Source organism: Sarcophilus harrisii, chromosome 4 (genome assembly GCF_902635505.1).
Source record: "Sarcophilus harrisii chromosome 4, mSarHar1.11, whole genome shotgun sequence".
Classification (NCBI taxonomy): Eukaryota; Metazoa; Chordata; class Mammalia; order Dasyuromorphia; family Dasyuridae; genus Sarcophilus; species Sarcophilus harrisii.
Window position 1 is genome coordinate 395,479,530 of NC_045429.1, and position 72,089 is coordinate 395,551,618.

Here is a 72,089-nt window from a genome sequence, read left to right on the forward strand (position 1 = left end):
GTCAGTGCTACTAAGTTTCCCAGTCTAAGCTCTAGTCATTAGGTCATGAGTACAGGTCAGCTATTTTCGCTGCTTTGTGTAAGGTCTGTCACAGCTGATGTGGATGCTTTTCATTCATCCTTTCCTAAGATAGTCTATGAAATGTCTAGCATAGAAGTTGGATAAAAACAAAAATAAGATTCTGTGTATCTCAAAGGAGTGAACAGGTGCTACTATCAGGAGTGGATTAATATTTGAGACTGACTCTATTTCAAGGTATTGTTAAGAAATTATTTTGGAATATCAGCATTTGTAAATATGCATATAATGCTTCATTTGAGATAAGGATCAAAATGTTGGGTGACACCTAAAAAAGGGAAAACAATTTATTAGTACGTTTGTAAATTAGAGATAATTTTTTAAATTTTCCTGTTCATTTTTTAAGTGCACAGTTCAGAAAACTATGACAGATGTTGGGGATAAAAAGGCAAAAGTGAAAAACTCTCCTCTAGGAGCTTATATTCTACTGGAGGAGTACCAGTATACAGATAAATAAATAAATAAGGAGGACAGAGGTCTAAGAGCCTGAAAGGAATAACAGAATTATAGAAGCTCCAAGTTAGAAGAAAGATCAGAGGCCACATAGTCCAACCCCTATCTGGACAAGAATCCCATCCATGATATGCCCAACAAGGGATCATCCAGTTTTTTCCTAAAGATCTTTTTCCTGAAGGAGGAATTTTCTGTCTCAAGCTAACACATATCCCCTTTGGGTGCTACTGTTAGGAAGCTTCATTAAATCCAATTTAAATATTCCTCTACAGTTTCTACCACCAGGAAAACTTTCCCAAGAAGGTGATACCTGAGTTACGCTTTGAAGAAAGATCAGGATTATGAAATTCAGAAATAAGGAGGGAGCACATTGCAAGTATACTGAACTGTTTGATCAAATACATAGAGATAAGGTGTCAAATTTGGAGAACAATTAAAAAGTGAATCTGGCTGGAATTTAGAAAATATATAAGGGAACAACATGGGATATGACTGGAAGAATAGACTGGAGACACAATGGGGAGGAATTTAACTTATAGTTTGATTAATTGCAATTTTTACTATGAGGCAGGCATCTTTATTGGTTTGATCAGGAAAATTATTTTAGCAGTCATATAGAAAGTTTTTGGTGATGACAAAAATAAGGAGAGGGAGATAAATTTTGACACAATTATGATACAGATGAGATGTGATAAAGGTCTAAATGAATGGAGAGAAAAGAATGAACAAGAATTGAACAAGAATTACTAGTTTCAGAATATTTTATTTTATTTATTAGTGTTGGCTCATAAAATGTTATCTGTGCCTTGTGTGTCTGCTATGAAAGTCAAAACAAATAAAATTCAAATGTGCTTAAATTCTCTGATTTTCACTAATGTAATATTTTAATTAAACATATAATTAGTCTTGACAATAGAGTGCAAAGAAAATCTTAATTCACTAATTTTCCAATAGTTCTTTAATGTAGATAGCCTCATTGAGTCTTTGGTCCTTGGTATTTAATAATACATGTGCTTGTAGATGTGAACATGTATGTCCCACCCTCACAATTCTACACCAAACTTCTGGAGTGTCAGATCTGAACTTCTTTATCTTTTTCTTTTTTAAATTATACTTGATTTTTCTTGTTCCCAAAATGAAAAGAATTATGCTTATTTAATTTGTGTTATGATGACATCTACTTGTCAGATAAGCACTCATATGAAAAGAGCAGTACAGTATAGTCTTAATATTTACACATAATAATAGTGCAATTATGATGGTCTTTAATATTTGACTTAACCACTTGTTAATAGAACCAGGTCCTTGAAGTCTACAGGGTCATCACTAACACCATCATCCGGATAGGATTATTAGTTAATTCATTAGCTATGATTTGCAAGAGAAGTTAAGCAAGCCCTGTAATTGCTACATAAAGACAGGGCAGCCATATTAGAGTGGATGAAACACATCCGTACTATTCAATATAACAACAAAGCAGAAGAGAGCTGATTCCTCAATCTGTTTTCATCCTGTGTAGCTATGATTGAGAACTTAAGCTGGTTCCTAATCATTCTTCCAACTTACTTGTTGCTAAACTTTTTACATTTCTTCTCCCTTCACCTATAGTCCCTCAAACTCAAAACAATTTTTTCTTCTATGTTGCTGAAAAGATAAGTACTATCTGATATGACTCCTTTTAGCGTTGTAGACTTCCTCAATTACACCTGTATGTTTACCCTTCTACTCCTCTTTTACTCCCATCTCAGAGGAAAATTGTCCCTCATTCAAGCCATCTTTGTTCATAAGTGTATTCTTTGCCATCTTGTTCTCTTGCACCATCAATCTTTTCCTTCCCATGAACTCCTACCACTCTGCCTTGTCAACAATTTAACTCAACAGACATTTATCAAACATCTGTTATGTGTTGAGTACTGGGGGAGATCTCAAGTTTACAAGTAATATATAGTTTTTGCCCTTGTGGACACACACACAGCTACAGTATAAGACAGTAAATAATTTTATAAGAAATACATATTCAGAGTATTTTGTTCTAAGAGGGAACGATTACCAAATAGTGGCCCAAGAAGGTTATTTGGACTAAGTGACCTTCAATGGCATATTCGGTCTGTACAGATAAATAGGAAAAGAAACAAAAAGGGCAGAGGTCTGAGAATCTGTGATGAGTGGAATTCCATAGAGAAATGTGTGACAAAAACTTTGAAGAAAGGAAATTACTAGATTGTGTATGGCTTGTTAGATTGGAGCAGACAGTATTTAAGAGATGTGGAATAAAATCAAACCAGAGAGATAAAGCATTAATTAGCTTGAGTAGGGGTTTGATTGATAAGTAAAAAAATAGACACATTACTTGAGAGGCAATGGGGAATCATCAAAGGTTTTTGAGCCCAGAAATAATATAGAGAGATCTGTGTAATATTAGGCTTGGCAATGTTATGGCTAGTGGTTTTGAAAAGGAAGAGCATGGACACCTTTTCAATAGTTCGGGTATGTCCTTTACTAGCTTGCTTTCAATGGTAATAGATTATGGATAGGAAATATTGCTTATGAGCATACTCAGGTATTGTCTTTCCTTTAAAAAAAAAAAAAAGCAAACAAACACATGAGGAACCATAACAAACCTTTGGATCCTGCTGTCATCTCAAGTTTCAATTCTATCATTCTTCTTTTTGTCCACTCCGATCTTCTATCAAAAGTATTTCATTCACACTGCCTCCATTTCCTTTTCTCTTATTTTGCTGTCTCAGGTAGTTTGATGTTCACTTGTGGAATTTAGATAAAACAAATAATACTACTGATAGATGATGTGTGTAGTATTTTAAGGTTTGTGAAAGATTTTGCATGCTTCATTTCATTTTATTCTTACAAAAAAAAAAAACAAAAACATGTGAGTTAGGGGCTATTCTTATCCCCATTTTTGAAATGAGAAAATTTTAACTTTGGGGCATAGTGACTTTCCCAGGTTAGTTGAGTTGCTAACAAGCATTTGAATCTAGGCCTTCCTAACTATCAGCATTCTATCCCCTATAACGTGTTACTTCTCAGGAAGTTGTAGATAACCTTCTAATTACTGAGCCCAAAAGCTTTCATCTTTTTTGTCCTTCTGTGTTCCTCTGAAGTGATTATCACCACTGATTATCTCTTGAAATTATTTTCACCATTGATTTCCATGACTCTACATTGTACTGATCTTCCCACTTTTGACTCTTCCAGTCTTTCTGATGACTTACACTGCTTATCCCCTAAAAGTAGGTATCCTCAAAGTAAAGACCTTTTATTTTCCTCTTTTTATGGTAATAGATAATTATCACTTGTTGCTAAGGTGTAGAAGGGATTTCTGTTTAGGTACAGGCTTGACTAGATGGCATCTAAGGTTACTTCTAACTCCAATTGGTGATTTAGCGATCTTATTTCAAGCTCAGATATCATGTCTAGAAGCATATCCCTCAAATCTGTACCTAAGTCTTTGACTTCTTTTCTGGGTTCAATGTTTCTAACTTCCTGACAGACATAGGGTGTTTGATCTGGGAGTAGGAAGGACTTTAAAGGCCATCAAATCAAGCTCCTTTTCATGGTGAAGGAAAAGGGGCCCATAGAGATTAAATGCCTTTCCAAAGGTCATTGAAGTGGTAAATAGCAGGACTCTAGCATCCAAACTCAAAGCTTGTGAAACCAATAAACACTCCAAGTTCAGCACTCCTTACAAAAGCTGCTTCACTTATTCTTACATTTGTTCAACTGAAACCTCAAATTCATCATGTCCAAAACTCAACTGTTCATCTTTTTGCCCAAATCAACTGTTTGTCCATTTTATCATACTTTGTGTCACCTAGGCTCAAAACTGTGGAAACCCCATTGATTTTTCCTTATTTCACTATTAATATCTGTCCCCTTCTTTTGATCCCTAATGCAATCACCCTAGTTCAGGTCCTCAATATCTCTCCCTACACCAGGGGTTCTCAAACTACGGCCTGTGTGCCAGATGTGGCAGCTGAGGACGTTTAACCCCCTCACCTAGGGCTATTAAGTAAGTTTCTTTATTTAAAGGCCGACAAAACAAAGTTTTTTTTTTTTTTACTATACTCCGGCCCTCCAACAGTCTGAGGGACAATGAACTGGCCCCCTATTTAAAAAGTTTGAGGACCCCTCCTTACACCATTATAATGATCTCCTAAATGATGTCCCTGACCATACTCATTCCACCTAGTTGGTGGGTAAGCAAGGATGCAAGTAGAGCTATATGGGAGACACAGGAAAGAATACAACCTTTTGAAATGGCATAGTCCTTGCCTTCATGAAGCTTATATTTTTGTAAGAGGCAATTACATTACAGGTAAGATAGTACATAATTGTTCTATAGAGGGACTGCTGTATTTAGGTCAAAGAAACTAATTTCAAATGCAGTCAAGAGTAATTCATTAAGCTTTTATTATTTGCTAGAGAGTGTGCTAAATGTTGGGGAAACAAAAAGGGGGGAGCTCCTTTTCTCAAGAACCTTAAATTCTAATCAGGGAGGCAACATGTGCATAATGTCTAACCACTGATGAAAAGTCACTTACCCCATTTAGGGGAGCTCTCCTTGAATGAAAACTCTATTAAGTATATTGGAAAGATACTAGAGAAAGACAGAGATATAATAGTCTGGGGAATTGTCCAGCTCCCTTAGTAAGGAAAACATATCTGCAGAAAGTATTGAGATCAAACTGCTATGATCAAGTTATTGACTCCCTCAAAAACATTCTGTGGCTCTCTATAAACAGTCAAATAAAATATAGGTTCTTGATTCTGGCATACAAGATCCTCTCTAATCTTATTCCAGAATTCTCTCTAAAATGTAGTGTTCTCTGTTCAGAGTTCTGGCCCATAACACAGTATTAATAAATAAGGGGTGAAAAAATGCACAAGTGGTACTTGATCATTATGTGCCATAGAGTGCTGGACTTAGAGTTAAAAAAACTCAAGTTCAAATCCAAGTACTTTGATCCAAGAGAGGTGTGTGTGTGTGTGTGTGTGTGTGTGTGTGTGTGTGTTCAGAAGGCTCTCAAATAAATCAGAAATTCTGAATTTCATCCAACTCTCAACGATTATAAAATATATTTGGGTTGGAATCTACTTTGATGGAGAAAGTTCTCACATCAATAAAATCATAGGTCCTTTGTGTCTTTTACATTATGTCCTTTCCCTTGTAATGTTCCAAGCTCCTCAAGAACAACATCTCAGTTATATCCTATTTTCAGTCATTATTTTTTAAATGACTGGTTCACTTAGCAATTCTGCCTTTTGTGTTCTGAAGCCCTTATTTTTGTTTATGCACTTAAGGCTTATGGTTTCTTGCTCAAGACTCCCCAAAACCTTTGCAATGCATTATGCTTCCTTTTGGAGAGTATCATTTGAATCACCAGAAGGAATTTCACCAGAAGTGGTAAATTGTCATTTGTTATGGTATGTCTTACCAAATTCTCCTGGATACATGCTTTATTTTTTTATTTTTTATTTAATAGCCTTTTATTTACAGGATATATACATGGGTAACTTTACAGCATTAACAATTGCCAAACCTCTTGTTCCAATTTTTCACCTCTTACCCCCCCCTCCCTAGATGGCAGGATGACCAGTAGATGTTAAATATATTGAAATATAAATTAGATACACAATAAGTATACATGACCAAAACGTTATTTTGCTGTACAAAAGAATCAGACTCTGAAATATTGTACAATTAGCTTGTGAAGGAAATCAAAAATGCAGGTGGGCATAAATATAGGGATTGAATTCAATGTAATGGTTTTAGTCATCTCCCAGAGTTCTTTTTCTGGGCATAGCTAGTTCAGTTCATTACTGCTCCATTAGAAATGATTTGGTTGATCTCGTTGCTGAGGATGGCCTGGTCCATCAGAACTGGTCATCATATAGTATTGTTGTTGAAGTATATAATGATCTCCTGGTCCTGCTCATTTCACTCAGCATCAGTTCTGTAAGTCTCTCCAGGCCTTTCTGAAATTATCCTGTTGGTCATTTCTTACAGAACAGTAATATTCCATAATATTCATATACCACAATTTATTCAGCCATTCTCCAACTGATGGACATCCATTCAGTTTCCAGTTTTTAGCCACTACGAAAAGGGCTGCCACAAACATTCGTGCACATACAGGTCCCTTTCCCTTCTTTATAATCTCTTTGGGATATAATCCCAGTAGTAACACTGCTGGATCAAAGGGTATGCACAGTTTGATAACTTTTGAGCATAGTTCCAAACTACTTCTCCAAAATGGTTGGATTCGTTCACAACTCCACCAACAATGCATCAATGTCCCAGTTTTCCGCATCCCTCCAACAATCATCATTATTTTTCCTGTCATCTTAGCCAATCTGACAGGTGTGTAGTGGTATCTTAGAATTGTCTTAATTTGCATTTCTCTGATTAATAATGACTTGGAGCATCTTTTCATATGACTAGAAATAGTTTCAATTTCTTCATCTGATTATTGTCTGTTCATATCCTTTGACCATTTTTCAATTGGAGAATGACTTGATTTTTTATAAATTAGAGTTAATTCTCTATATATTTTGGAAATGAGGCCTTTATCAGAACCTTTGACTGTAAAAATATTTTCCCAGTTTATTGCTTCCTTCTAATCTTGTCTGCATTAGTTTTGTTTGTACAAAAACTTTTCAGTTTGGTATAATCGAAATTTTCTATTTTGTGATCAGTAATGATCTCTAGTTCTGCTTTGGTCATAAAGACCTTCCCCTTCCACAGGTCTGAGAGGTAAACTATCCTGTGTTCCTCTAATTTATTAATAATTTCATTCTTTATGCCTAGGTCATGAACCCATTTTGACCTTATCTTGGTGTACGGTGTTAAGTATGGATCAATGCCTAGTTTCTGCCATATTAGTTTCCAATTTTCCCAGCAATTTTTATCAAACAGTAAGTTCTTATCCCAAAAGCTGGGATCTTTGGGTTTGTCAAAGACTAGGTTGCTATATTTGTTGACTGTTTTATCCCTTGAACCTAATCTATTCCACTGATCAACTAATCTATTCCTTAGCCAATACCAAATAGTTTTGGTAACTGCTGCTCTATAATATAATTTTAGATCTGGTACAGCTAAGCCACCTTCATTTGATTTTTTTTCATTAATTCCCTTGAAACTCTTGACCTTTTGTTTTCCATATGAACTTTGTTGTTATTTTTATAAGTCATTAAAATAGTTTTTGGGAGTCTGATTGGTATAGCGCTAAATAAATAGATTAATTTAGGTAGTATTGTAATCTTTATTATATTTGTCGCCCTATCCAAGAGCATTTAATATTTTTCAATTGGTTAGATCAGACTTAATTTGTGTGAAAAGTGGTCTGTAATTTTGCTCATAAAGTTTCTGATTTTCCTTGGCAGATAGATTCCTAAATATTTTATATTATCAGTAGTTACTTTAAATGGAATTTCTCTTTGTAACTCTGACTGTTGGATTTTGTTAGTGATATATAAGAATGCTGATGACTTATGTGGGTTTATTTTATAACCAGCAACTTTGCTAAAGTTGTGGATTATTTCTAATAATTTTTTAGCAGAATCTCTGGGGTTCTCTAAGTATACCATCATGTCATCGGCAAAGAGTGATAATTTGGTTTCCTCATTGCCTATTCTTATTCCTTTAATCTCTTTCTCAGCTCTTATTGCTATAGCTAGCGTTTCTAATACAATATTAAATAGTAACGGTGATAGTGGGCAACCTTGTTTCACTCCAGATCTTATTGGGAATGGTTGCAGTTTGTCTCCATTACATATGATGGATACATGCTTTATGAAGACAGAGAACTTCTTGGTTATTAATTTTTAGCAAACACTAATTTCAGGGACTTTCATGATAAAACATTCATCCCCTAGTGTCCAAACTTCTAGTGATAATCCTCTCTGTACTTAGACATACTGTTCCTCATTCAGAAGATGCACTCTATTGCCAGATCTGTGAATGAAACCTTCCTGCTGGTCAAAGTATATATCCTAGTGACTTGACCTTTGAAAACTCAGAGTTATCTCTAAACCATAACAAAATATTTAAACAGGACTTTTGGAGAGGAACTAAGGAATAGGAACTTCAAATACAAATCAGTATAAGTAAGTATGATTGTAATTTCCCTAATGTTTAAAATTGATGTAGCATAAAGGTGATGGTAGGGAATTAGGGAAAGGTACGAGGTGATATTATTGAAAAGACTTTGCTGTTGGACTCAGGATGAAGGTTAAGTTGATCTGAGTAGTCAGTAATTAGGCCTCCTTTTAAAACCAGTCTAATAAACCTTTATGGTTTATTTTAATATTTTTTGATATTGAGGGGGATACCTTCCAGTTGAGTGATCTGGGCACCCAACTTTCCTTCTTAGAAATCGACTTCCTTGTCCTAGCTAATTGGATGACTTTGAGTAAGAATAATTTTTCCTTTCCTGGTGAGACTGGAAGTATAAATGAAGAAACTACCTTTCCTCTTTTCCTCCCTTCCATTTTCCATCTCTTAGGTCCTGTCTCCTCATCCAATTCCAATTCTGCTGGTTTCTGGACCATGAAAAGGAGTGATGCTCTTTAGGAGATTCTACTGGATGCTGATATCACAAACATCCACACCATTCTGAAAATAAATTTAATTTGGCTCCATTTCTTAGTGGGGGAAGTAAAAAAAAAATCAAAATTGGAATCAGTGCGATAAGGAGCTATGTACATCTCTGGCTCCCTGCTTGGCATTTCACAGAAATAAATGGGTGCTGAATATAGTAAGAGATCTCCCTGCGTACACACACACACACACACACACACACACACTTTTGGTACCCATATCTTTATAATCTATATGGAAATCATTTAAAAGGCATTGCCAGCATATTCATTAAATCAGGGGGCAGTCTAGTACAATAGCCACCAAATTGTGCCCATCTACATGTGAGAAGGTACTGAAGGCATCTGAAGTTTTTCTGTTGTGACTTACTTTTTATTGTCCCAGCGTCCAACAGACTGCTGCTTCCAGAGAGCATACACTATGCAAATTTGCAAAGGGAATTTCCTCCAAAAGAAACTACCTCTCCTGCTTCAGTGACAGTGAGGTTCACGGTAGAAACACATTCAATTCCACACAGTAATAGTCCTTTAATAACAGATGAAAATATGGTTTATGGTGTATGTTGATAACTAAATGCTTATCCCATATATAGAAATTCAAATAATTGGAATTTCTCATAGCCCAGATCCAGTTGAGCCCACTGGAGAATACCTTGATATAGAAGGTTAAAATCAATAGACCGTGTTTTGGTTATTTTTCAGAAGATGTCTGCTATATGTTTAATATACTATATTTGTATTATGGGCTCGGGTTCCTGTAAATCTGAGGTCTCTCTTTCTTGAATGAATGAGGAGATAAGCAATTGAATTTGAAAGATACTTTATACAACAGAAAAGCAATTTTGTTCCCGGTTATCAGAGGGCAAGAAGTGAACTAGCAATTGAATACTAAATATTTTTAACCCTTAAGATTCTAGTTTGTCCTGGACTCCATTAGAAATTCTGGTTTTATAAATCTCATTTTGTAAATGTATGTTATTGAAAATCACAGCAATTTTAAATTATTATCTTTTTCCATTTTTTCTTATGTATAGTGATAATGATGGGGACATATGAACAGTATAAACAGCTTCTAAAAAGCTAGGAGGAACTGAATTCAAGATTAGCTTCTGACATATAATGACTCTGTAATTCTGGGCTAGTCTGCTAACTTTTTGATGTTCTAGGAAATTCTCTAAGATTCTAAGTTGAGAAAGTACTGACCTGCTTGAAAAGAGTGAGATTCCTCATCTGGAAGTGCCCTATACTAATGAAATAACAGATTCAGTCTCTTCTGACTTCTGACAATACTTTGAGGCTTATCAAATAAAATCTCAAAGCATTTAATGTTTTTGTTTTTGCTTTTAGGAATCCTGGTTTTAGCTGTTTCTTGCAGTTGACTCTTTGACAACCTTCAGATTCCCCTCTCACCATTCTCTAAAATGTTTCACAATTCTCTTTTGTTCAGCCCCTGTCATCATCATTTGAGAATCTACAAAGTCCACCCTGATGGTTCTTTGGACATCTTGTCCTCATGATTTCTTGAACTCTTTTACTTCTAAGACCTCTATCTTTTCACTATCCTAGCTATCCATCAGGATGTTGCACCCCAGTGTCAGATGTCCATCTCAATTCAATTCAACTCAGCAAGTAGTTATTAAGCACTTACTACATACAAAACACTGTTCTCTGATCAAGAATTCTGGAATACCTTTTCTGATAACAATCTTATGTTCTTCCATTGTTAACACTCCCTTACTCCTTTTATTCTCTTTTCATAATGAGATTATTTTTAATTTCTCCTTACTCTGTCATTTTTTCTCCTCTGCTTGGGTTTTCTCGCTTACTCTGTCTTCACTATCAAATCAGTTCCTTCTCTAATGTTCCCTTCTCACCATTTCTCTCTTGTTAAACTAGCCCTCCCAGTAATATGATTTTATCAATTCCTGTTTTCTTCTTCCTTTGCCTATAGCTTTTGAATACTATTGGAGGAAAAAACAAAATCACTTTAGCAGCACCAAAATCTGATCCTTTCTAACTTCAACTGGATCCTTAACACCACCCGGAAATCCTATTCCTCTCCTTTTATTGATGTACTGAGTAGAGTAGCTTATTGGATAGAGAACTGATCTTAATGTCAAGAAGACCCAAATTCATGTCTTATTTGTGGCACAAATTAGTTGTGTTATCTCGAGCATGTCATATAATCACCCAGTGTCCCAGACAACTTTCTAGAAGTGAGTTGCTCAAATGCACAAATGGAGACAATTTGCATGCCATGAGTTAACTACATAATAGGAATAAAATGTTTGTACTCTCTAACCTTCAGAAAAAACTTATCATAATCTCTATAATGGTTGTTTCAAACTTTATTTTCTCTTCTCAAGCTTATAATTCTATCTCTTTGACTTCAACTCCGGTTTTCCTGGCTCCCAAACTGATTATCCAAAGTATCCTATACATTTAGTATAGCATATTTACTATAAGAATATATCCATCCATATTCTTCTCTGGTTGTGCTAAGGAAATTTCCAGTTCCCTGACAGCTACATGAGGGGAATGATCTGAAATCTTTACTCACTTAGAAGCATCATTCAGTTATTCATTAGCTACTAGGGTTTAGTACCAAGTGAGAAATTGCTTTATCAGAAACAGTTTAGTAACTGGCTACTTTGGGGAACCTGTGATTCCAAAAGCCTAACACTAACCCTTTTTGGATCACCCTTTCGTGACTTCACTAGAGTCCACTCAACCTGGTCTTTATAATAAGTGACCTGCAAAAAAAAAAAAAAAAAAAAAAAAAGATTCTCTAATCTTCAGAGTCTTATGTCTCAATGGGAGTGGCTTCTGGAAAGCCTGATTTAGATATTCCAGGATTGTACTCTGTTCTGAGCCTAGTTTGAAAGAAGTAAAGATGGGAGCCGACAAGATATGTAGGTAGAAATGTGGATTCTTCAAAACCAAAACAGCTCAGAAGGGACTCTTTTAGATTGAGCTGAACAAGTATCAGTAGCTTATTTTGAACTGTGTCAAAAACTTGAGTTTTCCCCATCCACTGGACTTTTCAAAGTTGATGGGGTGGGCTGAATCCTGAATTTCCTTAGGGTTGATAACCTCTCTAATCTAGAGAGTCTGCTATTGTATCCTTCTCTCTTCTGGTCAGTATTATGTTCTCAGTGTAGTGGAATGCATCAATGCCCTCAGGAAAGCAGACCTCTTTCAGGTTTCTGAACACTGTAACGTGGCAATGTGAGGGAGAGTTCAGATAGCCCTGGAAAAGGATAATAGGAATATATTGTATTTCCTTCCCAGATGAGAACAAATTCTTTTTGGATAGCCAAGAAAGTCATAGGAACAGAGCCATAGGAAGAAAGAAAAAAGCTCTGATGAAGAATGTGCTCAGTAATCCTATGTTATACATTCTGGAGTGGAGCTACCTGATCAAGGATAGCTATAGTGATGATGAAAGTGGTATCTTTATGGGAAGGGCTGTAATTTGCCTTTCTTATAGAGTATACAGTGTTATCATAAGGGGAACTAGTAGAAAGTACTCTGAACTTCCTCCATCACTATTAGAAGAAATATCTTTTACCTCCTTGATATCTGATATTAATATTAATTACACCAGCTGGTTTGGTGATTTTAAAGTTTTCCACTGGTCCTACTCCCAACATAGGTTGCTGAAGGGATTTGCACAAATACTTATTGCAAAAAAAAGCTCATCTTATTCTTTTTGTTTATAGTCTGTTTTTTTGTATCTTTCTCTGAGTGATACTCAGGCAGGGGTTAGAAGGCTCTTATTTTCTGATTTCAGGAAACAGATTACCTGGTGTATAAGCATGATATGGTAGTAATGGGTGATTTTAATTTTACTAGATATCTTCTGGAGCTTGCTCTCTGACTCTTTTTCTGTTTCTCTGTCTTCCTCCTCTCTTATTTCAGAAAAGACCAGCTAGTAATATCTTGTGTTGCATTAATAGTAATTTCATTTTTCAAATGTTTGAAGAAATAATGAGAACTATTCTTGTGGACCCAATTCTTACTAAAGAGAAGAAATTGAATAATTGAAATGGAAATAATGTATGGTTGGGAGAAACTGGACATTGTATCTTCAAATTGCATGATAGAGAAGAAGTAGCCATGCATCAGGGATTTTGTAGAACAGATTTCAAGGTAGTTAGAGAAAGAATAGGAAAGCTGAATGGATTGAAATACCATGAGCAAGTTAGTCCAGAATATGAAACTCTTAAGAATGAAATTCTGAAGATACAAAGTGAAATAATTATTTTGAAAAGGGAAAGAGGAACTTGTTTAAAGACAATGATGTGGATCGTTAGGGAACTTATCAACTAAGCTCAATTTTATAGGGATTGAAATAAGGGCAAGTAATAAAGAATGAAAAAGCAAGGCACAATCTTATTTTTTAAAAAGGTAGTATCATATACTAAAGCTGAAGATATTGAGAAAATGAACAAAAAATTAGTATACACAAAAATAATCTTTTTAAGTTATAAAAGGGAAAAAGAGAAACAAAAAATGCTGTAGGTAAGATGTTGATCATGTAATAATAATAGCTCACATTTACAAAGTGCTTTAAAGTTTTCCAAGAAATTGGAATTTGTAAATATGTGTGTTTGATTCAATAACTAGATAATTCTAGAATAAATTAATAAGGGACAGTTTGTGAGAATCTAGAATGTCAAGAAATATAAGCTATACATATACAAATATAAACAAAGATAGGATAACTTTACCAAGAGTAGTTATATCAGAGCAATCAAATTTCCTTTCTTGAAAACTCTACACTGATCAATCAGGAACACTGTTCACCTAGATTTCAGGAAAGTTCATAACAAAGTTGTTTATTCTATCTTCTGGACAAGAGGGAGTGATCTGGGCAGTCTGATGGAATGAGTATTGTATAGGTGAACATAAAACATAATTATCTACAATTCTATGTTAAATTAGATGCAGGTCTCTATTAAAATATTCCAGGTTTTTTTTTTTTTTTTTTTTTTGGATAATGTCTTGTAAATATTTTGATCAATTATGTGGACAAAAACATAAACAAGTAAATAAGTAACTCTCATTTACACTGCCACTTAACATTTGCAAAAAACTTTATATACATTATCTCATGTTCTGCTGACATGTAAGTTATCTAATTTTTTAGAGATACATATAGTTTCTCAAAAATCTTAGTGGAGTTTTAAGCTAATAACTATTAATACCATTTATTTAATAGCTATTAAAACTTAAAATTGTGCTAAAACTTTTGGATTATCTTGTGCACCTCCGGAGTAGTCAATTAGAGTTTAAATCTCTTTATGATCCTATTAAAAGAAATGTTAGATGATAGAATCAGGATCTTTACCCACTGGCTTCTTTCCAAAATCCCACTTTCTTCAAAAAGCTTTTCCCAGCCCCTCTTAAAATACTGCCTTTTAAACCTACTGGATTATTAACAAATTTTCCTGTTTATAGCTTTCTTGTACATAGCTTTCATGTTATTACCTCCATTCGATTGCAAATATCTTGAGGGCAGGGACTGTGTTTTCACCTTTTTCTGTATATCCAGGGTTTAGCACTGTGCTGGCTTATAGTAGGTGCTTAAAAATCATTTATTTACTGACTGTGAGGAAAGAGGGAGAGGGAGGAGATAAGAGAAGAAAGGGGGGAAATCTGGGAGAAGTGTAGAAGAGAAGAGTAAAGGAGGAAATAGAAGAGAATAGAAGAGGAGTGATGGGGGAGGGAGGGAGAGAAAGAGAGGGAGAAAAAGGAGAGAGAGAGGGAGAAGAGAAACAGGGAGCGAGAGAAAGAGGGGGGGGGAAGCAGGAGAGGGGAGGGGGGAGAAAGAGGGAGAGAGAAAGAGGGAAAGAGGGGGAGAGAAAGGAAGAAAGGGAGAGAGGAAGAGTGGGATAAGAGGAGAGGGAGAGAAGGAGGAAGGGAGGGAGAGAGGGGAGGAAGAGAGGAAAAGAGAGAGAGGGAAAAGAAGAGAGAGAGGAGGAGAAGGGAGAGCAGAAAAACAGAGGACCTTTCAATATATCTACTTTAGATATTCCTAAGCTATTACTGCTAGATGGCAGGGTGAATAGAGCTCTGGGCCTAGAGTCAGAAAGAACTGCACTTAATTCTGGCTTGAGATACTTATTGACTGTGTGACTCTAGACAAGTCACTTAACCCTATTTGTTCAGTTTCCTCATCTATAAAATAAGTTGGAGAAGAAAATAATAAACTACTTCAATATCTTTTGCCAAGAAAATCCCAAATGGGGTCAAGAAGAGTCAGTATAACCGAAATGACTCAAGATCAACAACAATATAAATAAGTGGGATTCTGAGCAATTCAATTAATCTCTGTCTCAGTTTCTTCAACTGTAAAATAAGAATAATAATAGCATCAACCACCTGCCTCCTGGAGTTGTTGTGAAGATTGAATAATAAAATATCTGTAAAGATGCTTAGTTTTGTTTCCTTCATTCTTCTTTTATTTGTGGTGGCCTGTAGATATTCTTTCTGCATACTGACCTCTTTGCAGACATATTTAAAACATGTAGAGATTATAATCCTTTTTTTTTCTTGCTCATGTATTAAAGATGCATTTCTTGTCTCTTTAAGGGTTAAGACTTGCTTCTTTCCCCGTCCTTCTTCAGATTGGCAGCTGCTGGGAGCAATGGCCAAGCCTTGCCCTGAGGTTTATTTACCACTCAGCAGGTTTTTATTTACCACACCATGGGAGGGAAGGAAAGAAGATAAAGGCTAGGTAGAGCTACAGAAAATTGGGGCCAAGACAAAGTGAAAAATGCAAAAAGTGAAGGATTAAAGAAGTAGGATGACAGAAAGAATATCTATTTTTAGTGACCAGCAATATTCTCACTGTAACTTGGTGACCTTGGCAAGATTGTTTCAAAGAAATAGCCTGAATATCTTAATTCAGAAATTGAGCTTCCATACGTTCCCTAGAACCTAACTATCTACCCATGCACTATCCATTTTTTTTCCTGTAACTACCTTGGAAAAATCAGGCTGCTGGAGGAGAAGGCAGTGCAATGTTGATGGAGTCCTCTAAAATCTCATCTGAATTGGTCCCTCATTGTTGCATGACAATACTTTACTTAGGTCTTTACAGTAGCTGTTTTAAACCTTCTTTTAAAGTGCTTAATAAAGCAACAATCCTATTCTCGATTTCAGTAGATGACCTTGCTTCCTACTATAATAAAAAAGTGAAAAACAGTCTTTAGGAATATTCTTGACTCCCTTCTTTTGCCTTTTTAAACCTATCCATATTCTCACTCATTCTCATTCTTTTCTGAAGTCTAAATGAAGACTAAGTCCAAGTCTCTAAGTGTGAATGTGGGGGAGGTATGTGGGCACTCCTCCTTATTCAGGTTATCAATTTTTCCTATTTACTTAATTTATTACCTCTCATCCACTCTGGAAAAAAATATACATAACATTCTCTTAGGTTTGAATATTAACATTTTCTCCATCACTTTCTTAAATTTACTCAATCAACAGAACAATAAACTGAGCCCTGATTTGTAGCATTTGCTTATTTATAATATTGGGAATTTAGCAATTGGCTCTCATTTTCCACAAAATTGGATTCTCCCATACAATCAAGAAATTAATAATCCTTCAAGATAGTGTCAGGTTGAATAATCATTCACCCTCCTGCCTCCAGGACCCATGCTCTATCCACTGTACCATCTAGCTACCCCCAGATAATCATTTCTCATCTATTTTCTAAATCCCCTTTGACTGTCTTGACAGGGGTGAAACTGTGTCCCCTTTAATCTGTAAAATAATCACTCTGCCCCTTTGATTTGGGGTCTCCCAGGCTCCAGAGAGTCTAGGAGAAGACATATTTTCCAGGCTGGGCTTTTCTAAGGCAAATCACCCCACCCCCATTGATCTTTTGGAAAGCCAGATCCCCATTCAGGAAACCTTCAAAGTGATTTTCATTCAATTGGGAGATCTGGGTCTGATATTGAGTGGCTTGAAACTCCAAGTATCTAGGCCTGGGGGCATTGACTTTGTTTTCAACTGGAAGTTTTAGCCTCAGACTTCTATAAAGGACAATTCTAAACTCCATATTTTTGCAAAAATCCGGAATAGGGCATAGGTGATTACCAGGACTCTTGCCTGCTGTGAAGACATTCTCTTCTCAGTGATAACCCTTTTTATTTCCTAATCTTCCTAGTAAAGCTGACTTCTAAGTGACAATAAAACTTCCTTTTTTTGCCACTAATATTTTGGATTCGTGAATTCTTTCACATTGGACCTGTGCCTCTGGCCAAAAGGGGATTCTCACAGCTCTCTGCACTGCTCTCTGAACAGCATCACTCTTACCAAAGGACATCAGGAAGGAGTAAAAAATTCTTTTCAAAGCCTTAACTTAAAGAAAACTTCCAAACAGTTCCCTCTTCATTTCTGCAAGGTGGCAACCTTTTCCCTGCATTGTCTCTCTTCCTCTCCCAACACTTTCCATCTTCCTTTTTTCTTGTTGTTGTTTTGTCTTCTCCCATTAGATTTTAAACTTCTTGAGGGCAACCATTGTCTTTCTCTTTTTCATATTTATATCCCCAATGCTTAGCACAGTGTCTGGCACATAATTGTCACTTAACAAATGTTTACTGATAGAAGGGTGAGTAACAAGGTTACTTGTGGAATGTGATGTTTAGGTGGGATTTGAAAGGAGTCAGGGAAGCTAGTAGATGTAGGTGAGAGAGAGTATTCCAGGCATGGGGGATAATCAATGAAAATTGTTCTTGGAGTCATGAAATGAAGTATCATGTTCAAAAAACAGCAAGGAGGCCTTTAATAAATATAAATAATAAATAAATAAAAAGTTTGGATAGGTAAGTGAAGGGGAAAGAGTATAAGGGAGATCAAATGCCCAAAATATATATTTTATCCTAGAAGTGAGAAAGAGTTACTGGAGTTTATTGAGTACAAAGGTAATGTGGTTAGTCCTATTCTCTAGGAATATCTCTTTGACAGCTAAAGAAAAGATGGACATGAGTAGGGAGAAATTCATGGCAGGAATTCCAGCCAATAGGTTATTGCAATAGTCTAGATTTAAAAGGTGATGAATGCCAGCATGTTGGCAATATCAAAGAAGCCAAGGAAGCATATATGAGAGATATTACAAAGATGTAAGATTGACAGTCTTTGCAAAAGATTGGCTGTAAGAAGTGAGAATGAATTCAATTGTGAACCCAAGGAATGGAAGGGCAGCAGCTTGCCAATAGTGATAGTAATAGGGAAGTTTGAAAGTGGGAAGGGTTTGAGGGGTGAGTTATTGTGTTCAGTATTGGACATGTTGAGCCCTGTGTGGTTATATTCAATTCAAGCTGTCCAAGAGGCAGTTGGAAAATCTAGATTGGAGGTAAGCAAATAGTTTGGGGCTAGTTAAGTAGATTTGAAAATCAGCATAGAGGTGGTAATTGAATCCGTGGAAGTTAATAAGATCACCAAATGAAAGAGTATTGAAGACAAAGAGAAGATGACCCAGTATTGAACCTATAGGACACCCACAGTTAGTATCTTAACCTGGATGAAGATCCCCAAAAGGAGACTGAGAAGAAGCAGTCAATCATATGGGTAGATGGAGAAGTGTAATTGGAGAGAGCAAAACAAAAACAATAGAGAAGAGACTACGAAGAAGATTCTGACAGTGTCAAAGACTGTAGGCATATTAAAAAGGATCAAGACTGAGACATGGCCATTTGATTTTAGAAACTTTGGGAAAAAAATTGATTTGAATGATGAGATCAGAAACCTTTTCAAGATGTTATGGGGAAAATGTGGAAGAGATCTAGGATAATATTGGGGAGGCATGGATCTAGTGAGGTTTTTTTATTTAATGCTCTATTGTGTCATGAAAATGCTGGATTCTCCAGATATGCCATCAGAAAACTATTTCTGGAAGATATTTATAAATTGGATAATCTTTGACTATGCCAACTAGTCATTTGAATATCAACCCAGCTAAGTTTACATACATTTATTACACAGTTGATCACCAACTGGTGGAATGTGGTGTTCTCTTCTTTTATTATAATATAATAGTTCTCTCTGGGAGTAGGTTTCTTGGGGAGGTTCTCTGGAGGCAGCCTTAGTTTCAGTTCAACATAATAATCACCCCAAATGCAGCCAACTGTTAAAATCCAAATGTTTATTTTCTCCTTCCAAGTCTTGTCTCTTTCCTTGGACCTGGATAGCTTTCTTAGAGGCCCCTCTCCCTCCTTGGTTCCAAAAGCTCTTGCAGCTTGTCTTTTGTCTCTTCTAACTTCTGCTTCTAGCTCAACTCCGACTCGTGGCTTCTCAATCTCCCACTGATGCTCCCCTCTCAATCTTTTCAACTGAACTTTCCTGACTGAGCTCAGCTGTTTTTATGCTCTTTTAGAGGTGTAAACTCAAAGGTTGACTCCTCCTCTGAGAGTGGGATTATGGGAGGTGTGAATTTGGATATCTCATACTGAACCCTGAAATCTCCCAAACGTGTGAACTAATGTGTGAGCTAATGTGTGAACTCTCAAAGGTGTTAACTTAAGTATTGTTTCTATCAATATTAGTGACTTAACACCTTGTAAGGATTTGCTCTAATGTGTGAGCCAATAAGCATTGTATCAATTCCATTGAGTTAACACTAGGATTCTAACAGTGGAATTTTTGTACCTGGGCCACAAAACTCCTCCTTATTCAGATTATCAATTTTTCCTATATACTTGATTTTATCATCTCTCATCTATCTGTTGAGGCAGATGATAAGAGTCTGTTAAGACATGCAGTATTGTATTCTATGTCAGTGCATGAAAAAATTTCATCATTGGATGAAATCATTGGTCATTTATTATATTGTCTGTTAATATTGGTGGGATTCCCCAATATTTCTTATGTATTACATTGCATTCCTGTCTTTGATTGAAAGTTGTGAATCATTGTTTACTGAATTTCAATCTATTTGGATAGTCTTAGAGACTGAGACCCTTGTGAGCTTTTTCTTTTGAATTTCAAATGTTTCAAGGATAAAGCTATTCTGAGTATGGTTTACAAAATTCAAAATCTGAACTGTGTTATTTATATTCTGTAGAAAACACTTAAAAAAATCAGAGCTGTTTGTTTTCATGAGTTTTATTACTGGGGGTTTGGGATATAAAAGTCAGGATATTTTAAACTGGAATAAACTGGAAAACTATCAGCATCATCTTAAAAATAAACATGAGCTAATGCTTAACTTAGTCTGTTAATACTGATGTTAGCCAGAGGGATTTGGCAAATAAATGTCAATATCTAATGGAAGAAAAAGTGAAGAACAATGAACTAATTGCAATATTGTAGGGTATGGTGATGATTCTCTTTCCTGGAAAGACCTGCTATTTTATTTTCAGAGGGAAAAGATAAGAAATAATCAAATACAAAATGTTTCATTCAAGCATTGGGGAAAACCATCATCGTGACAGGAATGAGTAGGGATGGTGAGCAGAGTAAAGGCAGGAAACATGCTCTTAAGATCCCATCCTAGATTCTCTGTATCATTCATTGAAAGTTTTCATGTTTTTTCCTTCCTGAGCATGCACTTAATACTTTTCAAAGACTCTGAGGGAGAGGGACTCATAAAAAGGGAATTCTGCTTTAAGGAATTGGAAGTAGAGGGTCAAACAGGTTACTTCAAAGCATGTATTAAATGCCTGATATATAATTAATATTTTACTCATTCTACTTCTTTTTCAGTCTAGGTTTTTGTGAATTTTCTAACTTGCTGATCTCTGCAACCCCTCCTACCTTTCTTCTCTATAATTAATCTTAAATGCTGCCCAAATCAGCTTTCCTATGCATATTTTTTGATTATGTGAAATATTGTGTAGGCTTTCAAAGGCTACAGAAATCAGCATGATATGATGAAAAGAGTACTGGATCTGTTGTAAAAGGTCCTCAGTTCAAATCCTAGCTCTCCCACTTATTACCTGGGTTAGCTTCAATTGACTTAGCCTCTCTGACTCTTATGTGAGTTTTTAAGCTTCTGCGGATTGCAGATGAATTCTAACCATCTAATAATAAAATCAACTTCTAAAATGCTTTAATGTAATATAAATACTGCCATTCCCATTTTATAGATGAGCAAACTGAGGGTTGGAATTGATAAGTGATTTCCCTAGGGTCATATATCTATTAAGTGTCAGAGTTGAAACTTGAAACATTTCTTTTGAATTTATGAGAACTGGTTTATTTTAGTCATTCATTCATTCATGTAATTATTTCTGTATTTGTTTGTTTAGGTTTTTTTGTTTTTTTTTAGAAATTCTGACTGCTTAATTGCTATTAGCTTCTAAATATTGCTCTTGACAAACAGACTTTATACTGCTATAGGCTATCTCTTAAAGTATTTTAAACATGTGGGAAAATATCATTCATAAAGAACTATATTTGAGGATTAGGAAGAAGGTAAAGAAACAAAAAGTGGAATTAAATAAGTATAGCTATAGGGAGGTACCCGGGAAACTGAGTATTATTAGGTTCAACACTCTGCTTGATAGATTTGCCTAGGTGCCTTATTTTTCTATTTCCTTACTATTAACTTTTTCCTCAGCTCCTTATAATCTGATTTCTAACTCTCCCTACCTTTTATCCCCTAATCATCACTATAACTTTTCTCTAAGCCCATCAAGACTTACCACTAAAATGAAGGGGCAATTTCACTTATTTATTTAATTAGACTTTAATGTAAAGAGGTGCCAGGGAGGAAACTCCCTCTACTAATGCAGAGTAGTATCTGCCTCACAAGTAGTAGTTCCCTCATTCTTCTTATTTGGACACTCCATCCTCCACTCAACCATCCAAGTGATTTTCCTAAAGCAAAGTCATCCATTGTCTCCATGCCATTGCTAGCCCTTGGCTTTTGTCTTGCCACTGGAATTCCGTGACTGGAAGAGTGAGGCTGATGACTTTTTGAAACTGTACCTCACTTAAATCCAATTCATAAGCAAATCAAGACATCCCCCCTGATGTTGTTGGTTGTCTTCAAAAATGAAGGATCTATGTACTTCACTTGGTGATCTCATGAACTCCCATAGATTTAATTACCACCTTAATGCTTCCTAAATCTATCTATCCTGCCCCAAACTTTTTGTTGAACTCCAATCTCACATTAGTAGTCACCTTTCAGATATCTTGTTCTGGATATTCAGTAGACATCTCATACTGAATATGGAACTCATTTCCCCAGCTTGTGCAGCTGATCTAGAATGCAAAGAAAGGAAACACAGGGCTGGGCAGGTCCTGGGTGATCTAGAACACAAAGAAGGGAACCCAAGCCATCTAGACCACTAAGACATAGAACCCCTGTGATCTAAAATGCAAAGATGGGGAAAACAGCTGATCTGGAATACAAAACAGGAAATGAAGGCCCAGCCAGGGTCTGGGGTGATCTAGAATGCAAAGCTTTGTAATCTGAGTGATTCAGAATAGCTGATCTATGTAATCTGGGACATGTAATCTGGGTGATCTAGGATGCAAAAAGACATATAATCAGGGTGTAATTTGGATGATCTAGAATGCAAAGATATGTAAACCAGGACATGTAACTCAGGTGATCTAGAATGCAAAGACATGTAATCTGGGACATGTAATCTTCCATAATTTTGAACTCCTTACCTTCCCAGTTTTATCAGAGAATTTCAAAGCTGGAAGGGATTTCTGAAGCCATCTGGTCCAACTGGTATTTGTATACAAATCTTCTCTACCCAATATGTGGCCAGTCTTTGTCTGAAGATCCAGAATTGGGCATCATGCTATCCTCTAAGGCATCTAACTTTAGTTTGGGAAAGTTGTTATGAATTACCTAAAGCCTAAATTTACCCCCATACTTTGTTCCCAGCTTTGGCCAATGGGACTATGGGTTTATTCTCTCCTTTGTAAATTCTTTAAGAAAACTTTCATGACTCTCCTAATCTTCCCCTTGCATAAGTTAACACTCTTTAGAATACTGCATTTGAAGTCAGGAAGTCCTAGGATAAATTCTATTTTATCCTCCATTTTCTATCTACCTCTCTGATCTTTAGTTTTCTCATCTATAAAATGGTGTGGGACTATATGCCCTCTGAGGCCTTTTAAAATTCCAAATCAAATTTAATGATTTTGCAAGTCTATGAAAGTCAACTCATCAACAATAGTATAAAGTGTAGAATGCCAGCCCAGCCATCAGAAGGAACTTGGGTTAAAGTTCCATCTTTTATACATACATACTTGACCCTGGGCAACCGGACCTCTCAATGTGCCATGGTTTTCTAAAACTGTAAATGTAGAGTATCTGCCTTCTGCACTGAGAGAAGGAATTCCCTCACTTGGGGTTTCATATACTGATGAAATCACTTTTCTGGTTCAAGGTCAGGGAAAGGGAACCTTACCTCTGCCTACACTACCTCTTAATACAAAGAACAACTTTCCCCATTGAGCCAAAAAAGCCATTTTTGCAATGCTTTTGTACATTATCATGCTAAACTTATAGGCGTAATTTTGGATAAATCAGGAGGGTTTTCTATGCTGGAAAAATAGAGTAGTCAAAGAAAAGGAAGCATGAACAACTTGTATTTGGAAGACATGAAGATAGTGGCTAGAATAGAAGAGAATAGCCACATCCAAAAAATCAGATCTACAATATTACTTTATCATTGATTTAAAAGGCCTTCAATGTCTCTTTCCCTTTCCCTCCTAAAAAAATAGCTAAGCTCCTTACATTGGCATTCAAAACTCTCCTTGGAGACCACTTATTGTTACTACTCTTATATATCATCTTTGTTCTAAATATAATATAATAAATATATTATATATAAATATAAATAAAAAATAAATATATTAAGTAATTTATAGTTACTAGTCCTATATATAATCTATGTTCTAAATGCTCACTGTCTACTAAACATAACTTATTCTTACACATTCCTACATGTATTACTTCATGCCATTCCCCAAGATAATATTTGTAAAATGTCTAGCAAAGTGGCTGGCACATAGTAGGTGCATAATAAATATTACCTTCATTTCTTTTTTCCCTTTATTTCCCTGAAGGACCATCCGGTGTCTTCTGAATCCTACTCATCCTTCAAGACTATGCTTAAGGATAATTTTCTCCACAGAAACGTAAGGTCAAGAGTCAAATATTATGGAAGGAACCATAGGGAATATTTCTTCAAACTCTTTCATTTTATACATGAGGAAAAAGGAAGCTAGATTGGGCAAGTGACTTATTTACGTAAAGTTTATAAGTATTTGTTGAAAAACTATAGTCCTTTGTGGGACTCTGCTTGTATTTACTGGGGATACAAAAGAAGGCAAAGTCTCTGCCCTGTGAAGATGAACATTGTTTCCCTTTCCCTTTATTCTCTTCTCTCCTCTCCTCTCTTCTTCTCTCCTCTTCTCTCCTTTTCTCTTCTCTCCTCTTTTCTCCCCTTCTTTCCTCTCCTTTCTTCTGCTCTCATTCTGGACAATGATAGAGCATAAGTCTTTGTTTTTCAAAGTACATTGAGGTTCTGTCAACATCACCAAATACATTCAGAGAAATTACTCAGTCTTCATTACATGCAAAGAATTCATAATCTCAGAGATCATCTATGTCAACACATCCCTAAATACAATAGGAATTGCCTTTCTCAATATATTTGAGAAATGGTCACCTGGTACTTGATTAAAGATGTCCAGGGAAGAGAGAGAGGGAAGGCTACTATCTTCTATTCCACTTTGACAATGCTCTAATTGTTAGGAAGTTTTTCTGTACATGGAACCAAGATTTGCATTTTTGTCTCTTTATAACCCCATACTTGTTGCTCATTCCTCTGTCCTCTGAGGTCAGGAAGTAAGTCTAATCCCTTTTCCAAATGACAGTCTTACACAAATACTTGAAGGGATATCATGTTTTTTTTTTTAAATAATCTGTAAGGAAGCCTGGATTTATGGAGGTATTTCCCCTTCTCCCCCACCCCATACTTCTCTACTCGGAAGCACAGAAATGACTTTGAAGGCTCACGGAATTTGCACAGTCATCTGTATGATGGGAAAAAGCTGTCATGGATTAAAGGATGAGAAGTCTGAGCTTTAGTAAAGGGAGCTGTGCCATTTGATAGAAAATAAAATGAAATGTCTCTTTTCACATTGACTTCTTTCTCAACTTTTTTGTTGTCACTGCCAGTTTTCTGTGATCTCTCCACTATAGCAAGATCCTACAAAGTGGGAATAATAACAGTAATAGCTCATAGTTAGTCTTTTGCCTGAAAAACTCTAGCCTGTGATAATCTCTCCCTCCTCTGGACTTTTATGGTACTTATTGGCCCCTTGCCACTTTTATAACCCACCTCATATTGTAAACTATCTTTTATTTATCAGTGTCTTACTTTTCAACTTGATTTCAAACTCCAGAAAGACTATACATCTTTGTGTCCTACATGGTTTCTACCCCAATGCCTTTTACATAGCAGGTATCCAGGCTGACAAAACATGAAGGAAGCATTGCTGGTACATCATCATCAAAGGATACTCTTTAAGGTAAAGAAATTGCATTTGAAAAAGTTCTTTTTGAGATGCCTACTGCTTCTCTTTTTTTCTGTTTTGACTTTGGCTTGGGGGGAATTAATACAAACTACTTTTGACTCCTGTTTAGCCCCTTTGACCTTACTACCCTTTGAACTGATACTTAAGCACACGGTTTATTTTCCCAAATCTTGATTCACAACTCTTTTGTTCAGTGTATTTTTTTTAAGAATGGAAAGGATGTAGGGTGACCTCAACTACATGGTTTTTTCCTCTTAATGTACTCTCTTTAGAGTTCAACATTTTTTATTTCAACTTCCTAGCTCAGAATGCTGTCAAAAGATTTTCATGATCAATCAATAAAGTATATTGTTTTTATTAAGTATATGTTTTTAGGTTCAATGATGTCTTTATTACCTTCCTGAGAAGTGGGGTGTAGTGGATGGAACCTTATATATATATATATATATATATATATATATATATATATATATATATATACATACATATGTGTGTGTATATATATATATATATATATATATATATATATATAGGCATCAGTCTGAGTTAGTATTAATTTAGGGGAGAGTTTGGGGCTAGAAGTATTGCTTTGGAAATTATCTACATAAAGGTGATAGTTGAAATCAAGAATGATTGAACTCTGAGGAGAGAGTGCCGAGTTTAAAAATGGTTGAGGTCAGTCTTTTTTCTACCTGTATACCTGTCACTCCACTTTCTTTCCATTCTTTAAAAAACAAACAAACAAACAAAAAAACTTATATAATACCAGATCTAGTTGTTTTGAATTTATCATCAGAAAATCTGGGTTCAAATCCTGACCACTGTTTTAAATTAAAGTATAATCTAGAACAAGATACTTAACATCTCTGGGCATTGGTTTCATAATTTTTAAATGAGGACATTACATTTGGATGACTTCTAAGTTCCTGTCCAAATCAAACATGTGATTCTAAGATCCTATAACTTTTCACAAGAGTTACTTGAGAAAATTGCTGTCCCTTTCATGGGACCTCACTGTTTTCAAGGAACTGCTTTTACAGTTAATAGTCTAGGAGATAAACTGTTTTGTGATTCCATTCTTGGAGAGGCAGCATGGTATAGAGACTACAGTGCCATGCTCAGGTTAGAAATACATGGGCTCAAATCCCACTTTTGGCACTTACAAGCTCAGTGATCAAATGCAAGTCACATAACCTCAATTAGCCTCAGTTTCTTCATATCCAAAATGGGAATAATAATAATAATAACAATAATAATACCCATAGCACCTATTGCATAGAATCATTGTCTCAAACACAATAATATACAATATTCTCCAAACTTTAAAATAACATATACATGTCTTTTATTTTTTATTATTATTCATTGGGAAAGAGCCTATTTTCTAGTGATGGTAGAATCTCTTTGGCTCTGCTTTGGGCATTCAGGATGCCATAATATGTATGTACTTACACTCATAATCATGCCTGCAACCTTGTCCTTAGCGAGCTAATTACAGAACAGCTTAAGATGATTTAGTCAGTTTAGTTTAGGGAGGGCAATTCCAATAATCTTAAAACAGCATCATAGATTTTCTGTGGCTGGGAGCCTAGCTGATTCACCTGTCTCTTCCTTATCCTCCCCATACTCCTTCAGTGATGTATTGCCTTGTTACCATGGACAGTTCCCTCCCTGGGAAGGAGGTTGTCTCAGACAAGGCTGGTACATGATAATCCAAATATGCTAGGGAATAGAGGCTTACACACTTACTCCCAACATGTCCTTTTGCCAACCATAAATGGCTTGTTCTGCCAGCTGTACCTTATCACTTGCCTTCAGCCTAGGGATTTGTTCTATTTAATCATTTTCCTGACATTAACTCTTAAATATTAGAAAGGAAGTTTAGGACTGAAGGATACTGTAATTTAACCCCTTTCCTTAGACTAATTAGTAGAACATCACCTGATAAGAATTGGATGATTAAATCAATACTGATTTTTAAAATTGCTTTACAAAAAACGTTTCTGTAATCAAATACTGAGTGATATATGCTTGGTTTACTACAAATCATAATGTAAAATAATTTGTATAAATGATATCTTTGGCCTTTTAAAATCTTACTGTTATAATGTTATTAGTTTTAATGAGTAGAGAAGATTAGCATGACTATTAATGCCTCACTTTTATATAGCATTTTGCAGGAGAAGCGTGGAGCAGTAGACAAAAGCATGGAGTCAGAAAATCCTAATTTCAAATCTTGTTGCTAAAGCAATGCCTGGAATATAGTAAATACTCAATAAATAAATATTTGTTTACTGATTGACAGATATTTGCCAGTTACTAAACTTCTTCTAGTTTCTTCTTCTGTCCATCTATCATCCGGTGTACTGAGAAATTATAGTCCTTATTGTCTGGTTCCTTCAGGTTCTTCATTTACCAGCAGTTAGTCACCAGGAAGTCAGGTAATCTTTTGATTCATGAGTGGTAAAACTCTTTTTGCCCTTTACTCAGCTGGCTCTCTAAACTGCCTCTTAGCTCTTTGGCTTTTCCTAATTTCCAGATTATCCTCCTGTTATTGGTATTACTAAAATCAAAAATTTATTTATTATTTTCATAATTTTCTCTTTCCTTCCCTCCTTCTCCTTTTTTCCCTTCTTCTCTCCTTCTCTCCCTGTCCCTGTCCTTGTCCCTCTTCCTCTTTCATCTTTCTCTCTTTCCTCTTGCCTTCATTTCCTCTCCATTCCTCCTCTCCCTTCTTTCTTCCGCTTCCCCTCTCCTTCTATTTCCCTCTCTCCCTTCATCCTTGTTTCCCTTTCCCCTTTCTTTTTTACACTAATGTTTTATTAATACTTTTAGATGTTGTTATTTATACCATTGTAACTCAGAAATAACCTTTTACAAAGAACCCTTCTTATAATGAAGAAAAGACAGTGAACATAAAACAACTTAGATGATGATCAAAAACTAGCAGTGTATGAAACATTTCTTCCCTACAACCCATTGCTTTTCTATCAAGTGGAGAAAAGTATGTTTTATCATGAGGTCTCCAAATCCAAGGTTGATCATTGCTTTAAACTGATTTCTGCTATTTTTCAGGGTGGTTTTCCCTGACATTATTGTAGTTGCTTTTATATATTATTTTAGTGATCTATTTTCTTCATTTGTATCAGTCTTTGATTACTTTTCCATTATTTGATATTAAATTCATTCTTCCTTCTTGCTTATTCTTTCTCACATCCCTGATGCCTGGGTTCATCTTGCCTTTCGTCTGATACTCTACTTCTATCCATTCATTCCCTGATGGTGATTCTCCAAAGAAAAGATTATTGTATACAGAATAAAAGTCACTTTATACCATATACTAGTACTCCATGTACCTTCCAAAGGGAGGGACCTGTTCATGAAATCTCAGAAATAAGATTTGAGAGCTGAAGTTCATTTTTAAGCTCACTCTGCCTCTCCCTTTTCTTCATTTTCATAACACTGTGAAAATTATGCTCTTGAATGTGGTAGATTTTGACTAATAATCTAGGAAAGGTCATAAGGATATCATGAAAGACAACTACACAGTATTACAATAGGGTTTTACTTTAATCTCAGCTCCGTATTCTATTCTCCATGTGACCAATCAACAAAATATTTATTAATCACTGATCTGTACAGCAATTCATGAATAAATCTCAGCTGTCTCTGTTAATATTTTTCCATGTTATGAGAAAGTGAGGCTATTTTGCATGACCCTCCTTCCTTCAAATCCAACTCACTTGCATGTTGTGGTCATCTTTGGAAGAAAGGAAAAGCAATACAACTACTCATCAATACCCTGATCTCCCAAATGATATAGTGGGGAGATCACTTGGAAAGAACTTGGGGAAATTGTGTCTAATTATTGTTGCAGAAGTGGTAGAAATAACACTCTATTGCTGGCAGGTGTACGGGAGCGGAAAGAATGCTGTTTGCAGAGTTAGGAAGCATGAGCTCAACACCATCAGAGAATTTCTTGATTAAGCTTCTCTGAACCCCACTTTTCTGGGTTCAGTGCTACTGGCCTGTAATCATGACTAGGAAAGGCTGAGGTTGATGCATCATGTGAATTGGTGAGCTCTGAACTGAAGCAGTGCTAAAGCCAAATGTGTATCTGTCTGAAATCTGTCACCAATAAAGTGAGCTCCTTGCAGTGGAAAGCTACCCAGTTGCCCAAGTGGGGAAGGGGGAGGGAGGGACAAATTTATTCAAATGGGAAAAACAGAACATGTCTAAGCTTCCATGTTTATTAGTATTGAGTTTGAGCCTTGAGGGATTGTATATTTTGCTCCCTGCCTGGACAATAAAGGGAGACTCGGTCATTAAGAAAAATGGGAACAATAATACTTGTACTACCTATCTCAGAGGACTATAGGGAAAGCACTTTACAAATACTATAGCACCATGAAATCATGATTGTCACACAGATAGCAATTGGACTTGGTCTACATCAAACATTTAATTGTGAATATTAGCTTTCCTTTTAATACTTCCATCAATAATACTCCATTGTTCTCTTTTGGACATTTAAAATCATATTGTCTAGAAAGAAGCCAAATTAAAAATAGAGACCATAATATTCTTTGTATTTACATAGAATCCTATTAGAAATATTCACAGAGAAAATATCCAAAGAAAGCCATAAAGGAGGAAAAGAGGAATATTCATAGCTCTGCAGGTCAACCAATTCTTTTGGGATTACTTTGGGAATTTGCTACCAAAAGAAATTGTCACTACAATTTTCATTTCTTCCTTGATGTATTTAGAGCCTATTCATAATATAAGGAAATAAAATTTAAGAACAATTCAATGGATCTCTTAAGGTGATTGGGTTATTATTATTATCATTCATTAGCTTACATCTGTAATATAATCAGTGCAGGAAACTCCTGATGTGGAAACTTTTTTCCCCATGTAAATTGACAGTTACCTTTCTCTAACTTATAGCCTTCCAAAATTCCTGAGACACTAGGAGGGCAAATGACTTGCTCAGAGCTACATAATTCTTCTCTGTCCAAGGCACAATTTGAAAACAGGTCTTCCTGATTTCAGGGGTGGTCCTCTATCCATTAAACCATCCCACTTTTTTTTTTTGCAATTATAATAAACAACCTCACCAACAACAATAGCTTAGATGTCTGTATGTGTTGCTTTTGAGCTTAATAATTGTTCCATATGTATTGTTACTTAATCTTCAAAAAATCTTATGAGTTTGGTAGTTCAAATATTACTCTCTCCAGTTTAGAGTCAATTCAAATCAAATAGCATTTATTGTATACCTAATATATATCAGACACTAAATACTGAAGATACAATAAATAAAGGCAAAAAAAAAAATCCCTTAAGCAGTTACATGGCTCAGTGAATAGTACAGTGATTCTGGAGTGAGGAGGACCTGAGTTCAAATCTAGCCTCAGATACTTAACACTTTCTTGCTGTGTGACCCTGGGCAAATCACTTACTCCAATTGCTTCACAAAAAAATTGCCCCCACTCTCAAGGAGTTCACAGTTTAATGGAGAAACAATATGCAAACAACTGTGTACAAACAAAATACATTTGTGACACATGGGAAAAATTTCAGAAGGGAAGCATTAAGATTGAAGAGAATTGAGAAAGTTTTTTTCAGAAGGTAGAATGTAAGTCTGAGACTTGAAAGGAAGCTAGTGAAACCAAAAGGTGGAGGGATATGGATGGAGAATTTTCAGCATGAAGGGGCAGTCCATGAAAATCCCTGGAGTTGGAAGATGAAAGAATTAAGGTCAATGTGCTGAAGGGACTTGTATCCTGTCACATAGTGAGGGGTGGAGACAGATCCTGAACCCAATTTTTATACTACTTTTCATTCCCAGCACCAGAGCAGTTCCTAAACAGGGAAAAAAATAGTCACTTTAAGTACAAAAGAGGGATTTCAGTCTAATTAAATCAAGCCAATCCATATATGGGAGCACAAGGCTCTAAAGATTTCAACCGATATTAGTTCCTTTGTAATCAGTAGGGTCTAAATGTAAATCACCTGTAAGTGAATAACTTGGGGGATCACACATCCTTTGTTTTAACTCCAATTGTATTTTTCTCTACATTATTAACAAAAGAAGATATCAAGCATTTGTGGAGTTGAAATTGTGAAATTTTTCTGGTTATATTCCATACTAACTATTGTTGCCTGGAGTTTGTTTAAAAATCAACCAGTGTCAGGTCTCAGCAAAACCACTGGCTGTGTCCAATCCAATTCACAGAAGTGTGACACGGGGCTTTGAAGGTCAGCTTGTGACCCATGAACCACATCTGAAGAGGTTCCATTTATTATCTCTCCATATGCAGTGGCTATGAATTAGTTAACTGTCTCCTGTCTATAGCTAAGATTTCACGTATTTTAAAACTAAATGAAGGCACTTTGCTTATCCTGTGTAAATGGGACTTACAAACAGAATGGCAATTTCATTTAATAGCTAGGAGCCATTACTCTAACGTTTTGACAAATACCTGTGAGGATAGACTGCAATATTTCATCCAAGAAAGGACTGAATATTAAATAAATGTAACCTCCCAATGGGTCCTACTTTAACCCCCTACTAATTTTGGAGGGTGGATTTAAAAGCTGAAAGCATTTTAGAGTAAATGTTAGGGGATGGATAGGTAGCAGGTTCTGTGGTGGAGATTAGCACTTTATCCTGGTAATCATAAATCCTTTTTCATCTTCCATTATCACTTCAAACACATCATTGTAAAGTGCAGAACTTAACTCAGGAGTTCCACTACAAGGGCTTCAGAGTTGGCATGCTGTAGTGGGCTTTGGACAATTAATGAATTTCATTGATCACAGCTCATGCTTATTTTGATTGGGAAAAACAACAAAACCATTTGTAGGCCTTATTTGGTATGACAATTAGTAGAGGGGAAAGAGCATGGCATAGTCATTCTGATTAAATGGGACACCTGCTGGGAAGATTTTTTTTCATTTAGCTCTTAGAACTATTCTTTCTTCTTGGTCTGTTTCTATGATTTCATGGAGATGGGAACTTTATCCATGCTAATTAGTGATTGTTCCACTTGCTTAGAGTCTCAAACTAGAATGTGTCAAAGGTAAATAGGACTTGATCCCAAATCCTCTTTACTCCAAGAATAGTCTTCTATTCATTAGGCTATCCCTTCTCTCAACTTCTTCCAATGGTGATTGGAAATTTCATGCAACTATACTTTAGGACCATTACATCATAGATTCAGAGCTGGAAAGGATCTTAGAAATCATGTAGTCTAAATCTTTCACTTTAAAAAATGGGAAACTGAGGCAGACAGAGGTTAAGAGGGTTTTTACAAAGTCACATTTCATATGTCTGAACTAGAATATCAGCCCAAGTCTACTGACGGGAAATCAGATACTCTTTTCCTCAATATCACATTTCTACAGTTCTGATGCAAAAGCATCTACTTAATAGATGCTTGTTAATTACTTGATTTGTATACCCTCCAAAAAAATGGATTCTACTTTAAATAAGAAAATCTTAAGGAACTCTAAAGAGAGAGAAGTGGCAAATGGGAGATCTGGTGGTTCAAGAATGACATTACTTCAAATGGTATGAGTGATATCCAAAGCAGGCAATAAGATTTCCATAATTTGATTTTATAATTAAACCTGCTTCTGATTACACAGAGCAGGGAGCATAAGAAAGTGACCAAAGGACAAAAGTGTTTAAGGGGAAATCTGAGAGGAAAAAGAGTTTTCAAGCTGAGAACCTAACAAGGTTGTCATAGGATTTGATTTTGTTCAGTTTTCCTTTAAACTGAAGACACATGATAGAAACATCACATAAATAAATATATTCACTACAATGTCAGAGGAAAAACTTTGCAGGCCAAAAATCCTACAAAACCATTCCTTTTCCCTTCCATAATAGCCAGAGAAAAACAGCAGGAATGACAAACCCTTTAATTATATGCAGCAAAAAGGCACCAGAAGCAGATTGTAATGGCTGCTTTCATTCTGTAGTTTTTGTTTTGTTTTTGACAAGTGAAAAGGAAAAAAGTCCACTGAAAGCTTCTGATTATCCAATGGTAATTACCAGAAAACCAATCAAAAAGCAATTTGGATTTCTTGAAAAAGTGAGATTCATCAACTACATCCAATACAGAGCCTTTTTTTGTGTTAAAGTTAGTGTCCTCTCTTCCCTTTTTTGGGAAGAATTTTGTCACTAGTGAAATGAATTGATAAGATCTTCTAAGGGTACATTTCCCACTGGAGGAGACATTGTTCCTGCCAATGCATATATTTCTTCCTATATTTCTTTAGCAAGGCTCAGCTCTGCTTCTAGCTCTTCTCATGCTCTGAACACACACCTGTCTTGCCTCTAGGATCTGATAAAAGGATGCTCCTTTTTAATGGACTAGTAGGCATGGTGGAAACCTTTGCATTCAGTTGAGAAAGAAAAAAAATAATCTCCATTTCTCAAATGATAGGAAAGATACACAAATACACATAATGAATTGACTAGAAGTATATATTATTTCCACTTCATGACACCATCTGGATGATAAAATTTTAGGGAATTGTGATTGGCTGTTTCCCTTTCAACTCCTCAATTCTCTACATTCCATAAGATTATTTTGCTTAGCAGCCACTACTGCTGCCTCCTATACGGAGCAAAGAAAAAATGTGGCTCAGTGGATACCTCGTTGGATATTAAATTGTGATAGCTCAAGTTTGAATCTTGCCTCTGACACTTAACAGTGTCAGTACTATGGAGAAGTCATCTATACCTCAGTTTCCTTATGTAGCAAATAAAGAGACAGTAACAGCCATAGGCTTCTATGGGTTCCCAGGGTTATGGAAAGTTAAATGAGATGATGTGTAAAGTGCTTTGCAAATTTTAAAGCCTCTTTGAAATATCATGACTGGATAAAAAAGGCCAGGCTTGGAAGGTCTGAATTTGACACACACTAACAGTGCAAATGAGGACAAGTCACTTAACTTCTAAGAATCTCAGCTAATTTTCTTTCTTTCTTTCTTTCTTTCTTTTTTTTAACCTTTTGATATAGGAGTCAAATACTTTTTTTTAATATTTATTTTATTTTTAATTTATACAATAAATATTCCTTTAACAGAATATAATAAAAAGGTGATTGCACATTAACTATAAATCTGCTATATACAATTTACCATTTCTTTTAAATATAAATAAAATTATCACATTGTTTTTTTCCTTTTTTTTCTTCCCTTCAACTTAAACCCTGAATGGGGCTGCCATTTTTCACACACATACACACACACACACAGCCATTTTATGCATATTTCTATTTATCAGTTCTTTTTCTAGATGCAGATAACATCTTCCTTCATATATATCCTTTGCAGTTAATTTGGGCTTATAGAATAGTCAAAATTACTTATTACCTGAAAATTGTTTCATTTTTTTTAATTGAATCTTTTCATTTTCAAAACATATGCAAGAATAATTTTTCAATATTGACTCTTATAAAACTTCAGGTTCAAATTTTTCCCTCCTTTCCCTCACCCCTCCCCTAGATGGCAAGTAATCCAATATATGTTAAACATGGTAAAAATATATGTTAATCCAATATAGTCAGCCAAATTTCTAAGACTATAATAGGCTAGTGCACAAAAATTTGTTGACTACTATGTCTTGGAAGCAGGGATCAAAAGATAGGAGGATGATATATAAGTAACTAGATACCATTAATACATATACTCAATAGATGCAAGACACTGGCAGTCAGGGGAAGGGACAAGAAAAGTAATATGAAAGAGATAGGGATTGGAACTAAATCTGGAAGGACAGATTTAGTCCTTCAGGACAGATTTAGTCCTTCCAGACTAAAGGAGGATTCAGGGAGGGAAATCATTATGGAGATAGGAGGACACCAAATACAAAGGCAGAAGAAATAATGATCTGTATCAAGAGAAGGAATTTTATTTTATTATTTTTGTGAGGCAATTGGGATTGTGACTTGCTCAAGGTCACACAGCTAATAAATGTTAAGTATCTGAGGACTGATTTGAGCTCACTCAGGTCCTCCTGACTTTAGGATTGGTGTGCGGTCTAGTTGCCCACCAGTGGAGGGAATTTTAATTTTGATAGTTCCTACACTGATAAAATCATAGGTTAAGATCTCTTATTCATACCTTCACCTCTCTCTTGCCCAATAAAAAAGTAAAAAATAATATAGTATCACATATTTTATATTAAGATATTTGAGTTTATTATCATTTGGATCTATCCCTATAGTTAAAAATTTATGGTAAAGAAATCAAGTCCTTGGGGCTAAGAGCCAAGAAAATTCCTCTCCATTTTTATCATGGCTAAGTTCTTAACTCTTAGAAAGAGCTCTGAATCCTTTTTTTTTTTTCTTCTCCTTGGAGTCATTAATTTGGTATATGAAGTTCAATGTGCTGTCCTTTTTGGAAGGACTCTGTTATGAAGAGTAATCTCCTGCAATTGGGAAGGGGATGAAGGCAGATATAGACAATTATTTACCATTTGATATTCCATGTTTAAGGATCATTTCTTCATTTCAAGAACATCAGTGTTTGTATGGCCCAGATTATATGATGTTAATTTGGTTCAAGATACAAATCACATAGTATTGTCAACACATTCTCTTTGAAACAGTTGATTTTGAATTCTTTTGCGCCATAGTGACACAGTAATAGGCATTTCTGTGGCTACAGCTTCTACAAAAGGAAAGAACCCAAATTCCTTCAATAACTTGTTCAAAGCCAAGTTCTGTTCTACCTCACATTATGGTTGTAATAGCCAAAAGAAAGTTTCATAATGGAAGCTGATAAATGCTCATCTCATTTATAGAAGCCCAAAGCTAATTGGAATTTTCCATGTGGAGGGGATTTGTCAGATTTGAAAATATGAGAGCGATGTTGAAACTAACTTCATACATATAAATACACCCACAACCACACGTGTATATTTAAGCATGAAGGTAGTCACTAGAGCAAAACATCTTTTTGTTGCAAATACATCTTTTCAGAGGATGGATTGAATTTATAGACTTTTGTTCCTTTATTTATTGCTAGGTCTGTGTTTCCAGTGAATGAAGGTCAAAATCTAAAATCCCACTGGGCTGTGAGAACAGGTATTACATTGAGGGTTATATTACTATTTCCACTACAGTGAAAGTTCGTAAACATTGGGGTTTATTTTCCAACATTCTGTAGCTATTTCTTGTGATTCCATTGTGGAGGCTGATATGAGTTTAAACATGAAAAGAGGAAATTAAATCTTAAAAGATCATTTATATAAGATTAAGGCTGCCAATCTAAATACACAAATGGGGAGGAATGAGAAATGTGAACAAAACAGGCAGTGAGTCAGATTCTATCCCTACTTTATATGCAGTGGGAAAAAAATGATTGAATTATAAAGCTTTCAGAGGGAAAAAGATGAATATTTGGGTAATGTATTTGGTGGGGTACTAAGAGGTAGTGATACCTTAGAAAAAGATATATTTAGAACTAGAAAAAATCTTATGGGGTGGTATTTAATTTGATTGGAATCACCATATTTCTATAGATTTTACCAGATCCAGAGATAGGGATCTACTAGTTAGGCAGCAATCAAATTCCCTAGTATCCTTATCTTTAGTGGCTCTCCCACCAGTTCTTCCCTCTGACCTTAGAAACTAGCTCTTCTCATCCTTTAGATTTATAGAAAGAAGGGGAAAAAAGAAGCCTGGTAGCTAGGAAAGGCAGAAGAGGTGGAGACACTGCTGTAATGGAAGAGTTGCATGGTAGATCAAGAGTTTGTGAATTACATCAGAGTGACTCCTTCATCAGATATCTGACTGAAGTGGGTTATCTTCTTCCTTCCTTTCCTTTCCTTTCCTTTTCCTTTTCCTTTTCCTTTTCCTTCTTTTCCTTTCCTTCCTCTCTCTCTCTTTCTTTCTTTCTTTCTTTCTTTCTTTCTATCTCTTCCTTCCTTTCTCTACTCAGTTGTTTGTTTCTTTGTCCCTACTTTTCTTTCTCTTGTCTCTCCCTTTCTTCCTCTCTTCCATCACTCCTGAGAAAGTACATGTTTTTGAGTCTCCACAGCATGGAATACTTATTCTTGTTCTTAAATTTTCATGTATTCTTTTGTGTTTTAAGTATTTATTTTTTCTCTTAAGTTAAAATATGACTAAGCTGTTAACCAACTACAATGCTAAACTGTATATGCATCCTTGAGAAGGGCAATTGTTAATGCCTGGGAGGTGAGAGAGATAGATTAAAACTGGTATTTTGACACAGTACAATTTCTTGCTAGAGACTCAGAATAGAAACAGTTATTGATTCATTTTACAGCTCCCAGGGCAAATATAAAAGTTATCAGGATTTCTCTAAGCAAATGAGGGAGCTGCTGTGCTTGAGCTGAGATGGAGGCAGGCATCTACCATTACTGAACTGTTTTGAAGGAAAACCACTCCACCAGAGGGCTGTGTAAGATGACTGGAATGATAGGAAGAGGCAAGGTTGTTAAGAACTTTAAATATCAACAAGAGGGATTTCTATTTGTCTCTAGAAGTAATGGTAGATACTAAAGTTTATTGGGTAAGAGAGTGACTTAGGCACATTTTTCCATCAGGAAAATCATTTTGGAAGCTACACAGAAGATAAATGGGATGGGGGAGAGATTTAAGAGAAAGTGACTGATTGCAAGAAGAAATAGGTCATGGGAGCCTTATCTGGGGTTATGGCTATGTGGCTTTCAAAAAGGAGACATATTGTGTGTGTGTGTGTTGGGGGGAGTCCATGGAGATAGAAATTATACGATTTGGCACCTGACAGGATAGATGAGATGAAAGAGAGGGAAGAATTGAGGGTGATACTGAGGTTGTAAACTTGGATACCTAGAAGGAGGAGGATAATCTTTTTTATTTAGTGCTAGAAGGGACCTTGGTGATCATCTTGCTCCAAACCCATTATTTTATTATTTATATATTTTAAAAATATTTTAGGCTATAGATGTACATTCAATTTTTTACATATTTCCATATGAGTATTTTTTTCTGAAATCAGCCTTTTTATCATTTCTTACAGAACATTAATATTTCATTACTTTCACATACCACAATTTATTCAACCATTCTCCAATTGATAGGTATCCAATCATTTCCCAATTCTTTGATTTCATGAATAGAACCGTTCAAATGGTTTGTACATATAGATCCTTTCCCCTCTTTTGTGATCTCTTTGAGAGACCCAGTAGAGACAATGTTAGATCGAAGGTCCTTTGGGCACAGTTCCAAATTGCTCTCCAAAATAGTTGGACTAGTTTACAACTCCATCAATAATGCATTAATATCTCAGATTTCCCACATCCCCTCCAACATTTATTATCTTTTAGAAGGTGGTATTCTTTTTGTTTGTTTTTGTTTTTTTTTTGTTTTTTCGCTGAGGCAATTGGAGTTAAGTGGCTTACCTAAAGTCACACAGCCAGGAAGTATTAGGTGTATGAGACCAGAATTGAGCTCAGGTCCTCCTCACTTCAGGGCTGGTGCTCTATCCACTGCACCACCTAGCTGCCCCAAGATGGTGATATTTTTGATAGAAAAAGTAAAATTCAGAAGATGGGTGATTTGGGGAAAAAAATTTTTTTAGGTTTCAGTTTGAGTATGAGATGCCTGTGGCAATACAGTTGTAAAGTCCAATAAGCAGTTGGCAGCATGGCACATGAGTTCAACAAAATAACTACAGGTTGAGAATTCTCTGAATAGAGGTAACAGATATGCACATGAGAGATGTTGAAGATGTTGAAGGCATCAAGTAAAAGAGTACAAAGAGAGAAGAAGGTTCACGACAGAACTCTAAGGTATAACCATAGTTACAGGCATAGTTAAGGGTTGATAAGGATGGCAAACAGGGTTACAAGATTACCCAAGGTTACACAGATAATAGGTATGTGAGGCCAGATTTCAACTCATGAAGGGAACTCTTTCTGACTCCAGGCCTGGCAACTATGCCATCTGCTGCCCTTCATATTGATAGCAAACATCTGAAATAATATTTGAATTCAGGTCTTTCTGATTCCAAATCTAGTACTCTACTGAATCATCTCTATCTCACTTAAGTTCCAAGGATATTAAGTAGTAGGTTAAGGATTTAAACTTAAATCATCTCACTCTATAGTCAGGATTTTCCCCACAACACCATGCTGCCTACTTGTTAGCCACTTTACTCTGCTTTAGATTGACCATTCATTCATTTATCATGTATTTATTGTGCTTCCTATATTATCATCAATTCATAAGCAATTAATTATTAAGCATCTATCATGTTCCAGACAGGGCACTGGAGATATAAAATTAAAATGAAACCATGTCTACTTTTAAAGAGCTTATGGTCTAATGAAAGAGACAAGTTTATATCTAAGCATAAGTAGAATAAGAACAAAACAAGTACAAAGTAGTTCAGGGAGTCATGCTACAATAGGCAGCTATGTTTGACAGAGAGTGAGGGAATGAAAATCAAATGAAGAGAAAGGTATTGTTGTTCAGTCCTTCAGTCATGACTATGACCATGAACATGGTCCTTATCCCTCCATGGATCATTGACTACTAGACCCTTCTTAATTCTTCTTCATTTTCTGCCTTCAGAGTGGTATCCTTTGAATCTGAGACTGTTGATATTTTTCCTAGCAACCTTGATTCTGTCTTTTGATTTTTTTATTTTGGCATTTCACCTACGGTTCTCTATTTATAAATTGAATATATGAAATGACAACATACAATCTTCTTGTACTCCTTTTCTAATCTTAAACCAATCAGTTGTTCTATGTTTGGTTCTAATAATTGCTTCTTGACCCACATATAGGAAGCAAGTAAGATGACTACCATCTCTACACAAAATCAATTTTTAAAATGGTGTCTTTCTCCTTCACATTCATCCATTCTTGGGTTAAAACTTGGTTCTGAAGTTCAAGTTATTCTTCTTTATATTTATATATCTTAAATACCCTGTCTCTTTGCCTTTTATATCGAAACTTCTCTGGTTTCCTGGCCTCCATGATGTCCTGAAGAACATAGTTGGAAACCTTTTAGAAACTTTCATAGTTCCTTCATGAATTCACTTACTCTAAACAGAGATCAATGTGCTTCTTAGTCAGTTGAACAATGTTTTTATTGATTCTATATTTCTGTTATCTTTCAGTATTGTATTCATTTTCATCATTGTCATTTTTATGTTAATTGGTCACTTGATTTTATGGATGTCACTTTGTATCAGTTCAAGCAAGACTTCTTAGGTGTTTTTGAATTCTCTACATTTTGAGAATTCATATTGAGTCCACTTGCATGGATTAAGAAGTATAAGGTATAAAAATGAAAATCACCCTAACTTTTTAATGCTTTTGGGAGAAACTAATACATTTGAATAAGAAAAAAATTATTCTCTCTATTATTATTGTCAACTTTTGATGTCTTCATCAACCATCAACCAATCTCTATGATGGAGCAGGTACTTTTCCTTAATGCTCTCCTTTGTAGAGGTATGTATTCAAAACTGCCTGTCAGATTGACTAAGAGAGAAACTGGATGTCGTCTAGTCCATCTTCCTACACAGACACATTTTGACATAGTGCATTTGAGTGCTAATAATGACATTAGAAGATGTTGGTAAGAGATCTAATTTGGCATGCAGGAGTGACTTTGCTGTCATCTCCTATTTTCTGCACAATTGACAGCAGATACTTGGGGCTGAATTTTTATTTCAGGTCAAATTTCCAAGGCATGAGGCTGTCTGTTAGAAACTGATAAGACCCAACCAATAGCAAAGCACTTGTTGGAAGTGTCAGCAGTGCTGAGAATTTGAAAGGGATGCTTCAGTTTGCTGTTTAGAACATGACACAACAACACATGTTTTAGCAGCAAGAAGAAGAAAGAGGGGGAAAAAAACCACCCCGTAAGTCCTTGTCAGTTTTCCAAGCTTCCTACTGGGAAGACTTCATAAGAGAGATTGGATTTCTGTAGGAGAAGAATTTTGTTTGAAGCTAGAAAACATTTCTTTTTATTTCTCTACCAGCCAGTATTTTCATGGACTCTTCAAAATGATTGAAACTATTTTCAAAAATTAAAATACTAAGCCCCACTTAGGGTCTTGGGGGGCTAATTAAGTCACATGGATACATTGAAGCTAACATTTTGGGAACCACTGAAGAATTAGATTCTTATAATGTTATACAGAGGCATTGATCCACCAAATTGAGTGGGAAAGCCCATTTAATTATGTGTTTGAGGGTGGTTTATCAGTTCTATAATGTTATTTTTGTAAATGATTTTGCTGGAACACTGGATAACTTGATATTTAATTTGATTGATTAAGCATGTTCCCTTTATGTCTAAATGCTAAATAATCTGTTAGAATATTTATTAGATCTATCAATATACCAACAGTATATTTTTAAAAAATTATTGATGCTCTCTATCATGTAAGTATTTGTTAAGGACTGGAATTTTTACCTGAAGAAGACACACAAAGGAAGTATGATAGTTGTTTCCAAGTATTTATAGGGCTGTCATTTGAAAAGGAATAACCACATTCTATGAAGCCCTCAAAGGGAAAACTGGGACCAGTGGATAGAAGTTACTTGAAGGGAGGGATAGAGACTGGTCTTCTGATTTCACTGGTAAAAGAAATTCCTGAATTTACCACTTGTCAACCTTGACTTTTCACTCTCAATAAGTTGCCAGATCATGCCCTTTCTTCCTCCACAATATCTCTTGAACATTCACATTTATATGCAGTCTTTTATCATTTATTGTTGAGTTTATTGCAATTGTTTTCATCACCTTAAGTCTTTCTTCACTTCAGTTTATCTTCCACACAGTTGTAAAAATGATTTTTTTTCCAAGCCTAGGTCTAAGCATATCATTCCCCTGCTCAATAAACTTCTGTGTCTCACTATATCTCTAGATGTAAATAGAAACTCCTCTGTTTGGTATCATCAACCTTTACCACATGGTCTTTACATAACTTTCCAACTTTATTATATACTGCTTCACTTCAAGGAAACTACAATCTGGTTAATCTGTTCTTCTTGCTTTTCCTCATACATGGTATCCATTCCATGTCATTTTGCTGACTATGCTCATGTTTGGAATATTTCCAGTTCCACCTCTTGGAATCACTAGTTTAATCCTTTTGTCTACGTTTCTATAGATAACTTATATATGTTTTTTCCTAGATAGAATGTAAATAAGTCCCTTGAAGGCAAGAGTTATTTCAGTTTTATCTCTGCTCCCAGTGCCTTTCATAAAACCTAACCCATAGTAGGTACTTAATACTTTTTGTTTGATGAAATGATATCTTAATACACATATACATATGTATATGTATATTATATAGAGAAACTGTGAGAGAGAGGCAGAGAGCAAAAAAAGAAGGAAAGAGAAAATAATCTAAAAGTTCTTTCCTAATGCTTAGATTGAAAGATTCTGTGACATTTAGTACTATTTCCCACAATTCTAGATACTCACATTTTGCCAGCAATAAAAAAATAATCTTCCCAAACCAGAATATTCATCTTCTGAATGATTTCATGATTCCTGAATGTGAGGAACCAAGGTCTCTCTTTTGTTAACAAAATTTACATTTCTCAAAGTGACACTGGATTAGATCACTGCTACTTTCATCTTTCCTCTCCTCTTATGCAGGTCTCTGTTTTTTATTTTTATGATTATTATTTAAACATTTTCTATGGCTTTTGAATATAAATAGATCATTTTTCAGGTGTATTATTTTGTGTCTTTTTTTTTTTTTTTTTTGCCCAAGAAGTGATTTAAAACTAAATCATGCAAAAATTTGTTATGGATATAGTACGCTTGGCCATTTTTCAACATAAATGTTTAGTTCTTTGAATTAGAGCAGCATGGGAACTTTAAATTCCAAACTTGAAATTAGCTTAAAGCAGATCTGATTTGCACTTTGCAATGAAAGTAGCCATTGTGGCTTTATTTATCTTGGTCCACCCAGTGGATTACCAGTCAGTTATTTTCCTTCCCATGTTCTAGCAACTTTTCTCTTTGACTAGAAATATATATACACACATTGCATCTCTATGTACACTTAGCTGGATTTAATTTTTCTTTTTAAAAATAAATTTTGTTAACATATTTTAATGTTGCTTCACCATAGTTCTCCCTAATACTCTTCCCCTCACCCTCTTAGAGAGCCATCCTATATAATGAATAGTTTTAAAGCAACAAAGAGAAAAACAAACAAGGAAAAAGCTAAGCATAATTGATAAGTACATTGAAAAGGTTTTCAAAATCCCATTTCTGTCAAGAAGTAGGGTGAGAGTGTCTTCTGTCTTATTTTAAGTCATACTTTTAAAAATAATTTTGAAACATTTGCTTTTCTTTGTTCTTTTTGTTTATACTGTTGTAATCATTATGTATATTGTTTTCTTGCTTGTACTTACCTCACTCTGCATCAGTTCATATACATCTTTCTGTTTTGCAGTATTCACCACATTCATCATTCCTTATAGCACAGTAGTATTCTATTCAGTACAGTTACAACAATGTAACTTTTTTGGGTATACAAAAACTTTCTTAAAAAGGTCTCTTCACAGACTTGACAAAACACCAAGCCATCAATCATCAAATCATCATTCATCCCACATATATTGAGAAGTTATGACTCTATCGGAATGGAACTTACTTAATGACTATTCTAAAACTCACACACCCAAACTGTTTTGTAGTAGTTACTTTGGCAGGATAAATTCATAAATTTCCAGAACATGTTTTGGGCATACGTTTCCTGGGTTTGGCTTCAAAGCCAGCTTTTAAGCCTCAAAATGAAATGTTTTTCATTTCTTACCTCATTTTTTTTTTTTTTTTTACTACAAACAAGATCACAAAATTATAGATTTAAAGTTAGAAGGGACCTGGAAGGCCAAAGTTGATTTAAAAAAATGAGGTCCAAGTAAACTAAGTGACTTGTTAAAATCATGAAACATAGTGTTAGAAGTGGGATTTGAATCCCAGTACTCTGGCTCCAGAGACAGTGCTTGTTTTATATATCACCCAATTATACATTTCATGTACTAGAATTTGCTCCAAATGGCTTCTAGCTAACCAAACATCAAATCTACTCACTAGGGAGGAAGAATTGTGATCATAATTAAGCATATTCAAATTAATAGGTTGCAAGATTCTAGACACAAATCTAAAAGAGATGTTCCAAAAATATTTCGAATAATATTCTTATTGGGTTTGAGGTATAACATACCAAGATTCCTTCTAAATTTGAAATTTTATGTATTATTTGTGCATAGGATAAGTACTCTGCACGTTTGTTCAAGTATCAGTCACTTTACATTATGGTTACAATCTCTATCTGTATCTTGTTTAATAATGGTCTTTGATCATCTGGTTGATAATCAAAAGTGGTCTTATTATCTCACCTGAAATTTGTCACCATGTTTAATTGTATATCCCTTTTAAAAATTAATAATATACTGCTTGCTATTATGATATGATGTGTTACTGTTCAAATCACTCTTTGAAACAATATGTTAAATTCTATGAATTTGCACAGCCTTGGGTCTTTTACCTACCATAATCTATTCTGTTAGTTAGAGATCTAGAACTAGAGTTAGGAAGACCTGGTTCAGCATCTTGTCTCTGAAACATACTTGTTCTGTAATTTTTTTGAAGTCATTTAACTTTTATGAGAGGCATGTTATTATATGAATTTAGGAAAAAAAGTTATAGGCAGGATGACAAGTGAGAGGTTATTAGCAGAGGTGAAGAAAGTGCTACAACATGAAAAATTGAAAAACATTGTCAAAGAAATTTTAATATCAACATAGTGGCTAATGATTTTGCAAGCTCCTCAACCCCTTCTTGATTTTTCTTTTTTTCTCTAAGAAAACATTAAGCATGGGCTACTCTGTATGTTTCTATTACTTCCTTGAACATGGAGTAGCATATAAGAAACTGTCAGTCTCCATCTCAGCATCTTCTGTTATTACTCATATGCTGCTGACTAGTGGAAGAAGTGAGGCCATTGAAATGACTTTGTCCACTTAGGATATGCTTCTTTCACTTTTATAACTGACTTTTCTTCACATTCTTGATAATGGCTATTTTTTCTTCAAGCTTCTCATGCTACCTTTTTTCTCTTAGTTCATACACCATTGCTTTGAGCTCACTGTTCCTCTTGTTTGACTGGAGATTTGTTTCCAACTCTTCATGAACTTGTATGGAGTCTTTTTGGCAAAGATAGAATGGTTTGCCCTGTCCTTTTTTACTAGATGAAGCAAACAAAAATATTAGTTGCCTAGCTAGTGAGTGTGTGAGATCAGAATTGAACTCAGATCTACCTTACTTCTTAACCAGACTCTTTCCCTTACAACTTCACTCTTTTTCCATTTGTTCTAGTCTGATGAAGAGGTAGACCTGCTCCTTTCTAGGGATAGATCCTATTTTTCTTCCAACTTTTTTCCCCAATAACTCCCTCCTTCTCCATCCTCAATTCTTCTCTGCCTACTGAATCTTTCTTTCCTACCTGTAAACTCTCACAGGTCTCCTTCAGCATAACCCCACCAAAGCCAAAAATCAAAACTTCACAAAGAAAAATCCAAACTTTCACTAGACTTTGCCATCTTTTCAAATTTATATCCTATATCTAAGTTTTCTTCATAGTCAACCTCCTTGAAAAAGTGATTTGGATTCTTTGCACAGGATTCCTATTCTACTATTCCTTAACTTCTTACAATCTGCTTTTCTACCTCAGTACAATTGAAGCTATTTTCTTCTAAGTTAACAATAATTTTAACCCAATCTGATCACCTTTATATTCCTTGCTCTCCATAAACAGCTTTTATCAGTAAAAAAAAACAACATGTACATATATGAGACTAGCCTTTCACATTTTTTCCCTAGTGTTTGTGGTACTATTCTTTTTTGACTTTCTTATTGGTTTGATTGTTCTTTTTCAGTCTTCCTTTTTGTTTATGTCTATCTATTTGTCATTTTCTCTCTCCTATATACCTATTTCATTCATTTATATATTTTTAAAATTCAATTTTATTTTATTTTCAACTCCAAAATCTCATCTCACCTTTTCCAGGTCCCCTATATTAAAACTACAATAAAAACAAAATCTATTGCAACTATATATAGTCCAGCAAAGCAAATTCTTGTGTAAAAATATGCCTTTATCTATACTCTGAATCTATCACCTTTCTATCAAGATGTGAGTACCTTGTTTCATCATGAGTTCTCTAGAACTGTGATGTTTCATTGTACTTATTAGAATTCCTAAGTCTTTCAAAATTGTTCATCTTCATGATATTATTCTTATTGTATAAACTACTCTCCTGGTACTCACTTTACTTTATACTAATTTATACAAGCTTTTTCTTACATTTTTTCTGACATCATTTCTTTTTTTTTTCCATTTTCAACAAGCATTTATTAATGTTTTATAAATAATTATATTCTATAAAATTATTAATTATTAATAATAAATTTATAGGAAGTGGTCTAGGTAAAAGGGAAAGAAAAATAAAAATGAAAACAGCTTCTGTCCTAACTACATTATGTCTTTTTATTTTAATAAGTATATATCTCTGTCTTAGGAATAGAGTATGCCTATGACATCATTTCTTATAAGACAATAGTGTTCTGTTGCCTTCATATACCATAAGTTGTTCAGTCATTTCCCAATTGATGGACACTGCTCAATTTACACTTATTTGTGACCATGAAAAGAGCTATTATTCATTTTTGTCCATGGGTTCTTTTCCTCTTCCTTTAATCTCTTTGCAGTATAGATCTAGTAACGTTTTCATTGGATTCTAATAGCTAATACATTCTAATAACTTTTTGGAGCATAATGCTGAATTGCGTTTCAGAATGATTAGACCAGTTCACAGCCCCTTCAACAATGTATTAATGTACCTGTTTTCCTATAGTTCTTCCAGAATTTGTCATTATTTAAAAAAAACAACACAATTTTGCCAATTTGATGGACAGAGTTGTTTTAATTTGCATTTCCTATCATTTAGAATTTTTTGTTAAATATGGATATTGATAACTTGAATTTTTTTCTCTGAAAATTACCTGTTCATATCCTTTCACTATCAATTCGAGAAAGGCCCTTAATCTTGTAATGCTAGAGAAAATGAGGCAAGACAGAGATTAGAGGTTTTTAATATTTTAATAGTGGAGAATTTTGACTGTCCTTGACCATCCAGCTTGGATGGGACTCTTGTCTCAAAGTATCCAGCCGCAAGCAAGTAATTCCAGAGATTTTTATAGGCTCCTGTAATCACAAACAAAGAAGGCAAGGAGGGGAGGCAAAGCACTGATGAGGGGAAGTTCTAGGGAGGACCATAACTTTTTAATTCTGAGAGATTGGGGGTGAAGAAGATGGTGGAGCAGGAGACTGGAAGTCTGAGGCAGAAGATAACCAGGGGTCTAAGATAATCCAGTAAGAATTTTTTGGTTCTTTGGAATGTCAAAGTGGCCAGAGCTCTACAGCCCTAATTATCTCAGTCCTAATGGCCAGGAAGTGTGTGTGTGTGGGTGCTACCAAGGAAACTGAGGCATTAACAATGTTATAAATTTATATCTTAGAAACAAAATTTTTATAAAAGAAACTTCCTTAAAGATTTCCCTTCTTAATTTCCTGTTTCTCTTTTAATTTTAGGTACATTAGTATTGTTTATGCAAAAACTTTAATTCTGTGAACCTTTTAATCTCTTGTTCATCTATTTCCTCCGTGTGTGTGTGTGTGTGTATGTATATATGTATGTGTATATATATATATATATATATATATATATATATATGAAGCAATTTCTTCTATGCTTCTCATGTCATCCTTTGCTTCTAAACCATTTGCCATTTGATGGCTTATCTTTGTATATGGTGTAAAGTGTTAATCTCTAATTAGTTTGTCAGATTGCTTCCAATATTCCCAGTAGTTTTTGTTAAATAGTGATTTCTTGCCCCCAAAGTTGATATCTTGGAGTGTATCAAAACACTAGGCTATTGAGCTCATTTGTTTCTCCATATTACATACATATTTCATTCTATTGATTAATCTCTTTGTTTTTCTTAGTCTTATCTTGAGAGATTTTCATCTATGTAGAATTCCTGTGAGATCTCACTACAATGCTGTCTTAGATCTTCTTTCATCTTTATCTTTTCAATATACTCTTTTTTTTGTGAGTTCAATTCTATATTAAAAGTTCTATTATTAATTCTAAATTAAATTTTAAAATTCTAAATAATTTCCATTTAGGTAACAGGCAAGATACTTCATCTCTTAGTGTCCCTTTTTCATCCACAAAATGGGGATACAATACAACGTGACATACAGAACCCTGAAAGACAGTAATACCATCAATTCCTCATTTCTTTCTTAATATAGACTAAGATCTCATTTCTTTCCTTGACTACCATAAGCTCCCAATCCTTAATTAGCTTATTGTCCACAGAGCTCATATGCAATTTTCAAGATGAACAGCTATCTAGTTCTCTCATGTTGTACTCTTAATTTGATTACTTTGTTTAATCCCTTAATTGATATTTGAACATAAATATAAGACTTATGTTTGTCCCTGTTTAATATACTGAAAGACAACATGTATGAGTAGATAGGAAGCTTGCCTTTGAATCAAGGAGAATTGAGATGTGCCTTTGACATATTGCTGAACCTCAGCAAGTCACAACTTTTCAGAGCTTTGGGCAAATTTCTAATATTATTAATTGCATAATAATTGCTAAACTACATAGTAGGACAAGTTCCATATACCAATGATATCTAGGCTAATTCAATCCACCATTCTAGATCATAAAGATTTTTTTGAATTCTACTTTTCATTAAGTTGTTAACTAACTATGATAACTTTGTTTCATCTGCAGGTTTTAAATACATCCCTCCCATCTAGGTTTATCAAATCAAAGAGAATGATGTCTTCTTTGAAAAAATAAAAGATGGGAGGAGACCTTCTCATGAGAATAAAGATGAAAAAAAAATCAAAGAGGCAAGTGATCAAGCAACAAGTATTTGTTGAATTCCCACTCTGCATCAGGCATTGTGCATGGACCTGAGTACTAATGTACAAAGAATTAAATAATCCCCATACAAGAGGAACTTTTATTTCAATGGGGGCAAATTTTGATCTGTGTCTTGAGATTAGAGGATAAAAGAATGTCATGCAGAGGAAAAAAGGAATATAGACCATTTATCTCTTCAGGAATCTCTTCCCTTGGAGATTTTATTGTTTTCATCTTTGGACCTTCCATCCTGAGGCTTTGTTGTTCTGCCCATACATGTTTCACTTTATTTCCTACTCCCCAGTCATCTCTCAAATTGCCTTCCTTTTAGGCTAGAAATCAAATAAAACTCTTACATTTGTGAAAAACATGGGACAGTGTAAACTTTTTGATTTCAGGGACTCCACAATTTTTCATGTTTGTATCCCCTTTATCCACCATAATTATACTTACTCTTTTCTGAATTGAATTGACTACACTGATATTTTTGTTTTATAGATGAAAAAATACACAAGCCAGAGATCGATAAATTAAAAAAGAAGAATAAAATCCAGATAGTCAAAATTTGATTTTATTTTTTCATTGTATAATTTCCAGATTTGAAGTCAGTTTAAAATTTATTGGCTTACAGATTTCAAGCAAAATGGTATCAAAGAGAGCATTTAGTTGGATTTGTTCATTGTAAAGATGGGGAAAGCAAGACTTATGTGACTTTCCCAAGGTTGAATAGATTGTTAATTACAAAGTCAGAATTTGAATCTACATCCTCTGTATCTGAATCCACATTTTCCACTTTACTACATTATATTGCCATCTTGTATATGGACATTTTTGTGAGTAAAAAGAGTCAGAAACTCAACATGTGTAAAATAAACCTGGAATGTTCATCTGGTGATTTTCATTAAACATCTGACATTTATCTTATAGAGGTGAGTTTATCTTACCACAATTCTTCATTGCAGGCATGGGAAAATAGCAGCACTTACTGTCAGAAGGTAAATATTATGGCAAGATAAATATTAACTTTTAAAAGAAACCACTATAGCAGGTTAAAAATTACAAATGCCACCAGTTGTTTAAGTTTTAAGATTTAATAGTGTCTCTATAGACTACAAGATTCTTTCTATTAAATCAGTTTTCCTCATGGATTAAATAATGAAAAAAATAGATCCTCTCCCATACTCAATCCAGGGAAATTTCACCGGGGGAAGGATGACAATGCAGGAACATTGTCCCCTCTTCATATAATTATATACTTTGCCTTTTAGACTTTTCCTCATGCTTGCCAATATTTAATTTAAAAATGTAAGATACACCAAAGGCTTGCATGTCTATTCCAAAGAAGTTTATTAAAAGTTGTTTTTCATGTTCCTCCTCCATTAAAATGCAGAGGTTCTCATATTTTGGGCATTGGAACAATCAACCTACAAACCACTTAGAAAACCCTCATGATTATCAGTGGAAAGAACTTTGAGCCATAAGATCTGAATTCATCAAGTCCTTCTATTTACTACCTATGTGACCTAGGGAAAGTGACAATCTCATTGGGTTTCCATTTCATTGTTCTTAGAGTCCTTCCAGATCCAGATCTATCATCTTATAATCCTCTGATATCTCTATGAAGTAGATTTTTACAAGAAGTTCTAGATAGGTCCCTGTGCAGTTACTTCCTTAGGTGCCCTTGTCAACCCCATTGGGAATTGAGATTAAAAACTAGGAGACTGGATTATAAAAAGGAGGAATTTGAACTTTTCAGGTAGAAGTCATATTCTGAAGAATGATATGATTAGGAAGAGATGGTTTGAAAGGTTAGAAAGAAGGGAATGATAATGAGATGCCTTTTACTAGAGAGGTTTCTTTGTAAGAGTAGTGAGAAATAAATAAATATTGAGGAGAAAGGGAGAGGTTATAGAGTTCTCTAAATTTTAAGATTTGATTTTGAGGTACTATGATTTTGTGGTCCCCTGACCTTGGTGGAGCTTCTGTTCTAACAATAAATCAGTAGTCCTAAATCTGGCTTTAGAATCTGCCTCAGGAAACCCCCACACCCAATGTCTGGCTACTCATTAGTCAGATAGCTTCTGGCCTCAGAAAACTCCCATAGATCAAACTCCTGAGACATAGTAAATAAGACCACTCCTCAGTTAATTTCTGACTGGTAATCTTGCCTGTAATAATCTGATCAACCAAGAACTACTCCTTCAGGAGACCACTTCTTCCTGCCTATGAGCCATAAAATTAGTATATCCATGACTGAAAGCTAGATAAAAGTAACCCCTTGCTTCTGTTTCTCTGCTGAATTCCCTTAGAATTCAGTATGCTTTGTAATGGCATTATTGTTACTTACAATAAAGCTTTGCCCCTTGACTAGGAGATGGGTTCAAGCTTGCAAATTCTTTTGAGATAAAGACACTGGTCTGGGACTCAAAACTTTTGGGGTCCCCCCTTCCCAACCTCAACAATTTCATTTAATAGGTATTAAGAGCCACTTAAAGTTCTTCAATAAAGACATGGCATGATGAAAACAATCAATCTGACAATAGGTGAAGGATAGTTTAAAGGAGAGAGAATAGAAATAAGGAGACCAGTTAGTAGCATATTCATAATTTGGGCATGAATAAGTCAATTTATTTTTATTACATTTTCCTGACTTCAATTCTAACGAAAATTCATCTTTGCTGATTCCCTCTAATTCCAGTGTCTTTCTTTTGTTGATAATTTCAGATTTATCCTCTATATAATTATTTGTATATAGTTGTTTACACCTATCTTAGAATTATTGTGAAGTTCAAATGAGATAATAATTGTAAAGTGCTTGGTGCTGCGCTTGCCATATAATAGGAATTTAATAAATATTTATTGACTGACTAACTAAATACTTGCCATTGTAAGAAACCTAATATCTTACCTAAAACTCCACACACTCACTGATGAATGTAGGAAAGATTTATTTTACATTCTTGCAAGAACGGGTGCCTAGGTAAGGAGATACACCTTGGAAACTCCAAAGGCAGCATTTTATTTTCTAATCTCTGATTCTTCATTAATTGGATGGTTACAAAAATTACAGGACATGAATTTAAACCCTCATGACATAGCCAGTCCCTGCCCCAAAGAAGTTTCCATTCTAGAGGGGAGGTAAGATTAAAGGAAAAGAATAAAAATATTGTTTTCAAATCAAACCACTCCAGATTACAAAAGACAGTCCCTGCCCCCAAAGAACTTACATTCTTTTGGAAGATAACCTCCACCTTTGATTATTACCCAATGTCCTTGTGGGTTTCAGTTTTCTAATTAAAGTTTCATTTCTCCAATTTAATTTTCATAACTGTGGAAACCAAAATGTTCATCCATTTTTCATGCCATGTTAATCAATATACATTTTTCATGCACTGTGCTAAGTCTAGAGGACAGAACTATAACCAAGAAATATAAACCCCTGCCGTCAGGGGATCAAGAAGACCACACAGAAAAGGAAGCTGGAAAAAGCATGGGGAGGAAGTACTGAAATGCATGTATGTACTTATGTACGTGTGTGGGTGGGTGTGATGGTAGAGAAACCAAAGAAATCTAAAATAAAGGCAGCCTTATGGAACATGAGGAGATATCTATTTTGTTCCTCTTTCTTAAAGGGATGATGATGAGGTCATGTCTCTGCCCTTCAATCAAAAGGGCAGAGGGTACTGATAAGATATCAAGGCTGATTGGATCTTACAAGATGATGAGATTTCTGAATGATGAATTTCCTGGGGATGTGGAGAGAAGACAAAAAGTTTAGTATATATATCACATTCTGTGCTAAATACTAGAAATAAAAGATATAAAGACAAAAGTGAAATTCTTCTGTTCTGAATGAACTTCTGTTCTCTAAGGTGAAATGCATGTATATAAATACTTACAAACTCAATACAAGATAACCTTGAGGTGGCAGGGGCACTAGCACCTGGAGGGATGAAGCAAAACCATGTAGGAAGTAGAATTTGAGCTAAACTTTGAAGACAAAGAGACATTTTAAGAGGAAGAGGTGGGAGGGAGTGCCTTCCAAAGAAGAGGGACAGTTGAGAATGAAGGTAGAAGATAGAATTTCATGTGTGAGAAGCAAGAGGTCAGTTTTTCTGAATTGTAGAATTGTATGAAGGGGAAAATGTTTAATATGGCTAGAATAGTGAGTTGGAGACATGTTGTGAAGAGCTTTAAATGTTAAACAGGAAAGGCTATATTTAATTCACGAGGTAATGGGGAAGCATTAGAGTTTCTGAAGCATGGGAGTGATATGATTGGGTCTATGCCAAAGAAATATTCCTTTGGTAGTTATTTGGAGAATGGATTTGGGAAGGGAGAAAGTTGAAGCAGGGAGACCAGTTATCAAGTCACTGAAGTAGTCTAGTCAAGAGGTTGAAACGTTCTTCTATATGATAGTTCTTCAAAACTTTGAATATATAAAAAGTACTACCTACATATAAAATATTACTTAGGATATGAGTTACTTTTTGTCATCCCCTCATTATCTATTAAGTCACCAAGAACTATAAATCTTTTTTAAATTTTTTGTCTTCTTTGTTTCTTCTCCATTCTTATTGCTACCACATATTATCTCTTATTGAATTAGTTTGCAAGTCTTGTAGATTCTTCTTTGACAATCTCTCTTGACATTTTCCATTCTGAACACTACCCTAGTTCAATCTCTTAGTACTGTGTTAAGCACCGGAAACACAAATGGAAAAGTAAGACAATCTCTGATGTCAAGGAGCTCATATTTTAATGGGAGAGGCAATATATGTAGAAGATTGCAGCTTCAAGTCAGATGGAAAGATCTCTATGATATTTAGAGTGAAGCAGCAAAGCAGATGGTAATTTTCTTTAATGTTTTTTCCAATGGTAAAATCATGTCATTTTCTTTTCTTGAACCATTTGACACCAAGGGGTTTAGAACCAAGAACTTTCTTTTCTGGGTACTTGGCAGTTATGGATATATCACCTGAAAGAGTAATTGCCAGGCTTCATCTCTACAAAGGGAGCTCCCCCATGATTTTGTCTCCTAACATTGTTTTAAAAGCATTGCAATTTCCAAGTTTCTAGTGGTCATGGTCCTAGGTTATCTCCTTAGTAACCTAAGAGGACATAATGGTTAATAAAGTGGTGGTGGTGATGGGTACTTTGATTTGTCTGCTGTGTGCTATCTCCTGTATTTCCCACTGGGTTCCTTGATGGTTAAACTGGACTGGCTTATCTGTTCTGAGAAAATCCGTTATTGGGGGTGACTTATGGGGGGTCAGGAGGGAGAGTGAGGGTTGGAAGGTGGCTCCTTCTCTACATTAATTGCTTTCCCAGATGATGGCTGTAAGTTCTGAACCAGAACAAGACTGGTGGTTTAGGGTTATGAGTGCTGCCATTTGTGGAGATACTGTATTGATCTCCCTATTGTTGATACATCTGAAAAAAGACTTCATGTAGAAAATGACATACTTGGGCTAAGATATGATCCAATCTAGAGGTAGTATGAGGAGGAAGTGAAAGGGATTGCATCCCATGTATGAAAGATAGCCTATGTAAAATCTCAGAGGATGGGAAAAAGAAGAGAGAAGGTATATAATTAGAGGGTAAGAGAGAAGGTATATAAGTTAGAGGGTAAGAAGATGAAATATAAGTAGGTGTGGAGAATGCTGGATATATTAGGCCATACCTGGCCTAAATTCAATGCATACAAATGTAGGGGAAGAAGCCAGTAGATGAACGAAGTACAGTAAAGAAGGGATGAAAATAGAGATAATCAAATGACATAGTTAGCATTCTGTTCTTTCCATTCCTCTCTTTGTTAAATGTTTTAGCATTGGTGGAAAGAGAGCTAGTATTAAAATTAAAAGATTTTTATTTCAGTTATTACTCTAGCCATTTGACCTAAGACAAGACTTGCCATCTCTCTGAGGCTCAGTATCATCTATAAAATGTGATAATACTACTTGTTTCACATAGGCTTATTTTGTGGAAGACACTTTACATAAATGAAGTGGAAATTGTTAATATTCTGATTATCTTTGCTGGTAGAATCCAAACACGCTATTGCTTCCAAGGTAGCATCATTCTCTTAACTGAGTCTGGAAGTTACAGTCATGCTAACTCTTTATATGCTACTCTTTCTATTTACTCATCTCCTCTTCCTTAACACACACACACACACACACACACACACACACACACACACACATATATATATATATATTTCCACAGGTTATGGCCTCATACATGTAACTGCCAATTTTGAAAGAAAACTCTAGCTTACTGTCTCTAAGCAAGAAAGGAGTCACAGAACCTATTCTTGTATATAAGACCATTACCCAAGTAAAATGATTATTATACTGTATTATTAGTATTCATTTCAATATAGTCTAGGTAATATTTAGTCCCTAGGAAGGGGGGAAAGTTTTGCTGAAATCTGTTGCTGAATGAAATAGGTTGTGGAAATGCTATTTAGTTGCTTGGGATTTTGACTGTGTAAATGATTTTTAACTGCTTAATTGGCTTCAATAGATCAAAGGTAGAATGAGTAAAGTGCATGCTGGGTTTTGTATTTGTCTGCCTCTGTAGTGGGGATGTATTAGTGGGGCTCAAAGCACCAGTGTGTTGATTATTTATCATTAACTAGAATAGAACTGGAAACTCTGAGAAATGATATCCTTGCAAACCAGGGAGTATTGCCTATGTAGTTAAAGGGAGTTTAAGAATGGACAAAACAAAAGGGAGTGACAAAGCATTGTAAATAGTGCAGTGTGTTTATTTTTGTTTGTTGCTCCTGCTTAATGCCATGTTTTTCATTTGGTTCAACAGAATTTAAAGTTTTAGGCTTCTTTCAATTGATATGCCTTGAATGATAAATTATGCATGATATTGCTGGGGAAAAAAAGAAAAAAAGAAAAGAAAAAACCCTGGGAAAAGGCAGTTATTACCTTATATTTAAATTATAAAGTTAAAACAGATATTATTGCACAATTGTTTTATTGTTTCTGAAGCTGACAATTGTCAGTAATATTTACTAACAACAAAAGTGGCCAGAAATGTTGAATTCTGATGTAGCAAGACCCCAGAATAGTCTATCCCTAAGAAAGTCAGATTTACTTCTTCTGAGTTGTACTAGAACTATTCTCCTACTCATCTTTATTTTTATTTTTATTTTTAAAAAAAAGGATATTTTGACAGAGCCAAGATGGCAGAGAAGGCACATGTGACTTTCTAAGCTCCTCTCATACCTTCATGACCAATTATTAAATTCAGCCTCAAAAATGGCAGTTGACTGGTAAAATTCATGAAGATTAGAAGTATAACAACTTAGCAGCTGAAGATAATCTGGAAGATTGCCAGAAAAGGTTTGTTCTGAGCAGTGGGAACACATTAGTACAAACAGGGATAGAGAACTAGAGGCTAGTATTATTGAGCATACTGGGCAGGGGTGGCCTCTGTGGTTAGAAAATTTACGGAGCTGACTCTGCCATAGGATGACTGCTTTGTCTTGGTTGAAAAGCAGTAGACCAGCAGAGAAATTAAAGCCAAAGGTAGAGGGTCCTCTAAAAATGCTAGAACCTAACAAGATCTGGCTATACCCACCCAAAACCAGAAATGACTCAGCACAGACCACAATAGCAGCTGTGCAGCTGCATTCTGCAGAACAAACAGGGGCAGTCACAAATCTGCATGGTGGGGGGAGGGGGGCACACCCTCTAAGTTGCACAGTAGAGAGGTCGGCCTGGGGCAATAGAATTTCCCCAGCACAACTGTGCTTCCCTGGGCAGAGACACTTCCTATCCGAGTCAGGCTATTCACTGGTCAGTTGCTAATATCCACATCCCCATGGTGAGCTTTGGCCTAGGCTGGTGACACTTTTACTCTTCAGCCTCTAGCCCCAGGGCAGTCACTAATCCACACAGCGGGGTTCTTCACAGGGCACTTTCACAGCTCAGCCACCCTCCCCCACAAGCCTGAATCACTTCCAGTGGAGAACTTTTTCTCAGAGCACTCCCATACCTTGCTGCTCTTTGCAGCCTGTTTGCAGGACAGCTACTGTCCATATAGCTATCCCTGCTCTGCAGAAGAAGCTGGTAACCTCCTTGCCCTGAAGGCAGACCCTACAGGCTTTTTAAAAAATGAGTTAAAAAATCAAAAGGATGATTAATTGCTTCTATACAGAAAGAGAGCAGGTTTTCAACCTGAGGAGACTAATAGCAGACAGTCTCCTGACAATATCCCAAAGGGGGATTTAATCTGGCCCCTATCACATAAATCTCTCCTAGAAGAGACTATTAAAAATCTTAAAAGAGAGCTAGAAAAAATGGAGAAAGGAAAGAGAAGTTATGCAAGAGAGTAACAACTTCCTGAAATGTGAATTGGAAAAGGTAAAGAACTCCCAGGAAGTGCAGGGAAACAGAATTTGTGCATTGGAAAAGGTAAAGAAATCCCAGGAAAGTAGGATTTGTGAATTGGAAAAAATAAAGAACTCCCAAGAAAGTAGGTTTTATGAATTGGATAAAGAAAATAACTCACTAAAAAAAAAAAAATAGTGAAATGGAAAAAAAATTCCATAGATCAAAACAACTCATTTAAAAACTCAATTGGACATATACAAAAAGAAATACAAGAAGCTAATGAAGAAAATAACTCATTAAAAATCAGAACTGAACAAATAGAAATGAATGATTAATTGAGGCATCAAGAATCAGTCAAGCAAAATCAAAAAAAAAATGAAAAAAATTAGAAAAAAAACGTTAAATATCTACTTGGAAAAACAACAGACCTGGAAAATAGATCTAAGAGAGATAATCTGAAGATTATTGGACTGCCTGAAAATTATGATGAAAAAAAGAGCCTAGATACTATTTTCCAGGAAATCATCAAAGAGAACTGCCCAGATATAATAGAATCAGAAGGTAAAATAGGAATTGAAAGAATTCATCAAACACCTTCTGAAAAAGACCCTAAAATAAAAACTCCAAGGAATATTGTGGCCAAATTTCACAGAAGTGCCACATAAGGATCATTCAAGATCTGGCTGCCTCCACATTAAAGGATCGAAGGGCCTGGAATCTGATATTCCGAAAGGCAAAAGAATTTGGAATGCAGCCAAGAATAAACTACCCAGGTAAGCTGAGCATTTTCTTCCATGGAAGAAGATGGACATTTAATGAAACAGATGAATTCCATTTGTTTCTAAGGAAAAGATCAGATCTAAACAAAAAAATTTAATCTCCAACCATAGGACTAAAGAGAAGCAGAAAAAGGTAAAAGGAACTCTTGAGAATTGTATTTCTGTTGTGGTTATACATAAAGACTACATGTATAATTTGATTTTACTGATATAACATAAAAGAAAGGAAGTGGAAATGGAAAGAGGATAGTGTCAGAAAAAGGGAAAAGGGGAGATAAAAAGAGGAAACTACATCCCACAAAGAGGCAAAGGAAACCTATCATATCTGAGGGAATTAAGAGAGGAAGAGGAACATTATATGAATCTTACTCTCATCAGAGTTGGCTCAAAGAGAAAATAATTGACATTTGTTTTACAGAGAATCTTCTCTCACCTCATTAAAAAGTGGGAGAGGAAAAGGGAAAGAGTAATAAGAGAAGGGTACAAGAAAGGGGAAGGGATTCAAAGCAGGGAAGGAGGCATCCTAAAGAGGGAGAGCTTTGTGATGAAGTGGGGCCCATAAGTTTAATACTGGGAAAGAGGGTAACAGGGGCAAGAAAAAGAAAGGCATAATCTGGGAATAATAAGATGGCAGGAAATACAAAATTAGTAATCATAACTGTAAATGTGAATGGGATGAACTCCCCCATAAAGAGGAGGCAGATAGCAGACTGGATCAAAAGTCAGAACCCTACAATATGTTGTTTACAAGAAACACATTTAAAACAGGGAGATACATACAGAGTAAAGGTAAAAGGCTGAAGCAGAATCTATTATGCTTCAGGTGAAGTAAAAAAAGCAGGGGTAGCCATCCTTATCTCAGATCAAGTTAAAAGCAAAAATTGATCTAATTAAAAGAGATAAGGAAGGAAACTATATCTTGCTAAAGGGTAGCATAGACATGAAGCAATAGCAATACTAAACATATATGCACCAAGTGGTATAGCATCTAACTTCCTAAAAGAGAAGTTAAAAGAGTTGCAAGAAGAAATAGACAGCAAAACTATAATAGTGGGAGATCTCAGACTTGCAGTCTCAGAATTAGATAACTCAAACCACAAAACAAATAAGAAAAAAATTAAAGAAGTCAATAGAATATTAGAAAAGTTAGATATAATAGATCTTTGGAGAAAACTGAATGGTGACAGAAAGGAGTATACTTTCTTCTCAGCAGTTCATGGAACCTATTTAAAAAACTGACCATATATTAGGACATAAAGACCTCAAAATTAAATGCAGGAAGGCAGAAATAGTAAATGCTTTATTTTTAGATCATAATGCAATAAAAACTTCATTCAATAAAAAGTTAGGGGTAAATAGACCAAAAAGTAATTGGAAACTAAATAATCTCATCTTAAAGAATGATTGAGTGAAACAGCAAATTATAGACACAATTAATAATTTCACTCAAGATAATGACAATGATGAGACATCAAACCAAAATTTGTGGGATGCAGCCAAAACGATAATAAGGGGGAATTTTATATCTTTACAGGCTTTCTTGAAGAAAATAGAGAAAGAAAAGATAAATGAATTGGGCTTGCAACTTAAAAAGCTAGAAAAAGACCAAATTAAAAAACTCCAATTAAATACTAAACTTGAAATTCTAAAATTAAAAGAGAAATTAATAATATTGAAAGTAAAAAAAAAATTGAATTAATCAATAAAACTAAGAGTTGGTTTTATGAAAAAAAAACAATAAAATAGATAAACCCTTGATAAATCTGATTAGAAAAAGGAAAGAGGAAAATCAAATTGTTAGTCTTAAAAATGAAAAGGGAGAACTTTCCACCAATGAAGGGGAAAATAGAGCAATAATAAGGAGTTACTTTACCTAACTTTATGCTAATAAATTTGATAACCTAAGTGAAATGGATGACTACTTCCAAAAATATAGGCTTCCCAGATTAACGGAGGAGGAAGTAAATTGCTTTAATAGTCCCATTTCAGAAAAAAATAATAGAACAAGCTATTAATCAACTCCATAAGAAAAAATCCCCAAGACCAGATGGATTTACATGTGAATTCTATCAAACATTTAAAGAACAATTGGCCCCAATGCTATATAAACAATTTGAAAAAATAGGGAATGAAGGATTCCTACCAAATTCCTTTTATGACATAGACATGGTACTGATACCTAAACCAGGTAGGTTGAAAACATAAAGAAAATTATAGACCAATCTCCCTAATGAATATTGACACTAAAATCTTAAATAAGATATTAGCAAAAAGACTACAGAAAATCATCCCCAGGATAATACACCATGATCAAGTAAAATTTATACCAGGAATGCAGGGGCTGGTTCAATATTAGGAAAACTATTAGTATAATTGATCATATTAATAACCAAATTAACAAAAATCATATGATCATCTTAATAGATGCAGAAAAAGCATTTGATAAAATCCAACATCCTTTCCTATTAAAAACATTTGAGAGTATAGGAATAAATGGACTTTTCCTTAAAATAATCAGTAGCATCTATTTAAAACCATCAGTAAGCATCATCTGTAATGGGGATAAACTGGAACCATTCTCAATAAAATCAGGAGTGAAACAATGTTGCCCACTAACACCATTACTATTCAATATTGTATTAGAAATACTAGCTTTGGCAATAAGAGTTGAGAAAGACATTAAAGGAATTAGAGTAAGTAATGAGGAAACCAAATTATCACTCTTTGCTGATGATATGATATTATACTTGGAGAACCACAGAGATTATACTAAAAAGCTATTAGAAATAATCCACACCTTTAACAAAGTTGCAGGATACAAAATAAACCCACATAAGTCATCAGCATTCTTATATATCACTAACAAAATCCAATAGTTAGAGTTACAAAGAGAAATTCCATTTAAAGTAACTACCAATAGTATAAAATATTTAGGAATCTATCTGCCACGGGAAAATCAGAAACTATATGAGCAAAACTACAAAACACTTTCTACACAAATAAAGTCAGATCTAACCAATTGGAATAATATTAAATGCTCTTGGATAGGGCAAGCAAATATAATAAAGATGACAATACTACCTAAATTAGTATATTTATTTAGTGCTATATCAATCAAACTCCCAAAAAACTATTTTAATGACCTAGAAAAAATAACAACAAAGTTCATATCGAAAAACAAAAGGTCAAGAATTTCAAGGAAATTTATGAAAATAAAAATCAAATGAAGATGGCCTAGCTGTACCAGATCTAAAAATAAATTATATATTATAAATTATATATTATAAAAATAATATATAAATTATATATATATATAAATTATATAATATAATATAATAATAAAAATTATATATTATAAATTATATATTATAAAAATAAATTATAAATTATTATAAAGCAGCAGTTACTAAAACCATTTGGTATTGGCTAAGAAATAGACTAGTTGATCAGTAGAATAGGTTAGGTTCAAAGGACAAAATAGTTAATAACTTTAATAATCTAGTGTTTGACAAATTCAAAGACCCCAGATTTTGGGATAAGAACTCACTGTTTGATAATAATTGCTGGGAAAATTGGAAATTAGTATGGCAGAAACTAGACATTGACACACACTTAACATCATACACCAAGATAAGGTCAAAATGAGTTCATGACCTAGGCATAAAAAATGAGATTATAAATAAATTAGAAGAACATAGCATAGTTTACCTCTCAGACCTGTGGAAGAGGAAGGAATTTATGACCAAAGAAGAACTAGAGATCATTATTGATCACAAAATAGAAAATTTTGATTATATCAAATTGAAAAGTTTTTGTACAAACAAAACCAATGCAGACAAGAATTAGAAGGGAAGCAATAAACTGGGAAAACATTTTTACACTCAAAGCTTCCGATAAAGGCTTCATTTCCAAACTATATAGAGAATTGACTCTAATTTATAAGAAATCAAGCCATTCTCCAGTTGATATAATCGTCAAAGGATATGAACAGACAATTGTCAGATGAAGAAATTGAAACTATTTCTAGCCATATGAAAAGATGCTCCAAATCATTATTAATCAGAGAACTGCAAATTAAGACAACTCTGAGATACCACTACATACCTCTCAGATTGACTAGAATGACAGGGAAAAATAATGCGGAATGTTGGAGGGGATGTGGGAAAACTGGGACACTGGTACGTTGTTGATGGAATTGTGAATACATTCAGCCATTCTAGAGAACAATTTGGAACTATGCTCAAAAAGTTATCACACTGTGCATACCCTTTGATCCAGCAGTGTTACTACTGGGCTTATATCCCAAAGAGATTTTAAAGAAGGGAAAGGGACCTGTATGTACAAGAATGTTTGTGGCAGCCCTCTTTGTAGTGACCAGAAACTGGAAATTGAGTGGATGCCTATCAATTGGAGAATGGCTGATTAAATTGTGGTATATGAATATTATGGAATATATTGTTCTATAAGAAATGACCAGCAGGATGATTTCTGAAAGGCCTGGAGAGACTTACATGAACTGATGCTGAGTGAAATGAGCAGGACCAGAAGATCATTATTTACTTCAACAACAATAGTATATGATAATAAATTCTGATGGACATGGCCATCTTCAGCAATGAGATAAACTAAATCAGTTCCAATAGAGCAGTAATGAATTGAACCAGCTACATCCAGCAAAAGAACTCTGTGAGATGACTATGAAGCACTATATAGAATTTCCAATCCCTCTATTTTTGTCTGCTTGCATTTTTTATTTTCTTCACAGGCTAATTGTACACTATTTCAAAGTCTGATTCTTTTTGTATAGCAAAATAACTGTTTGACCATGTATACGTATATTGTATTTAACTTATACTTTAACACATTTAACATGTCTTGGTCAACCTGACATCTGGGAAAAGTTGGAACAAAAAGGTTTTGCAATCATCAATGCTGTAAAATTACCCATGCATATATCTTGTAAATAAAAAGATATAATAAAAAAATTGAAAAAAAGGTATTTTATGATAGTAATATAAAAAAGATAAAGAAATGAAATATCAGTTTCCATTTTCCCAATATCCTACCACTGCAACAAGTAATGAAGTCACTTAAAGCAAATCAACACACTATTCACATTTTCATATCTCATTCTTCTGCTATAATCCATTGCATTTCTCCCAACAGGGAGAAGATGGAATGCTTCACCACTACTCCTGTGACATCAAGAATTCTCATTGCATTGCTCAGAGTTAAAGTTGCCTTCCCAGTTTAGCTTACTTTGTTCTACAGCAGTTTGTTCACATTAATCTGAATTTTTCATTTGGTTCATTCTTGAGGTAAAGTCAAAATGGCAGAGTGAGAGCTAACAGTTTTGTTTTAGAAAGTTCCACTACAGCTATTGACAAAGAGTACCAGAGCAAGAAAACTAAGAAAAAGTTATAGTGAGTCATTTTTCCCATTCATAGTAACTTAGGGAGAAAGAATGAGAGGTTTATGGACACATGGGGTGAGAGCTCAGCAGGACCAGATCAGCACTAGCAGCAATGTAATAACAGGCATAAGTGACAGTGGGCTATGGAAGCAACAGCAGTGAGCAGCCACATTCACTAACGATTATAAGAAGACTGAACATCTGGCCAAAAAATAAACCCCAGGGGACCTCTGTACTAACACTGGGAGCTGGAATGGGTAATATTTGATAACTCTGTTATCTATTATCCAGTTTTGGGTCACAGTTGCAGGGAAAAGAAGAGCAGTTTTGATCATGGGGAGCAGAAGCTCTACTTGTATAAAGAGCAATTAACAAGTTTCTGAATCACAAATCTATGATTCCAAGCTCAAGGACAGAGTGGGGACTCAATTCTAATCTTTAGTCCCACAAATAAGGCACAGACTAGGGCAAAAAAACAAAACCAAGAGGGAATTATCAGTTTAGTCACTCTATCTGCAGAACTTCCCAACGGGCTAATTTGACTGAATCTAGTAACAGCCTATGAAACTCAATCACATACAAGCCAATGGACCCAAAATGGATCAGGAATTTGTAGAGTAGGAAGGCAATAATCCTCTTCGTAGATCATTCCACTTTGAAAATCCTGAACTCAGAAGCCCCCAGAATAAGCTGTGAAAAAAAAAAAGGAAAAAGACATAAAAGACAACTCAGGATGAACATTCTCCCTCTTCCAACACAAGAGATAAGCAGAGCTCATTATTACTATAAATCCGAGTCAAGAAGTAGACTGGAAACAAAATTTTAATTTGAGCTCCGTTTTCAGTTTTCAGACCATTACCATCTTCTGTATTATTATTGTAAGATTCCCTGTCACCTTAGTAACTATTTGTAGTCAGGTTTTTTTGGTTTGTTCATGTTTCCTGTCTACTTCTTTACTCTGGAATTTATATTGGTAATGAGCTCTGCAAAGGAAGAGATAGAAATTAACCAAAAAAGAATAAAAAAAAACAAAAGAAGTGGAAGAAGAAATCAAATTTATGCAAGGAAATTATGAAAAGAGAATCAACAGTTTTGTAAAAGAGGTAACAAAAATACTGAAGAAAACTACTCCTTAAAAATTAAAATGGGCCAAATAATAAAAGAGGTACATAGTTGTCATTTATCACCATTCAATAATACCTAATGCCTTTTTATACTATGATTTATTCAATCTATATCAATACTATGCCATACCCAGTGATATCATTATTAGTTCTATTTCCAAAGATAATTAGGGAAAAGGGAAAGGAACTTATATGTTAAAATGTTTATAACAGCTCTCTTTATGGTGGCAAAAAACTGGAAATTTCAGGGATGCCCACCCATTGGGGAATAGCTTAACTAGCATTTATGAAGGGATCTTTATCAGAAGATATAGCATGACTTGAAGTGAAACACACTCTTTTATTTATGTTTTGTTTCCTGAAGAGTGTGGGCTCAAACTTAAAATGGTGATGATTGCTCCAAGCAAGTTGATTTCTGAATATGGCAAGCCAATGTACAAATTGTTGTCTTTTTGGTAGGACATAGCGTTATGGTTTCTCATTGATTTTCTTCTGGGCTGCTCCTCAGGGATCTATTTGCCCCTCATGAGGGTAAGCTATTGCTGTTACCAACAAAGTTTAGCTACAAATTTCATTTACTGACCTTTGGATGGTTCCTCTGATCTTTCAAAGTCCATAAGCTTATAAACTAGTTCACTTTCTCTCTCTGACACTCATTCATTTAAACTCATGAAAGAACAAACACATATAAGCAAAGGAATGCCATGTGTTGGACTTAATCTTTATAAAGAGACTAGTTAATTGATAAATCTTTCTCCTCACTTAGACACTTATGGTAGTTTATACTTCTTTAATCAACAAGAGACAGAGTTTGGATTTATATATGAATATATGTTCAGCAGTCAATTAAAAGGCTTTTCCTTATATAGTAAAGAGACAAGAAACAGTCCCAGTATAACACGTATATGTGTGTGCACATATATGTATATTCCCTCAAGCAGGGGGAAGGATCATACATTCTTGGTAGGATGCATACCAAGATGATATGTGGTTTGATACAGGGCTAAGTATATTGCACAGACTGTAAGCACTACTTTCTTATTGGCCAGTCTTGCTGTTACAAATAATTGTTTCTTCTTTTCTTCCAAAGGTTAGTCTAGAGGGCCATGAAACCTAGACCTGGGAAAATAATATTTCCAGCAATAAGGGTTTATCATCCTAATGATAATCATTTTGAGGTTAATATGATGTTTTTAATGAGAAATATTTTCCTTTTTAGATTTATAACTGAAGAGTTTCTCACCAACTGTTTTATTGCTTAGAGGAATTATTTGCCCTGTTGGGGAGATATATCAGTGGGAATCTTCACTGCTTATTTTGTGATAATTTATTTTTTAAGAATGCTAATGAAGTCAGACCCAATGATGGGATTGGAGGTGGTGTCCTGATTTCCTTCCTTTATCCAGAGGAATCATGCCCTGTATTACAGTACTAATCATTCTATTTTCACCTTCTTTTAATTCCTTTTATTCTAGGATTCTACTTCTTTTGGCTGACTTCAGAGTAACTTAGTAGTACCATTGTTATAAATCATTGACGAGATATTTGGGTTACCTAGTAAGACACAGAACTATTTAGAGGGAAATAGGAATTTTATACCTCATTGAGGACACGACTTACACAAGCATCATTTATATTTACACCATTGAGCTGCCTTCATGTTAGCAGGCCATTCCAATTGAGCAACTCACTGGATTTTTTAAAAAATGAAATGATTTTGTTTTGTTTTGTTTTTAAATTGTTCCAAGAAAATGGATAAAATTTCAACCACTTGAATGTCATACCTTTAATGAAATTTTTTTTCTTTTCTGTGTCTATGAGTTCTTTTAATTTCTATGGTCATCCTAAATCAATCAATTTATTAGTTAACAAGCATTTACTAGACATCTGCTATTATTCAGGAAGGCATAGCTAAGTGATGCAGTGGATGGGAGGCTGAGCCTTCAGGTAGGAAGACCTGAGTTCAAATTCAGCTTCAGACACTTACCAAATGTGTGAACCTGGACAAGTCACTTAACCCTTTTGCCTCAGTTTTATCATTTATAGAATGAGCTAGAGGAGGAAATTCACTCCATTTCAGTACTTCTCGCAAGAAAACCCCAAATGGGGTTGTGAAGAGTCAAAAATGACTGAAAAGACTTAATAATAACAAAAAAAAATGATCAGGAACTATAATAGGTATTGGGGATATGTACAATTGAAATGATTGTTTCCCTCAAGGAGTTTATATTTTATGAGGGGTGGGGTGAGTTTCTCCTGTAAAGTAAAATCATGTGATAGTTTGTATCCATAAATTTGGAATTGGAGGGAACCTTAGAAACCATCCCATAATTTTATAGATTAGGAATCTGGGACCAAGAGATACTAAGAGACTTGCTCAAAGTGACATATATACTAAATGTTGAAGGTAGAATTTGAACTCAGGTCATCTGACTCCAAAGAAATCACTTTCTTCATTGTACTACACTAATTTTCTCTGGTGGACATTAGGACTTTTTATATATAAAGCACTGATGTGTGTATTTGTACTTTCTCATTTATAATTCTTTAAAAGCCAATGCATTAAGAATTTTTGGTACCAATATGCATTTTTGTTCCAGAAATGATTTGAGTGAATAGGAGGTCTATAGCTTTGTGCTTGGATAAGAATGGGAATAGCATTTTTTGAAAATGTAATCCAACAAACATACTGCTGTTTGCAGAGCAAAGGAAAAATAGCCCATGTAGCTGTTGCTGCTGTTAGAGTAAATGATGAGGGAAATGGGTCATTCTGCTAGTATTTTTAAGGCTGGTCAGGTATAGGATGTCTGCTGATGAATAATGATTTTGGTGTGTACTGTATTTTTATGGTAATGAGACAGCATATAGTACATTGGTGGGCATTGGGTTATCAGTGAGTCAGTCAACAAACTTTTTTTTTTTTTTTAAACACCTACTATGTGCCAGCATCAGGTTAAACACTAGAGATATAAAAAGAAGTAGACAATCTATGAGTGAGTTGGAGGGATTTCTCTAAGAGACATAGGCTACATTTAGCTTGATGCTAGAACATTTTACACATCCCATCTGGTCTACTAACCTGGACATCTAGTCTTCTGGCATTTCAGCTATGCATGTGTGTGGCTTCTACCTCTTGCTCTGGGGACAGTAATCAAATAAAATAAAGGAACTCAGATGATATTTAAGTTCTATAATCTGATACTCTAATACTACTATTGCTTCAGAAAGAATATAAGAATTAAATGACTTATATAAGGTTCCACTATCCATGACTGTGATTCTTACGATCAAAACTCCCCAATATGTATTGCTTCCCTTGTTATGATGTAAGCTCCTTGACTACAAGGATGGTCTCACTTTTGTATTTGTATGTTCAATGCTTACACAGTACCTTACAAATAGTGAGCTCTTAATACATGCTTTTCATCCATCCATACATGCATTCATTTGTTCTAATTCCAACACACAATGCCCACTGGCACACAATAATTATTTGCTGATTTTTTTCATCTCCTCAAAATACATAAGCTACTTGTTTAAAAAAAATCAGCACTCATATATTAAATGCCTATGACGTAACAAGTAAGAGATAGGAAGCTCAATGGATAGAGTGCTGGGCTAGAAGTCAAGAGGAGTTGAGTCCAAATGTGACCTCAGACACTTATTAGCTGTGTGACTTTGGACAAATCACTTAATCCTGTTTCTTTAGTTTTGTTATCTGTAAAGTGAACTACAGAAGTAAATGGCAAATGCCTCCAGTATCCTTGCCAACAAAATCCTAAACAGGATCATGAAGAGTCAGACACAACTGAAAACTAGTGAACAACAACGTAGAAGACACACTGGGTTATGCATGAATGCTAGGAAATAAAGATGAACAAAAAAAGAACCTATCTCTGTTTTCAGGAAGCTTATATTTTAATCGAAGAGGTAGCATGTTGTATATAGGTACATAAAGATACAATCAGTGTACCTTGGAGGGGAAGGCACAAATTCCCAAGAGGGAGAAGGATAAGCTTTCTGTAAAAGATAGAACATGCTGAGTCTTAAAGGAAATCAGGGATTCCAAGAGAAAGAGGTAGAGAAGAGCATTCAAATTCCATAGAGTCAACAGAAAGATTAAAGTCTAATAAGAGAGTTATTGAATGAAATTCACTAATTTATTTAGTAATTTAATAAACCTTAGTGACGGTTATTAAGAAAGTCATAATGTCAAAATACAAGAAGATATCTATTGTACCCATCATTGGTTAGACCACACTTTAATACAATGTTCAATCATGAGAATTACATTTTGTGGATTTCAATAAGTTGAAATGAATTTGGATAGCCAAAATAATGAAGATCTTGATCATTCCTTATAAGGAATAGAGATCCTTTGAATGAAGCTGAGAAGACTTGGGGAATATGGCACCTTTCTTCAGTACTGAAGGTGCCTTCCCATGGAAAAGAGATTAGATTTGTTTGTCTTGATTCCAAAGCATAGCTCTAGGAACAATGGGTGGAAGTAGCATAAAGGCCATTAGAGAAAGTTAATGAAATAGTTCCTTACAATGAGAGCTATCCAAAAAGTGGTATTTGCTGCTTTGAAACATAGCAGATTGCCCTTGTTGCCTTGAAAGATACTTTATTACCTACACTTCAGTGAAGGTATTTAAGAGAAAGATGGATGATTTTGTGTCAGATGTGTTGCTGGGTAGGTAGATAGAAAATCTTAACTTTCTGTGGTCCCTTTTAGTCCCATCTTTATATATAGTGACTTTTTTTTTTAATCTTAGACTAATCATTTAACCTTTATAGACCTCAGTTTCCTAATCTGCAAGGAGGAAATAGGGAGTTAAGTCTACCTTATTTATAATGATCCTTTCAGTTTAAGCATTTTGTGATTTTTATGACCCTAGAATTTGATGACTGTCCTCTGGCCATGTAAAACATTTTCAGCTCTGTACAATGAGAATTGATTTTCACATGATAGTCTCAAGTTCCTACAAGGTCCTCAAGTTTTAAAAAAAATTCAATTTTGTTCAATTTACTGTACTTATGCCAGCTTACAGAAGGAGTAAAGGAAAAAGAAACAAGATTTGTTTTGGCCAGTTGTCAATATTAGCACTCTTTTCTTTGAGCTTTCTCCATGATTTTGCCTGCAATGGGCATATGATCAGAAATGGATTACTATTCAGGAAAAAACTGTTTTTTTCAAACACTATGGTGGGACATGGAAGATGCAAAATTGAATAAAATTTTCTCCTTGTTTACTAAGTGCTTGAATGTTTTAGGGCCTAATGGCCTCTCTTGTTAATGGATGGTTCCAGCATTATGTTGATGATTCTATCAGGATAAATCTGTTGATTGGATCTGGAGAGATTTGGCAGGGGGCATGGGCCCAGACTATGGTCTCAATAAAGAGTAATGTGAAATGGCAAGATTTGTGCTGAAGAGAATGGGGGAAAGATAAAGAACGTAGTGGCCAGAGAGGTCCTTTGACTAGGATTTTTTTCCTCCTTTTCCTTGTTGTTTTCCTTCTATTAATAAAAAACGAGTGTTAACCTTCAACTGTACTTGGTTTCTATGGCTTTCTCTGATTGGGGCTGATATTGAACTTGGCCCAGTGTCAAGACACAAAACCAGTCCCTGGTATTGTCAAAATGAATTGAGGAATAAGTAGATTCATGGACTGCATTTTATTCATTATTATTATTCTCATATTCCTATTGTGACTATATTGTGTATCAGCAGTGTGATAATATGTACCAAATAGTCATTGAAAAAAATTCAGAGGGAATGGTTTTTCAAGAGCATTGACGTGTGTGTGTGTGTGTGTGTGTGTGTGTGTGTGTGTGTCTGAACTGGATATTTAAACTTTGGAGGTATTAGGGGACAGATACTTGTAGGTCATGGGATATTTATGGATCTCCACTTTCCTTGCTAACACTAAATTAATAGTTGATTTCCATTTCATAATGTTGTAGGCATAATAATGGGCAAAAATAAAGAGAATATTATAAGATATATCTAGTTCTTGATTATTTGCAATGTTTTTACTTAACTGTTAATTTTTTCTGGCTCTTTAAATTTGGATACAGGAGAAGCTTTTAGTGGACCCTCTCTTCAGCCAATGAAAGTGATATTCATTTGGTTATAGATTAAGGGCTGGCTTCTCATCCTAAACACAGTGCTTAATTCTTTAAATATTAATGTTTTGAAGGCAAAATATGAAGATGTATTTCTGTTCACATAATAGAGATCAGATCCTGTTCCATGCTGACTTTTGTATGTCAATGCTTCCAATATGAAAAACTATCATATCAGATTCAAGGAGTTAGAATTAAGAAATCTACTAGTACCTCTACTCTTACTTCTATCTGTCATCACAGTAGGTAACATTTATGTATAACCTACTATATGCCAGGCATTATGCTAAGCAATTTACTATTGTTATACCAACAACTCTGGGGGTTAAATGCTATTATTATCCCATTTTACAGATCAAAAAACTAAAATGCAAGATGAAATGACTAGCCCAGTGTCATACAGGTAATAAGTATCTAAGATCTAATTATAACTTAGGTCTTCCTGACTTACCTAGGCCCAGCACTCTAACCACTGTACCACCCAGCAGCCTTTTGTGGTCCAGCAGAAACTTGGTTCTCTATCCTTCTCATCAATCAATCAAGATATTAAGAAGAGTGTATTTTTTGCTATGTGCCAGGTGCTTGGTAATA